This window comes from Medicago sativa, chromosome 3 (genome assembly GCF_051527215.1).
Source record: "Medicago sativa cultivar Bolivia chromosome 3, Bolivia_mono, whole genome shotgun sequence".
NCBI classification, from domain to species: Eukaryota; Viridiplantae; Streptophyta; class Magnoliopsida; order Fabales; family Fabaceae; genus Medicago; species Medicago sativa.
In genome coordinates, this window is record NC_140751.1 from 33570718 (window position 1) to 33642806 (window position 72089).

The window sequence follows — 72089 nt, forward strand, 5'->3', positions numbered from 1 at the left end:
GGATTTTCTGGGTGATGATCTTCTTATCAACATAGCCAAAAGGGTTGCTGAGCGTAGTATGTACGGCCTTTTTTACTTTCAAAGAACCAACAAAAGGCATGCAGCACTTTGTAGGGATCCTATTGTCACCAAATCTTTTGGTAACGACTGCATTCGTCTTCTTACTGACTTGGAACCTTCCCATGAAAAACTTGATTTCATGGTGCGTTTATGGGACCATGGCAATCCTATGTTCTGCCTCCTTCGGTGTTCTCAACAAATGTTGCATGAAACACCAAATCTTGGTACCATAGACCATTTACTGAAGTATGATGCACCCTTTAAAAGTGCTGAATATTTTCAACTCCTTTTGAGGGCTCTTGGTCCACCTCCTTTGGTCTATGAGGGACTCCTCGAGGATTTCAGGGAGCTTTTGATGACCATGCAGATGGAGCGCTACCGACTGGACATTCTTGGGGGCAGTACTCCTTTCAGATTCCGATGTACTTGGTACAGGAGAGTCATGCCTGCAAGCCTGTTGCGTCGACAATTTTGCAACAACTGGCTTAACTGCCCAGGAGACGGGAGAGCAGGACACTATCGTGGCTTTCTTCCTGCTGCTGATGAAGATTACAGCTTTCACAACTTCTGCATTGATTGTCGCCTTGGTAGCGAAGTTTGATGGTTTATCGAAGTCTTTGGCATGAATCACCAGTGGTAGATTCACTAGTCTATCGTCGTTTAAGCTTTAATCTATCTAGTTTGTTTTGTTTGCACTCTTTTTTTTGGTAATGGTTAGTTTATCCATTTTGGGATTTATGATGTAAACTGCCCGTTAGTTTGCACTATCTTTTAATGCCATGTTTCATTTTTTGCTTCGAACTACTCTTGTGCAATTTTAATTTCTTGCAACATCGGTTTATATTTTTTCAAATATTTTCCTTTTATGTGCATAACTCTTTGATCATCAATCAATTCTTTAATTTCATACGCATTATTCAAAAAAACTTTTCGAATTTCCCATGGTCCTTCCCAACTAGGAGACCATTTCCCCAACACTCGACTTTTCTTGTCGATTGGCAGAATAACTTTCCATACCAAGTCTCCTTGAGCAAAAAGTTTTGACTTGACTTTCTTATTATAAGCTTTCGCTATCCTTCCTTTTTGCTTGGTAAGAACTTCTAGTGCCATCAATCTTTCTTCGTCTAGATCCACTAACTCATCCAGAATCATGTTCCAATAATGATTCGTTGGAATCTCGAATTGTCTTTCGACTCTAGTCGATTGAAGCAAAATTTTAACTGGGAAAACAGCGTCATGGCCAAATGTAAGCCTATAGGGTGTAGTATTTGTCGATTCTTTGGAGAGGTTCGACATGCCCACAAAGCTTCACCAAGAAATTCATGCCAATTTTGGGGTTTGCCCTTGGCTTTCCTTTTAACTATCGAAATAATATTTTTATTTCCTGCTTCAACCTGACCATTGGCTTGAGCATAATATGGTGTAGAAGTTAATAACTTAAAGCCTGTATTTTCAGCAAACTTTACCATCTTTCGACCAATAAACACAGATCCTTGATCTGTAGTAATAGTTTCAGGAATGCCAAACCTGTATATAATGTATTTTTGAATGAAACTTATCACTTCATCCAGTGTAACATCCTTTAGTGGGATTGCCTCTATCCACTTGGTAAAGTAATCTATCCCTACTAAAATATATTTGTGGCCCTTCGATGATTTGGGTTTTACTTCCCCAATCACGTCCAAAGCCCAACCTCTGAATGACCAAGGTTTGACTATCGAGTGCAGTTCACTTGCTGGCACGCGTTGGATTCCATCATGCTCTTGGCACCCTTGGCAACCTTTGGCAAATTCTATGCAATATTTTAGCATGGTTGGCCAATATAATCCTTGTCGAAATAAAAGCCACTTCATCTTATGGCCCGCTTGATGCGTACCACATGCTCCATTGTGAGTATTCGAAACGGCTAAATACGCCTCAGTTTCTCCAAGACATTTAAGTAAAACTCCTTCTGGAGTCTTTTTGAACAAATCGTTCCCCACAATCACATAACTCAAAGCTTTATATTTTATTTTTTTGACAAGTTGTACCATCGGGGTTTTCTAGATAATTAATAATAGGCTTTCGCCAATCATCATCAAATAAATTGTTAACAACCAAAATTTCGACCAAGTTCGTACCTTGTACTTGTCTATGAGATGCTTCCATGCCCCCAAATTTTGGTGTTGACAATTTTCCATGGAGAGATTCTATCGAACTGCGCTTATTTCTTATCTCGATTGGTTCCTGTTCTTGATCTTTCGAAACCTTATACCCAGAAGCTGCTTGAGCAAGGTCATTTGCTTCTTGGTTTTCCATTCGGGGAATATGTTTTATTTCAACGTGGACAAAACGTTTGAGCAACACATTTGCTATGGTAAAGTATAAAATTATACCTTCCTTGACGCATTTGTATTCTTTGATCAGTTGTCTCAACACTAATTCTGAATCTCCTTTGATTTCTATGTTTTTTGCCCCTAGTTCGAGTAAGATCTCTAAACCGGTAATTAAGGCCTCATATTCAGCCTCATTATTGGAACAAAATTGATTAATACGAAATTTATACTTAGTCATAGTGTTGTCTGGCGAAACAATCACCATCCCAATCCCGATGCCATTTTTATTACTAGACCCATCGAAATACAACTTCCAACAATGGTTCTCAATGCCCCCAGTGTTGGGATTTTAAGAGGGGTTTTCCAAAAAAATTAATCCTCTTTGCAGAAGAAATCCCATTGAAACGGCTCTTGATTAAATCATTAATCACAAATCAAACACATACTTAAACAATTTAAGGATTCATGTGTTTACCTCTTGAAAAGCAGAACCTTTGTAGTAGAATTGTTTATGATCACGAGCAAAGCAAAGCAGCGATGCCTCTAGTTAGTCCACACGAACAGTGCTCCTCCAAAACTCGGTGCTAGACAAGGAATCAGAAGTGTAGAGAAAAAGGGTTGCTCCAAAAACCTGTAACTAAAAACTTCAGCACTAGAGTTCTATTTATAGAACTTCTAGTGTGCTTTGCAAGTCAGAAGTCACTATTGGGCTTCAATAAGCCCAACAACGAGTTTAGTAATTTTGCTAACTAATTAACGTTATTTACTAAACACACCCCTTATATAAGTCATACTTATATATTTCTCTTTTGACTGTTCTTTGTGCGTGACCCTATAGGTTCTAGTCACATTGGCAATAATATTAAATCTAATATTTAATATTATAAACAATGAGCGGTATCTAGCAACACATCATTGCTACCCAAGTGACAAGAATGTCAAGTGATCTGACAAAACCTTTTCATGATAATACTTATGTGTACAATTACTCCTTTGTCTCGATATCTTTATTGATCCCAAGGCATAGATATTGTCACCATTGTATAGATCAATGTTTATATTTCTTGATTCCGAAATATACTGAATAACGAATAAGTCCAATATCTTATATTGACTTAGTTTGGCATGGCCATGCAGTTTTACAGTCATATTTCATCAAGAGGCCTAAAGATATATCTCCTGTTTGAGGAGGGACAAATCCCATCTAGGACACTCATGTCCCTCAGCATGCTTTATCAAGTACCCATCAACCAACGTTATGGTTATCCTTTTACAGACAACGTTAGAATGGCGACAAAGCACTTGAGTCCACATCTAGGGATCATAGTGGTTTTAGGTCTAAGAGCGATATACACTATTATCATTGTGAGAATATCTTATGACAATTGCAAAACTTACTATGTAGTATTCTCACGGCGGGTCAATCCAATATAAATATTACTCCTAATATTTATATCTATGTGAAGACTTGATAACTCTTTATCCATGATCTGTGAGATGTGGCCATCAGTCTACCCGCATAATAGTCTCAATGCTTTAATGATATCCCACTTCTCAATAAAGCTTGACTACGGATACTTTTAGAATAATTTCCTTATGTTTAACGGGTCTCACAATTAAGTTATACTTAATGTTCCGTTAAACGGACTAACTATTCTGGGGACTTTATTATTTTGAAACAAAACAAAATCAATAAAGAAACGCCTTATAATTTATATTTTCACAATATATATGTTTATATCAATATCATGATACAAAGCCAAACCCAATCAATATAGATTGGCTATTAGGGCTTACTCCAACAATCTCCCACTAGCACTAAAAACCAATCAAATATTAACTCAATATCTATTGGTCAAGTGTTAGTATCAAGCACACTATGGACAAGATACTCTACTTGCAGATAAGGAACTCTTTCCTATGTTGGTAGGTCATACTTCTTTAAATTTCCACTTTCGATCTTCTATCGAAAAGAAATTGAAGTGTCAAAGTATACATTTGGATCATTGGTGAGATCACGTTTTCATTGCTCGCAAGATTTAAACCAATTTTATCTCAGACGAGATCAATGGAATCCTTAACGCAAGAAACACATGCTTTCACTCAATTATGAGCTAAACAATCCAAATCATATATATTTGACATCTGTAATAGAAACAACAACTATATGAAGCTTGTACTTTTACAAATTTCATAGGTTATATCCTAGCATATATTGTACACTGATATGAAAGTCAACATCATTGTAACTCTTTTACAAAGTTTCTTTCATCCGTTTTCAAGAAACAATTCATTGTCCTTTAAGACATCCAAGGATATTATTGAAGGTATTCTAGTGTCGAACACTCTAATCAATTTTGGTACATATTGAAAATAATTTTCTAACCATGTCTTACATGTGTAGATAAATTATTTTGGTGGCTATTATGTCATCCACATACTCCACCAAACTAATATCAATGCTCCCACTAATCTCCTTATGTGCACAAGATTTCTTTATTAATAAAAGTTTTCATAAAACTTCATTAATAAAATAAAATTCAACTTCGAGAACTTTTCTGTAATTCATAAATGAATTTGATAATACATCTACCTTTCTAGTATCCTTTGGATTAATGAAATCCTACATATATCAAATACATATATAAGGTTATTCCAATTAAGGAATGCAACATCGATATCCATCTCCTATAATTCGTATTATACAACAATGACAATTGGGATCGTTAGATTTAAGCATTACGATGATGTAATAGTTTCGTCATGATTTGCCTCAAGAGTTGCATGAAACCTTCTACAATCAATCACATCTTAAAGGCATTCATAATACCATCCATGTCAGTTTTCTACAAGAAAACTAACATTCCAATATCCATATATGGTCTGTGTACATAGATTCTTTATAAGATCCCATGGCATATAGCCACTTCTCAAAGTTCAAGCCATTTAGATCTAGTGCTACTCAAACTGATGATTTAACAACAAACCTTTGTTGAATCAACTCGTGTTCCATTCTTAGAGAGATGTGTATTTTGTGTTACTTGACTTAATTCAAGTTCTACATCACTCCCACTGGCTCCTGTAGAGACATACTCCTTGAAAAGGAATACTCCAGTTCTAGCGACAAACAAATTTTGTCAAAGAAGAAGATGTAAAAACAATATCCTTTAGTTTTCTAAGGATAGTTACACAATTATACATTCATTAAATTCAAAGTTTAGTTTATCTAATAAACCGTATAACCTGAAATTATCATAAAGTCAATACTAGGTACTCTTACCTCCATATCTAATATGGTGTCTTTTTGATTACTTAATTGGAACTTTGTTGTGGGTGAAGAATAACTGTAATTTAATTAATTTCAAGAGTCATTGAGTTATAATCAAACTATTTTTAGATCAAGTCATGTCAAACATGAAGCGATATAAATAATCATTATACTCATTAATCAAGCATTTACCATCATGACTTACTCGTATAGTCTTTATACTTTTCAAACTTATTCCTTTTACTTCATTGTTAAAATCTTTGAACAATTTCAAATTTTATTGAATCGTGTCAAATACACTTTGCTTATCTACTAAATAATTTAGTAATGTTAGATGAAGTATAGAAACAATATCTAGCAAATATGTTTAGTTCTCCATATACATCTCATATGTATATCAATTCAAATTAATTATGTGTCCTTTCACCTTTGTTGGTGACCGGTGTATTAATCTTTTTTGAAAAGTGGGGATAACATCCTTCAAATGATATAAAATCAAATGAGTCCAATAGTCCATATCCATGGATTTCGGAAATGTGAATCACACTTGTTTGTACTAAACGTTGATGCCAATAATATACAAAAGGTTCAAATCTCATTTGATCCTCTTTTCACACAAGTTATAGACCAGCTTATCAAGATCATGGAACTCAAATCCATTACTTGATTAGCATACTTATATAGAAAACATAATTTGCATAATAGGACAACCTTTGTCTATTATTGAACTACACAATCATTCTCTTGTCAATACAAGATTTATGATTTAATGCTTCTATTTGATATGGAATTTAATAACAATTATTTGGTTCCATATCAAGTTAAATTTAAGTCCAAGCATTAGCTCCTATGTCAACGAAATTTGTTTCATTCTAGACGTAAGTGGACTTCACTTATAGTTAATCTCCCGCTTCTTTAAAACTATCTATATTTCAACAAATATGAGATTAATCATCAAGTATCATATACCTATGATGCAGAAGTAGAAATTTAACTTTCTATAAATATATGGGTAGATAAGAAGTCTTACTTCTATTTTGACTCTTTCAAAACATTAACAATTTTTCTCATTCTTAAGACCAATTCTTAATTTTGTACCAATTCAGAAACTCCTTTTTGAAGATTTTGTTCTTCATAAGAACATTTAACAGTATAATCAAATTATATATGCCGAATAAATTCTAAATACAGAAAATAAAATAAAAATGTATCATGATATAAAAACATAATTAATTAGGTCTTTAATTAAATATGCTCCCACTATGTTACTCAAAACAAATGACCTTCAACATTTGAATCGGAAAATCTCATTGGAAGATTTTCTAGTGGGTTGAAATCCATATTTCACCTTGCTTTAAGTCAACGGGGGCTGTACTCAAAACTCAGTTATTTAGGTAGGAACTCCTTCCAATTGTATCTCATACAACTTTCAAATCATTTGAGTGAATAACTCCTTACTCTAATCTATCATATAGATGTTCCCAAACATTGCTTCTAAATTTATTTTAATCTTATTAAAATTAATTTAGTTAAGTTAAACCCAAAAGAATAACACTTGGGTAAATTGGATTACCGCACCGTAACTTACTAGTATAAAATATGCGCTTCACGCTTCATGGAGCCAAAACCCACATACTCGATATTAGTCTTGAAGGCTGTTTAACTTTTGGAAAGCATTAAACTTAATATTTCATTTCAAGTAAATATATATTTTAATCTTATTAAAATAATCTAGCTAAGTTAGATCCAAAAAATAACAATCGGTAAATAGAATTACCGCACCACAACTTACTAGTATAGAAAATGCACTTCGCGGAGGCGAAACCTACACATTTCGATATTAGTCTTGAACTGTGTTATATTTTTGAAAACAATTTACTTCATATTCTATTTGAAGGATTTTTGTTTAGTTTAATCTCATTGACATGTGTATCTCATACACGCGTCCTTAAAGATGCATGACATTCATGCTCATAGAACGCAAGTATATAAAACATTTTAAAACATACATGCTAACATACATCTAAAACATGTTAAGCATACATCACATACATGCGCTAAATAAACATACATTTCATGCATCACATACATAAAATAATAAATTAGGTAGTATGATTATGACCTCCTAACGCGTAAGAATTAAATAAACTATTTTATTACAATTCTTTGACCCACGAGCAAGCTTCAAAAGTTTCTCCATCGGAATCACCTTTTGCGTTGTCTTTTCTTCAACTTGAGCAATTACAATATTTAACCCTTAAATAAAATAAATATAATAAACCACGACACGCAGGTCGTATTTAAATAAAATAAATCACGACACGCAGGCCGTATTTAAATAAAATAAATCATGACACGCAGGTCATATTTAAATAAATGAACAAACGCTAATATAAACTAAGGTCATAACCATATACCATATATTAAATAATAATAACTATTTATTATTATTTTAAACAATTTAAGAATCAATCAAGATTTGGAAATAATATTTTGACCAAGATATATGTCATATAAAATTGATTCATATATATGTATATATTCCTTTTGAAACTATTTTCAAAATCAATCGGGTCATAAATATTAAAATATGCAAATTTTAGGACCAAATCTAAAAGATCATATCTGATTTTTGAAACTTTTTCAAAATCATGATACTTTTAAATTAGAAACAAATTATATTAATATCATGCAAATCTTCAAAAGATCATGTCTGATATTGAAACTATTTCAAATCACGATCTTCTAAATTCATTATCACATTAGGATCGTTTATTACCTTTTCAAACAACTTTTGAAAAACAATCCAAAAGGTAGAATTTTATTTACTTAATTATAGTAATATTGACACTCAATAATTATTATAATTAAATATGCTTTATTTGGGAGACCAATTTGTTTCCAAAACAAATTATGGTGCTAAAATTAAGCAAATATTTATTACCAAATTCAAAAAATCATATCTGATATTGAAACCCTTTCAAAATCATGATTTTTTTTTACTACCTTTCTCCAATTGAATAAATTAACTAAAATAAATAATTTCAAGGATTGTTTGATTAGCATGAACAACCGGATCTTTGATGCTTCACCAGATTCGGATATCGAAGCTCAATCTCACGAATTATTCAACTTCACATCAATCTCTTTGAAAACAATTGATCAACCACAATAATACAACTCTTGTATAGTTATGTATCCTAATACGACAATCAAACATCAATAGTTTTAACAATTGTTTGTTCAGGACAACCGGATCTTTGATGCTTCACCAGAATCGGATATTCGGATATCGAAGTTCAATCTCACAAATTGACTACAAATTCAGAATCAATTTCATAAAACCTATTGAACGATTGACATCATCAATATATCACATATAATGATGTTGTATTAGAATCATATATCACATATATGATATTGATCAATCAATTTTAATTAATTCTTATTATTTAAATAATATTATATTAACACTTAATATTATTATCATTATTAACGGATTTGCATTCCAAATTAATTAATTAGAGAATCAAATACACGATAATATGGTCCATATATTTAAACAACTAGTTTTTTTTTTTCTCTGCATGATCAAATCATGGTTTAAGAATATTATTTAGATCAAAAGAAAACAATATGGCATAGAAAACAAAGGCAACGCAAAAGAGCTCAACTTGTTTAGATAATCGTTTATTAATTATGATTTGCACAGAGCTCAATTAAGAAAACAAAGGCAACGTAACTTGTTTGAATCGAATTCAAAACAAAAATATATAGCTCGTAATTCATATGATCGAACAGCTAGCAACGCTCTTAAAATAATTAACAACGTCAAGAATTTTGAATCGCATCCAAAACAATGATTAAACAAATTTAATCACGATGCATACACTATGAATACATCATCATATAAACATAATAATACATGAATAACATTCGAATTTAATGATTTAATCACAACCAGGAGCTCTGATACCACTGTTGGGATTTTAAGAGGGGTTTTTCAAAAAAATTAATCCTCTTTGCAGAAGAAATCCCATTGAAATGGATCTTGATTAAATCATTAATCACAAATCAAACACATACTTAAACAATTTAAGGATTCATGTGTTTACCTCTTGAAGAGCAGAACCTTTGTAGTAGAATTGTTTCTGATCACAAGCAAAGCAAAGCAGCGATGCCTCTAGTTAGTCCACACGAACAGTGCTCCTCCAAAACTCGGTGCCAGCCAAGGAATCAGAAGTGCAGAGAAAAATGGTTGCTCCAAAAACCTGTAACTAAAAACTTCAGCACTAGAGTTCTATTTATAGAACTTCTAGTGTGCTCTGCAAGTCAGAAGTCACTATTGGGCTTCAGTAAGCCCAACAATGAGTTTAGTAATTTTGCTAACTAATTAGCGCTATTTACTAAACGCACCCCTTATATAAGTCATACTTATATATTTCTCTTTTGACTGTTCTTTGTGCGTGACCCTATAGGTTCTAATCACGTTGGCAATAATATTAAATCTAATATTTAATATTATAAACAATGAGCGGTATCTAGCAACACATCATTGCTACCCAAGTGACAAGAATGTCAAGTGATCTGACGAAACCTTTTCATGATAATACTTATGTGTACAATTACTCCTTTGTCTCGATATCTTTATTGATCCCAAGGCATAGATATTGTCACCCTTGTATAGATCAATGTTTATATTTCTTGATTCCGAAATATACTGAATAACGAATAAGTCCAATATCTTATATTGACTTAGTTCGGCATGGCCATGCAGTTTTACAGTCATATTTCATCAAGAGGCCTAAAGATATATCTCCTGTTTATGAGGAGGGACAAATCCCATCTAGGACACTCATGTCCCTCAGCATGCTTCATCAAGTACCCATCAACCAACGTTATGGTTATCCTTTTACAGACAACGTTAGAATGACAACAAAGCACTTGAGTCCACATCTAGGGATCATGCAATACCAATACATGCAATACTCTCAATACATGCAATACTCTCAACATCCTTTCTTCCCGCCATTCTACCAGCAATATCCTCTGCCACCGGGTCAACCACCAGTGCCCGTTAATGCCATTGCTCAACAAGTACAACAGCAGCCTCCTGCTCAACAGCGGCAGCAACAACAACAGGGTCCTCGGCCCAAGACTTATTTTCCACCAATACCAATGCGGTATGCTGATCTGCTCCCAACCCTACTTGCTAAGGGCCACTGCGTCACCAGACCAGGTAAGCCTCCGCCTACACCATTGCTTCCCAGGTTCCGACAGGATCTCACATGTGAATTCCATCAGGGCGCTCAAGGCCACGATGTTGAGGGTTGCTATGCTCTGAAGTATATTGTGAAAGACCTAATGGACAGAGGACGATTGACTTTTGAAAATAGTGTTCCTCATGTTCTTGACAATCCACTTCCAAATCATGTCGCAGTTAACATGATCGAGGCTTTTGAAAGAGTTCCTGTTCCTCAAAAGGATCCCATGTTGGATGTCCGCAATGTTGCCACTCCCTTGGTACCGCTACATGTCAAACTTTGCCAGGCTTCTTTGTTCAATCACGATCATGCTTCTTGTTCAGAATGTCTTCAAAATTCTATGGGTTGTTGTGTGGTGAAAGATGATATACAGAGCCTGATGGATGACAAGCACTTGATTGCCAGTGATGTTTGTGTGATTGTGCCAGTGTTTCATGATTCTCCGGCTGAAAATGCATCTCAGACAAGGAATGTTGAACCTTTGGTGATCAGGTTACCTGGTCCGATATCTTATGCCTCTACAAAAGCAATTCCTTACAAGTACGATGCAACCATGATTGAGAATGGAGTGGAAGTGCCTTTGGTATCGCCAGCTACGGTTGATAACGTTGCTGGAGAAATTACAGCTCTGAGAAGCGGAAAAGTCCGTCCACCCGTGTTCCAAAAGAAGGTGGTTACACCTGTTGCTACAATAACTCCACCAGTTGCTCCTCCTGTTGACAAGAACGCCGGCCCAACAGGCCAGTCTATTGAAGAGTCTAATCTGGACGAAATTCTGAGGCTTATCAAAAAGAGCGATTATAAGATTGTAGACCAGCTGCTACAAACTCCATCAAAAATATCCATCTAATCTCTACTCTTGACACTACAAGAATTCAGCTAAATAGCCTCCGATTTTAGAGTCGGCCACCGACACCGACGCTAATACCGTCCGTTTAGAGTTGGCTCAGCCCACTCAAAGCAGGTTTACATTTTATTTAATTAATTTTTTGTATCTGTAGGATTTAGAGTCGGCCTAGCAGACACAAATATTGATAATTTTAAGTCTATTTTATTCACAACATCATTTCACTTGTTTAGCATCGGTGGGGCCAAAGCTAGTTATTATTTATCTATTATTTATTTATTTATTTTTCAACAGTCAACACTCTTTTATAATATAATACTCACTCATTCCTACTATTCTTCATTTTATTTCTTTGTTTCAAAAATCAATCCCTAATTTTCAAAGGGGAAAAACAGATCCCAAATCTCTTGCACCCTTTTCTTTCACTCCTCTCTACAAATCAATTTCATGAATTTCTCTGTTGTGATCCAATTCCCTCCTTGTCACGCACGCACACACCCTTTTCTCTCTGTCAAGCTCCGTTTGTCTTGAAGATCCCGCCGCCGGTGAATCTCACAACAGGAATAGCGCCGAAGGAGAAGACGTAGTTGTTCCTTCGAAACTCATGAGACTCAGTTATTCCTATGACCGTCTTTATCAATCCGCGTAGTGGCGGCGTCACCGTCCTGTTCTGAAAGAGAGCTCCGCCAACTCATGAATGAAGAACAGGTCCTTCTTCCTTCCTGAATTTTATTTGTTGCTATGCAATTTCATGTTATATTGTTCATGTTTGTTTGAATGGGATGTCACTAAAACGAGTTAATCATGAAAATATTGTTGTCAGATCTAGTAAACAGGTTTTGAAATTAGTGATGATAAGTATTGTTTTGAAGGAATCTGTAGTAATTTATAAGTTAAATCTGTGAATTGATTCTACATGTGGTTTTGTTGTTCAGTTTTTTCACTAAAAATTATTAGGTTTTATGATTTTGTGATTGATGTTATGTTCAGAATTGCAGAGTTTTTATCTATCATATTGAAGCCTCATAGATTTGTACATTATAAATTGACTTGTTTGGAGATGTTGCCATGTCTTGATGATTCTTGTGCTAAAGAAACTCTTGAAAGACTCAGGGTTATGGTATGTTAATAGGAGCACTAACAGGGTAAAATATTGCGAACAATGTTTATAAATTTCTCAAGTTACTCTTCTTGTTCATCCTATTATCTATAATTTTAGGAAAATTATGGAGTTATTATAATTAGAAGGATTGGTCAGTTTATTCTATACTTTTGATTGTTTTTACTTTGTAGAATACAATGAGAACCAGGAATAGTTGAAAATGGTTGATGATTTTCATGCAAAAGTAGAAATTGTGAAAGCTGAGTTAGTTTTAGAAAAAATGAAAGGTTATACCCATTTACAACTTATATACATTTAATTTGTTATAATGGGTGTTAGTTTTATGTGGTTCCACGTTTTTTTTTAAAAGTAGTATTGTTAAACAAGGTTTGATAGCCAAGCACAACCAATTACAAAAGAGTGTAAGTTAGGCACAGGCGCAACCAATTTACCTTGTAAGATTTATATGTTAGCCAAAGGAGTGTAAGTTAGGCTTCCCTGTTTGTTTATCAGATTTCAGTTTAGGCTAGTTGAATAATTATCAAAGATGGTTTTGTGAAAATGTATGAATTTATTGTGACTTTTTATGGAGCGGCAGTGTGGCTGCTGTCAGCAGTTGCTGCTGGTTTCGCGGCTGCTGATTGTAATTTGTGTGTATTCTGTTGTGACAGTTTGGGTAGTGGCTGTGTGTAGTTTGGGATTAGGATAGCTGCTGGAGCGCTCCTGTCATGCGTTTCTTATGCTTTTGCTGGCTGTTTTCTGATTGTTTTTTGGTGCGGTTTTTAGGTACTGCTTGTGCCGGGGTTTGCTATAAATATATGTTGTTTACAAAAAAAAAAAAAAAAGGCTGCTACTTGTTTCTATTTTTCATGTTTTGGTTTAAGTGTATTGTGTTCTTGATAATGCTAAATATGTTTGGCCTTGTAAGTTTTACCACTAGAATTCAGAATTTTGTTTGCCTCGTATACATTAATTATAATAGATATTAGAATTTCTTCCAAGTATGTAACTACATGGTGAGTTAATTGTAATGCTTCAAAGCCTTAAAAAAAATAGTCACGTTTCAAGAACCCAAAATTGAATTATTGTTGTCATACATTGATATGATGAATAATTGAACATATGGTTTTCAATTTAATTATCTAAATTTTAAATAAGTCATCAACTTATTTTCAATTTCTTACCACCATTGTTTTTTTCCTTAGTGGTGTCATGAAAAATAGGTGGTTCTACTATGCAACACTTTGTTATGGTTTGTGCAGTTTAAGTTGACATATTAACTATGGAATAGAATTATAATCATGCTTATTTTACTATGTATAATCTATTTAGTTGTTTATTTAACTATGTATATCAAATTCTTGTAGATTTAATTTATGGGTTATGACTTATGAGTTATTTGCAATACACTTGTTTTCCCCTTTTTTTGAGTTGTAATATATATGGAGTTTTTTTTGTCTGTTGTACATAGGGCATAGAAATCAAGGGAGAGCTGCCTAAGAAAGTTTGAAGTCTTGAATGCGTGTAGTACAATTACTTCAGCATAGGTATTTTTATCTATGCATCCACAATGTTGCATTGGTGCCTAAAATGATTACTTGTGAGTTGATATATCCAGGAGAGTACTTCAAGAGTGGAATTTCTTTGTGAGAGTACTTCAGCATAAGGTATTTTTATCTATGCCTCCGCGTATCGGTACTTTTATGTATACAAGTTGTGGCATGATGTACATAATTATGTTGTTTTTGTTTTCCTCTTCTTTTGTGTGTATCTATGATGTAGAGACTTAAAATGTGACAAGCTTTTCTTGGCTTAGGGTGTGATGCTATGTATTGTGTTCAGTTGCACATCTACATATTAGAGATACTTTCACTTGTCTGTGACAACAAATATAAATAAAGATCCAGAGTCTTCTTGAAACTAGTTATAAATGGTCATGATATCTAGTTGATTCTGAATTTGTTTAAAGTTTAAACTGGAGTATGAAATTTTCCAACATCTTGCTGGAAATTCACTTATATGATTGGCCATCATTGTTTTTAAATTGATATGTATGCAATTCTTTAGGTATGGTTAGTCATTACATGTTGTGGCTGAAGCTCTTGATTCTAAAACCACCACATTGCAAAACTATTCTTTTAGTAAACATTACTTCAAAGGAAAAAATTAACTCAAATTAATTCTAATTTCTTTTCTTTCTTCTTTTCTCAAGTAGTACAAGTGCGAAGGACATGATTCAAGCAAAGTCAACCTTGTATTTAAAGTTACTAGTAGAATCCGAAAATTCGCACATGATTCAAGCAAAGTCAACCTTGTATTTAAAGTTACTAGTAGAATCCCGTACAAAAATTTGAAAGGTATTGACATGATACTAATATCTATTATTATGAAGAGATTGCCTTCTAACTTAACTCTTATTCTTTAAAGTGATGTCATAAATATTGATGTTGAGAAGTTGCAAATGCCATTAGGTACGCAATTCAAAAATATTTTTAATAGGCATTTTGATAAGCTACTCAAGGGAAAACCATTTATGGGTCAGTCGTAAGTTTTCTTAGGCATTTCTAATTTTCAGTTTATTTTTCTTTGCTCTAATGGTTACAAAATTGCTATATTTTTTCTCCCACATAATTGTCTTGTATGTGTTTGATAAAACGTCTCATAAGAAATAAACAATTTTTTTTTCTAGGAATAATGAAATTTGAATGTCTTCCTTATATATTGAAATTTGAATGAAGTGGACTTGTTATTACTCTAGTATATTCCTTTGTTTTGTGTTTAAAGGCATTAGCAATTATATGCTCCTCTAATATACTTTGCTCCTCTAATATACTTTGGTAACCAGAGAGTGGTTTCTTTATGTTTTGATCAATAGTTGTGTATGAATCATTGTTTGCTGTAAGTTTTAAATGACCGAATGATCTCTTTGAATAATCTCCAATTAACCAAAATCCTTTATATAATGCTACTATGATATATAAATATATAATCATTTACCAGGATAGTTATATTAAATATGTTGAAGTGGAGTATAATTAGCATTAGCATTACTCATTTGTGTGGAAGTTGATTTTATGCTAAAACTTAGGACAATTTTATACCTATGCTAGTATTAGGACCTGTCTAGATTTTTATTTATGCATGTAAATTTCTTGGCTAATCAAAATATTATTTACATTTGTGACGGGATAAATTGAAGGATCAAAATTAAAAATCCGAAAAATGATTAGGGGTATGTTATTCTATTAATGCATTATGATTGGGGGTATGTTATTATAGTCGTAACTTTGTATTTTGTACTTTTAGACTATTTTGTAGTATCACAATAACCATTATACTAAACTTGCTTGTTATGTTAATGTAATATTACTCCGGTTGACTCGATCTGCTATCTTTGTTTTTATAAGCATTATGAGGTATCAAGTGAGAATGACAACATATTTTTCTCATTTTAGTGAACTTTTTTTTCATATCTTTTCAGCTAGAGAATTGTTCAGCTGCTTGATTATGTAGTCCCTCCCATCCTCCTTCACATCCTCACTATGGTGGTAATTTGGACCGACAAGTCATGTAGTCATTACATTCTTGTTATGTAGTTTCAGACTAATTGGTAGTATTAGAATGACTATTACTTTGAACATGTTTATGTTAATATATTATATGACTTTTTTGGGGCAAGATCTTGTAGTCGTAACTTTGTTATTTTGTAGTTTTAGACTAATTTGTAGCATTGGAATGACCGTTATTTTGAATGTGTTATGTTAATGCACTATGACTTTTAGTGGTTGGTTTTTGCTGTAGGGTTCTTATTTCTAAGTATTTGGTGCAAAATGGGTACTAGGTGTAGGACTATGGGAATAAAAAAGTGTATTTTAGTATCTGATACGCCTACACGTTCAATTAATGTTTTTTTTTTTTAAATATTGAATTTAGCGTCGGTTAGCCGACTCTAAAGGATTTAGTTGACTTTTCTGATGTTGACTTTAGAGTCCTCTAATCCGACGCTATATAATAATGTTGACTTTCCAAAAGGTGCCTAATTTAGCGTCGGAGGAGGTTAGAGTCGATATTTAACTCGGTTCGTCCGACTCTATCGTAGCCTCGGATGGCTGACAGCCGACTCTATAAGGTAGCTTCGACTTTTTTAGCCTGCCCCCGACGCCGACGCAAATCCGACGCTAATTCACTGTTAGAGTCCGCTTTTACCCTGTTAGAGTGGGTTTCTGGCCGACGCTAAAACACAGTTTTCTTGTAGTGTGAGCTCAGAAGCTCACAGGAAAGTGTTGATGAAGGTACTAGAACAGGCCTATGTTAATCATGAAGTCTCTGTGGATCACTTCGATGGAATAGTGGGTAATATTACTACTTGCAATAACTTGGGGTTTGGTGATGATGAGCTCCCCGAAGCAGGGAAACACCACAACTTGGCTCTGCATATCTCAGTACACTGTAAGTCTGAGATGATATCCAACGTGCTGGTGGACACTGGATCATCTTTAAATGTAATGCCTGAGTCTACACTAAGACAGTTGAGTCATCATGGACTCTCCCTAAGGGGAAGCAGCTATTTGGTTAAAGCTTTTGACGGATCTCGCAAGGGTGTTCTTGGGGAAGTAGACTTGCCAATTACCATTGGTCCTGAGACATTTCAGATTACTTTCCAGGTCATGGGCATCAACGCATCTTACAGTTGTCTCCTTGGAAGACCGTGGATTCACGACGCTGGGGCAGTAACTTCTACTTTACATCAAAAGCTCAAGTTTGTAAAGAATGGTAAGCTTGTCATTGTACACGGTGAAGAAGCGTATCTGGTTAGCCAAGTGTCATCTTTCTCTTGTGTTGAAGTAGGGTCTGCTGAAGGGACATCATTTCAAGGATTGGCTGTTGAAGGTGCGGAGTCTCGAAGAGCTGGTACTGCTATGGCTTCATTGAAAGACGCCCAGAAGGCTGTTCAAGAAGGGCAAGCTGCCGGCTGGGGCAAAGTGATACAGATTTTGGAAAACAAGCGTAAAGAGGGCCTTGGATTCTCCCCGACCTCAGGCGTTTCAACTGGAACTTTCTACAGTGCTGGGTTTATCAATGATGTTGCTGAAGATGCTGCTGAAAGTAGTTATGTGCCTACATTTGTTGTACCAGGAGGCACTATGAGAAATTGGGAGGCCATTATGTTCTTTTAGTCATGCATGCTTCCATGTAATGTGTCTTGTTGCTCATGTTTTTCTTTGTTTTCAAAATAACAATCCTTTCGCTCTGCCCAAGGCGAAAGTGATATCATTGTAAGGGCATGTTTGTTTCGGCATTGCCGTTATCAATAAAAGTTGTCGTCTTTTCCGCGACTCTTTGTTTTTTACTTTCTATTGCCTTTTTCTTGGAAATAATGGTAATGCCAGAAAAAACTAAAACATCTGTATTTTCTTATTAATTTCAAAAATCTGCATGAAAAACATTTTCTAAAATCATCCCAATCATATTATGCAGATTGAACCACAATGAACCCGTTGAACACAGTGACCCTATGGTTCCTCCAAATTTTGAATTCTCTGTATATGAAGCTGAAGATGAGGAGGATGATGAAGAGATACCGTATGAGATCACTCGACTGCTTGAGCAAGAAAGAAGAGCCATTCAGCCTCACCAGGAAGAAATTGAGCTTATCAACCTGGGTACTGAAGAGAACAAGAGAGAAATCAAGATTGGTGCTGCACTCGAGCCAGAAGTGAAAAAGAAGATTACTCAGCTTCTCCATGATTATCCAGATGTCTTTGCATGGTCCTATGAAGATATGCCGGGTCTAGATCCCAAGATTGTGGAACATCGGATACCGACAAGACCTGAGTGTCCTCTTGTCAAACAGAAGTTGAGAAGGTCTCGTCCAGACATGGCTCTTAAGATCAAGGCTGAAGTGCAAAAGCAAATTGATGCAGGTTTCCTCATGACAGCTGAATACCCTGAGTGGATTGCCAACATTGTACCAGTACCAAAGAAAGATGGGAAAGTTCGAATGTGTGTTGATTACAGAGACCTGAACAAAGCCAGTCCAAAAGACAACATCCCATTACCTCATATTGATGTGCTTGTTGACAGTACTGCTCAGTCTAAAGTGTTCTCCTTTATGGATGGTTTCTCTGGTTACAATCAGATACAAATGTCACCTGAAGATAGAGAAAAGACGTCCTTCATCACCCCGTGGGGAACATTCTGTTACAAAGTGATGCCGTTCGGCTTGATAAATGATGGTGCCACCTATCAAAGAGGTATGACAACTTTGTTTCATGATATGATTCACAAAGAGATTGAAGTATATGTTGATGACATGATTGTGAAGTCAAGTGATGAAGAGCAGCATGTTGTGTATTTGAAAAAGATGTTTGAAAGATTAAGAAAGTACAAGTTGCGGTTGAATCTTAACAACTGCACATTTGGTGTAAGGTCTGGAAAGTTGCTAGGCTTCATTGTCAGCCAAAGAGGCATTGAAGTTGATCCTGACAAAGTCCGAGCCATCAGAGAGATGTCGGCCCCTCAAACTGAAAAACAAGTCAGGGGTTTCCTCGGACGCCTGAATTATATTTCAAGATTCATATCTCACATGACTACTACATGCGGACCAATTTTCAAATTGCTCAGAAAGAATCAGACTGTTGTATGGAATAATGAATGCCATGAAGCTTTTGATAGCATTAAAGAATACTTGTTGGAACCACCTATCCTTGTCCCGCCAGTGGAAGGAAGGCCCTTGATTATGTATCTGTCAGTGTTAGATGATTTCGTGGGTTGTGTTCTCGGCCAACAAGACGAGACTGGAAAGAAAGAACATGCTATCTACTATCTGAGCAAGAAGTTCACCGACTGTGAGACTCGGTATACAATGCTTGAAAAGACTTGTTGTGCTTTAGCCTGGGCTGGCAAACGCCTGCGTCATTATATGGTGAATCATGTAACTTGGTTGATATCCCGAATGGATCCAATCAAGTACATCTTTGAGAAGCCTGCTGTTACGGGAAAGATTGCACGTTGGTAAATGTTGTTGTCTGAATATGATATTGTGTACAAAGCTCAGAAAGCAATCAAAGGAAGCATCCTTGCTGAGCATCTTGCTTGTCAACCTCTTGATGATTACCAGCCGATTAAGTTTGTTTCCCTGATGAAGAGATTATGTATCTGAAAGCAAAAGACTGTGAAGAGCCACTGATCAGTGAAGGGCCAGATCCCAATAGCAAATGGGGACTGGTGTTTGATGGTGCTTTCTATGCTTATGGTAAAGGAATTGGGGCCATTATTGTAACTCCGCAGGGGCACCACATTCCTTTCACCGCATGCATCTTGGGCATTGAAGAAGCCATTGATATGAGAATTAAGCACCTTGACATCTATGGAGATTCTGCACTTGTTATTAATCAGATAAAGGGTGAATGGGAGACTCATCATGAGAAGCTGATCCTTTACCGTGACTATGCAAGACGTCTGTTGACATACTTTACCAAGGTTGAGCTGCACCATATCCCTCGAGATGAAAATCAGATGGCTGATGTTCTTGCTACTTTATCTTCCATGTTTTGTGTGAACCATTGGAACGACGTGCCTGTAATCAAAGTACAGCGCCTTGATAGACCCGCTCATGTATTTACTATTGAAAATATGACAGATCAAGCTGATAAAGGTGTGAATGATTGAAAACCTTGGTATTACAATATCAAACAATTCTTGCAGAGTCATGAATATCCACCTGGTGCTTCCAACAGGGATAAAAAGACCTTGAGAAGATGGGTAGTAGGTTCCTTCTGGACGGAGAAATCCTATACAAAAGGAACTATGACATGGTCTTGTTGAGATGTGTTTACAAACAAGAAGCTGAGAAATTGATGCATGATGTACATGACGGCATCTTTGGGACCCATGCTACGGGTCACACCATGTCAAGAAAACTGTTAAGAGCCGGCTATTACTGGATAACTATGGAGCGTGACTGTCACAGACATTCCAAGAGATGCCACAAATGTCAAATTTATGCTGACAAGATTCATGTGCCTCCACATGCCCTCAATGTTATCTCCTCCCCATGGCCCTTCTCTATGTGGGGCATTGACATAATCGGAAGAATTGAACCAAAAGCTTCCAATGGACATCGTTTCATTCTAGTGGCAATTGACTATTTCACCAAGTGGGTTGAAGCTGCCTCCTATGCAAATGTGACCAAGCAAGTGGTAGTAAAGTTTATCAAGAATAATATCATCTGTCGATATGGTGTTCCTAACAAAATCATCACTGACAATGGTTCCAATCTGAACAATAGCATGATGCAAGCTTTATGTGAAGAATTCAAAATCGAACATCACTTCCAATTCAGTTCAAACCTCCACTTTCGAATTCAACTCAATCTCCAATTTCAATCCAATCTCAAATTTCAATTCAATTTCAACTGTCAAATTCAATTCAATCTCAATTTTCAATCCAATCTCAATGTCAATTTAACTCAATTCAATTTCAATCTCCAATTCAACTCAAATTCAACTCTCTAATTCAATGTCTATGTCTCTGATTAATCTCAATGTTCAATCTCTCTTTCAATCTCAAACTTTCAATTCAATGTCTTTGTCAATGTTAATCCACTCTCAATTTGTATCTTTCCAAATCAAACTTCCAATTTGTATTTTGTTATTGGTCAAGCGGCTAGTTCGACCCAAAGAACAGCTTGTACCTGCTTATATGCCTATGTTTCCGGTCAAACGGCAAGTTCGATCCGAAGAACAGTTTGTACCCTGCTTATGTTTGTTATTGGTCAAACGACAGGTTCGATCCAAAGAACAGTTTGCACCTATCTACATGTTGTGATATTGATCAAGCAGCAAGTTCGATCCAAAGAACAGCTTGTATCATCCTTTTGTCTATGCCCCCAAGTCAAATAGCAAGCTCAATCCAAAGAACAGTTTGTACCTGCCTATCTGTTTGTATTTTCAAATCAAGCGACAAGTTCGATCCAAAGAACAGCTTGTATCTTCCTATATGTTTATGTTTCCGGTCAAGTGCCAAGTTCGATCCAAAGAACAGCTTGTACCTGTCTTGTATTTCTATTCCCAGTCAAGCAACAAGTTCGATTCAAAGAACAGCTTGTACCCATCTCCTGTTTGTATTCCATGGTCAAGTGGCGAGTTTGATCCAAAGAACAGCTTGTACCTATCTTTCGTCCCCTGGTTCGTCTACCCTGTCAATGTCTACCTAAGTCCCCAGTGATATGGCATGCTCTGTAGACTCCAGTTGTTTGTCTTGCATTCATAATCAAGATATTGCATAGCATTCATGATTTTGAAAATCTGAGAGCGTATTTTTATGTCCAAAAACAATGCAAATGTTAATATTTAAGTGTCTTCGTCCCGTCAAATCAAAGACTTCGTCTCTTGACTCTCCGGACAAAGAAACTTAAATAGGGGCAGCTGTTATACCCTAATTTTGGACCTAAAAATACTAGCTCAATTCTTCTTTTCTTGCATTTCAAGTCATTTGAATTTGTCTCTGATCAATTGCATCTTTCTCTGCATTTTATTTCAATATTACTTGCAAAATTCACGAAAAAGGGTATTTTAGTCATTTCCTGTATCCAAACTCATTTTAGTCCTTTAAAAAGTGTTTGAGTCTTTTCAATTGGTTTGAATAAGTCTTTATTTCAATTCTATGTCAAAATCCATTTCAAAAATTGCATTTGAAGTCATTTTGAGTCAGTTTAGCCCCTAGGGGCATTTTAGTCTTTTCATGTGATAAAACTCTGTTTAATTTCCAAAAAATTGTCTCTGAGTCTTTTCAATTGGTTTGAATAAACTCTTGCTTTAATTTCATGATAAAATCCATTTTAAAATTGCATCTGAGTCATTTTGAGTCGTTTTGGTCCCCAGGGGCATTTTGGTCATTTCACACAAAATTTTGACAGAGAGAGGTTACTTTGAAGTACCTCATTTAAGTAATTGGTTCATTTTAGTCCTTTTTGTGTTTTTTATTTTTGTTTCACTTTAAAGTTTTTTTTCCCAATTATCAATTTTAATTCATTTTTTAATATTAGTCCTCAATTTTTTTTTAAATTGCATTCAAGTCCTTTTTCTTGTTTCAAATTTTATTTTTAAGTCCTTTTTTGTTTATTTCGAATTTTATTTTTAAGTCTTTTTTTTTTTTACAATTGCAGAATAGTCCTTTTTTTAAAATTTACAGATTGGTCCCAAACTTTCAAAAATTGCAGAGTGGTCCTCACACTACAAGAAATTTGCCATATAGCAACGGTAGCCTTTAGTAACCGCAGTAAAAAGCGTTGCTATAGATAAAATATAGCAACTGAAATTTCAAACAGGGGTTGCTATAGGTTGAGAGAGAATGAATTTATTTTATTTTGTTTTAGTTAAAAGTACAATAGTTAGTAGATTTAAAACTTTAAGACTTTCATTTTCCTCCATCCACGTTTTACTACACACAAAGAAAAATGACCACACATTTTTATCTTCATATTCTTAATTTCTTTCCTTTGCTCACGTGGCAGAAAGTTGTAGGGCACTTAGTTTATTACTTCCACTTCTCTACACTAGCTGAACTCATCTTCCTCATTCATACGACCATCTCTCACCATCTTTTTCTTCTTCCAATTCCATTTTCCGGCAACCACATGAACCGGTGGAAGATATGAAAACCATTTTCGAGCTCCTTGTGACATAGGCTTTCTATTGGATAGAAGAAATCAACATTTGAAACAATTCTATCGGAACCCATTCTTTCTCATTCACGCGGCTCCACATTCAAAGTTGCGGTGCCGGAGAAACCGCAAAGATTGTGACCCTTTTAGCTTCAAGGGTGAGTTTTCCTCCTTCCATAATTCTTTAGTTGTGCTTAAAAATATGAAAAACACAGTCCTTGTTTGAAATTCTCATTACTCTTTAAAAAGAAAAGAAGTAGAATCAATTGCTTTTGGTGATTCATTGGAATATTAGGTTCAATTAAATTCCTACCATGATCTGTTCTGCTTGTGCCTGAACATCCTTTAAGTGAGGTTTAATTTGCTTCCACTATTAAAATCCAAACTTTAACTTCAAGGACCTAAACTAAATCAATATTGTAGTAGTTTAAAACCCATTATGGAGCTGAATTCTAAACTTTCCTTGTATTCTGTCACAATGTGTTGCTGGAAATGTTGTTATGACTTATGTCTTGTCCATCTTGTGCGGCTGCGATAAAGATTTGGACTAGGACATTACTCACCCAACTATCAACGTTCTGTACTTGCGGTTAAAGTGTATCTGGTAAAACGCTAAGGTAGGGGTAATGAATTGTATTAGTGTAGATTTGGGTTGATTGTTTGCTAAATTACTTGCGTATGATTATTTGATTTTTGTTGATATGAAACTGCTTGATTGTACTTTTATGACATTGGATTGTATTTTGTTAGATTGATTGAGTACTACCTTGCAATAGAGTCTGACCACTATTGTGAACCCCTATTGTGGTTTATCTTGTTGGTTCTATGTATAGGCATGCGTCCATTTATACATTAAGTCGTAGGACTAATTGTTGAAATGTGCATATGTTCCGAATTTAATTTGGAATGGTTGGAATTTGATTTCGATTGACATCGATATGATTAAAAACTCTTGGTTCCTGTTTGTGTTTTCCTTCGGAAAATAAATTCCAACCAAAATCATAGTCGTTGTTGTTTGACAATATGGATCGCCTTTTTAGGAGATTAGCAAAGTGTGAGGAGTGGGTGTGTGTGAGGCATGTGCCAATGGCTTAATGAGTAGCTACATTGATCGCCGGTAATCCCTCTGGACAGCATATCTAATTTAACCCTCCACTAAACTAATTCGGGATCAATGCAGAGCACTCTAATGAAAATTCCGAGGAGTACCATGATGGTTACTACCATTTGAGGACTTGTTAAATTATGAGTTGTGCGTCTTGATTGCCATATTGACAAACCTTGACAACATTAGTCTCCATGGAGTGGTGTCCGTCTTAGGGGTCAGCATGCATACTCAAATAAATTTCTTTTTTTTTTAAACTACTACTGTTGTATAAATGATTTAAATATACATAATTGGTTGTTTATTGTTTATGTGTCCCTATCTACTTTGACATGTACCTTGTCTTACCTCCACTCTTTTGTTGTCTTTTCTTCTTTATTGATTTGTTTGTGAGTAGGAGACTTGGATGACATTACCATTGGCGGGACTGAACAGGACAATTTATCCCATACTCGTAAAGATGGTTCAATTGTTAATGTACATGCTGCAAGAATTATTGTAAGACTTTCTTTCATTCATTCCTTTTTTGATTCTATAACTTATACTGAAACTATATGTTAAATCAATGAAATTGGACCCCAGGTTGTTGTATAAAATTGAATTCTGACCGTAAGAATTGAAACTGGTTCAATTGTTCTGTTTTAATTGTTCTAGTGCAATTGTTCTGATTGAATTCTGTTCTGAAGTTTGTTTTAAATTAATGAACTTTGTTTTGAATTCTGTTCTGAATTCTGTTCAATTGTTCTATTTTAATTGTTCTGAATTGAAACTGGTTCAGTTGAGTGAGATGGGATTAACATTTATGTTCTGATTGTGACATAAAAATACCCTTTTCAATTGTTTTGATTGTCATATTAATCCGCAAAATTTGCTTACCCATTTATGTATTGCTTGCTAGCTGCCCATTTTTGTCTTAGTATTGTTATGATGATAAGCTGGACTGTTTGGTTGTCTATTTTTCTTTGTCTGATAATCAATTATACTAGCATGGCTTAAAATGAGTTTCTAAACTTGAGCAGCCAGTTGCACAAGCTTCAGCAACCGGTTGCACCATTTGCAAACCTTATAACCGGTTACACTTTATTGTGCAACCGGATGCTATGTTAAAAAAGAAAATGTGATAAAATTGCCCGACTATGTATAATTGATTATTGTGAACCATTCGGTACTGGCGTATGCTCAATGATGATACAAAAACATAATAGAGAAGAGATATACAGAATGTGTATAATTAGAACAATGGGAAAATACTACTAATCTCTAGGAATGAAATATGATTAGAACCTGAACAAATAGTTTATACAATGTATAAAATAAACTCAGTTATGAATCAGATATACTTATGATCAGAAACATATCAGATATATGTTCAGATAATTATATTCAGTTAAGTTGTGGCTGAGAAAAGCTCCAGATTATTCTGGATAGGTCTAGCCCGAAATGGAACCTTCACGACGACAAGAGGAGTCCGGCTCTAGCCTCATATAGGAATTTAGCCGGTTTATCAGAGCGAATGTATTCGGGGTTACTCCACTCGAATGTATTCCATATTGTTCATTGCTGCTGTGCGTTGCCGCGGAGACAGTACAATCCTTGCCACTTTTGACTCATTTTACTTACGGTAATAATTTTTCTTCCTTGCAGACGAGTTAGTGAAGCAGCTTGGAATTACTTGGAATTACTGATAATGTCAGAGGTGAGATTCATTATTCTTATCTTACCAACAAGATTCTTAAAATGTAAACAAGGATTCCTCATACAAATTTGTTGAAGTTTCTTGTTTAGCAGAAGTGGACTTGCAACTCTCTTCTGTCATGATGGCTGGAGTATACTTAATGCTACTAATTTAGTTTCTTGAAAACAAAGTGGCCATAGAGCATGCTTTTCCTTTTATTATTATGAAAACCATTCTGGACAATTTAAAGAGTTTATATACATGTCCAATAGCTTCCTAATGAAGGGAGTGATATGGTTCTGTCAATTCCTATGCATCAGCTTTTCACTTGGAACTCCTTGTGGTCATTTTTTTTAAGCAAAAGTTGAACTGTATTTGCTAAAAAATTTATATTATTCAAGACTGGATGGAGTACATATTTATTTGTGAATGGTGAAAATTGATGTTCATATCTAAACTACTAGATCAAAATAGGCAGCAAGGGTCAGATATTTTTTTCCTCTAATGGTTCAAATTCTGTTGAAATCTTCAATCACTTATTTACTTTTTCTGTTTGGGTTGTTCCAGGCCTAAAGGAGGTCGAGGTGGAAGTCCTGCCATGCTGAATCGTGGCACCGGGTAAGTTTCTGAGATCAGTAGTGATGAGTATTCTGTTTATTTTTTTTAGTGAAATCTGTAAATTTAACTTGTTACATATTAACTGAACTCCTCATTTGTTATCCATCTTCGAAGAAAAAAAAAATCTCTTTTTAAAGCAAAATAATCACTTTTATATCAGTTTCTTGTAAAAAAAATTACTTTTTTAAAACAAAATAATCACTTTTGTAGCAGTTTGATTAATATTTAAAAAAAACAGAGAGAATCTAAAAGAAATACCTAACAAATGCTTAAAATCATAAACATTTTTTCAGTAGCTTCTTAGAAAACTACGTAGACAAGAATTAGCCAAAGAGGCTCCTTCAAACAATAAACCAAATCAAAATCGCAGAGGCGGAAAATACGTAGAACAGATTTAAGGCTATATGAAGAAAAGTAAATTACACCAACTATAGAAAAACAAAGTTATGGCTAAGCAATATGTAATTCTCAAAAAGAAGATAAACTAATGCAATACTAAAAATAAAATGTTATGTTTTACTAGACTAGACGGTGTCATTGATTCAAAGTTGGAAACTTTGATTCAAAGTTCCTCTTTATTTCAAATCTAAAATCAAAATAAAATGGGTTTCAATAAAATTTAGGAAGAAGCTTTCTTAACATCTTCGTAATCACAGGTTGAAACTCGTGTTGGGAAGATTCTTCTCCGTCTTCTTCTGGAAATTTGTTCAAATCAAATTCGTAATCTGCTTCTTCGTTTAAATCAAAATCCCATAGCACTCTTGGTAAACTTTTAAGTTCTTCGTTGCCATTTTTTTCTTGTATCTTTTTAAACACAGCTTCAACCATATCTTGAAAATTTTTCAACTCAAATTGATAATCTTCTTCGGTTAAATCATGATCCATTAGAACTCTTGATGAAACTTCTCCTTCGTCATTGCAAATTTTTTCTTGTATCTTGTCAAATGAATCTTCAACTATTTCTCCTTCTCCTTCACTTTTTTCAAAAGAATCTTCCACTCTTTCTTCTTTTTGAATATTCATAGAGTCTTTTATTTTTGCCATCAGATTTGTTATTCTAATTTGCACTTAAATTTGCAACAACATTACAGTCTTATTTATATAATTTGCAATAACATTACATATAATGTTATATGTAGCAAAAGTTTGTTATTAAAAAAAACAAAGTTTAATTTTTCATATACGACGGTTTCATTATTATAGGTAACAAATTACGTTAATCTTTTAACAATAATATAACACATATAACATTTATTAAAAAAAATAATAACAAATATAATAAAAATTCTTTATTAAAAAAATAATTTTTTTATCTTTTCAATAACAAAAACAATAGAACATTCTTGCTCCCAATTATATACTGTGATATATTATTATTATTATTATTATTATTATTATTATTATTATTATTATTATTATTATTATTATTATTATTATCATTATTAATAATTTTATTATTATATAAATATAAATAACAAACACCACTTTGTCAAAAAAATAACGCCTCTCAAAAAAATATAAATAACAAAACACCACTTTCTCCCTCACATCTTTCGTTATTGTTATAGCAAACAGATACATAACAAAACTCAACGTTTTCCTCATTCACCCATCAATCAACAATCGCTCATACCAAAAATCCATTCATCGTTCATCAATCTAACTCCCAAACAGGTCCCCTAATCGGTTCCTAATCTAATTTCCAAATTCATTTGCCCTAAATCTTCACTTCATGAAACAGCTTATCGCTAATCTTACTTTGCTGCCGCAAACAGGTTCCTAAATCCTTCTCTTCGCTCGGCCCGTTGCTCACTTAGCTAATCTCACTTGGCTGCTGCAAACAGGTTCAAGACTCTTTTTCTCTCCTTTTCTTGTTTTTATGTATGCACAATTTGAATGCCTATCTGTTAAGGTTTTGATTTTTCTTTCTTGGATTTTGTCAATTTGTTTGTGATTTGGGTTGTTTTTATAGATTTATATGTTTTAGTTAGTGATGATTTTTTGGCTGTCTTTTACAGTTGAATCCCCTTCTTTGTGTTCTTTGCTTCATATTGCTGTTTATAGAGCATACAAAAGTTCTATAGTAGTGTTACTTAATTTATGGTCCTGTTCATGTGCACTTTTACATATAACTTGCTTCTGTTATGCACTTGGAAGAGTCTTGTGTTAACAAGATTGATTACTTCCTTCCCCTCCCTTTCTCTTTTATCTATTTCAGTTAAGTTTTCCGAATGGAGAATAGAGGATGGGTACATGATCCGACAAAAGAAAGTGAAGAATATATCCGAGGGGTTAACGAATTTATTGAATTTGCTTTTAAAAATTCAGAAGAAAATGGAAAAATATTGTGTCCTTGTATAAAATGTGCTAACTACGATTCACATTGTCGATCAAGTGTTTATGAACACTTAACTGATCCACGACGTGGATTCCTTAGACGTTATACAGAATGGATATTTCATGGCGAGAGACCCACAAATTCAACTGGCACAACTAACCAACATTATGAAATGGAGCATGACATGGACGGGTTACTTCGTGATGCTTTTGCAATGCCTACTTTAGAAGAGACAATTTCTGGTGAAGCTGAAAGGAATCCAGAAGTAGGAGAAAATGTGAAGTTTTACAAATTGGTGAAAGAGAACGAACAAGTTCTTTATCCAAACTGTAAGAAGTATAGCAAACTATCCTTTATGGTGCATTTGTATCATTTAAAGTGTCTTCATGGGTGGAGTGACAAGTCCTTCTCTATGCTATTAGATTTATTGAGAGATGCTCTACCAGAAGGGAATGTTTTACCAGAGTCATACTATGAAACAAAGAAAATGATTTCAGGGTTAGGTTTGGGGTATGAAAAGATCCATGCTTGTCCTAATGACTGCATATTGTATTGGGATAAACATATCAAAGATCAAGTATGTCCAAAGTGCGGTACTTCAAGGTGGAAAACAACAAATGAGGATGTACAAACTACTGGAAAAGAAACTTCTGAAAAGCGTAAAACCTTACCCGCAAAGATCCTTCGTTGGTTTCCTTTGAAACCGAGGCTGCAAAGGTTATTTATGTCATCTAAAATTTCTGAATCGATGAGATGGCATCATGATGGTAGAGTGAATGATGGGTCTCTTAGGCATCCAGCCGACTCACTTGCTTGGAAGGAGTTTGACTCTCGATATAAAACATTTTCGTCAGATGCTCGTAATGTTCGATTAGGGGTTGCTTCTGATGGCTTCAATCCTTTTAAGACAATGAGTATAACCCATAGCACTTGGCCTGTCATACTAATTCCCTATAATCTTCCGCCTTGGATGTGCATGAAACAATCATTCTTCATGTTATCCCTACTAATTCCAGGCCCTAAAGGTCCTGGAAATAATATTGATGTTTATCTACGACCATTAGTAAAAGAGTTGCAAGAGTTATGGTTTGATGGAATAGAAACATTTGATGCCTACAAGAAAGAGACATTCAAACTCCATGCTGGTGTAATGTGGACTATTAATGACTTTCCAGCATATGCAAACTTATCTGTATGGAGTACGAAAGGTCAGTATGCTTGTCCATGTTGTGGTATTGATACTTCCTCTCGATGGTTAAAGCATGGTGGGAAATTTTGTTACATGTGTCACCGACGTTGGTTAGCGCCTGACCACAAGTGGAGGTTGAATAGTAAAGATTTTGATGGAACAAGGGAGTCAAGGGGTCCTCCTAAAATACATGACGGGATTCAAATTTCAAGGCAAATAGATGAAATCAGAGAGGATGGTTTAGAGAACGGGGCTGAACCTTGGAAAAAGAAAAGTATTTTCTTTGATTTGCCTTATTGGGAATACAATGTATTGCGTCACAATCTAGATGTGATGCACATTGAAAAAAATGTTTGTGATAATATCATTGGTACATTGTTAAACCAAGAGGGAAAATCTAAAGATAATTATAAGGCACAGGCTGACCTTGTAGATATGGGCATAAGAAGTACGCTGCATCCACAACCAAGTCTCAAAAGTAGTACAATGCTTCTTCCTAGAGCATGTTATCAAATGAGTAACAAAGATAAAGATGCTTTTTTGAGTGTCCTCGGGAATGTAAAAGCTCCGGATGAATGCTCATCAAACATCTCACGTTGTGTGCATCTTAAGCAGCGGAAGATATTCGGCTTAAAAAGTTATGATGGTCATGTTCTGATGCAACAACTTCTTCCAGTGGCTTTAAGGGGTTCATTGCCGGATAGAGTCACTTCAGTTATTATTGAACTTTGCAATTTCTTCAAGCAAATATGCTCTAAGATACTTAATGTGGATTTTCTTGCACAATTAGAGTCTCGAATAGTTTTAACACTTTGTCAATTGGAAACAATCTTTCCTCCATCGTTTTTTACCATTATGATGCATTTGGTAATTCATTTGGCATCTGAATCCAAGGTTGCTGGACCAGTACAATATCGATGGATGTATCCTATTGAGAGGTATGGATTCATCCTTTTAACACATCATTTTAGTTAAATATCTTAAAAAGTTATTATTGATGCTAAGCTAAAACAAAATTTACTTTCAGATTTCTGCTCACTCTTAAGTCATTTGTACGCAATAGAGCACATCCAGAAGGATCAATTGCAGAAGCTTTTTGTGCCTATGAATGCTTGACCTATTGTTCACATTATCTATATGGGGTTGAAACTAGGTTTAATAGACCTAGCAGAAATGATGATGATGATGATGATTCCACATTGAAAGATGGTGCGACCTTTCTACATCCTGTTGGAAGACCACTAGGAAGGAAAAAACAACAAAAGTTCCAGTTAGGAAAGCGCAAGAGAGTGAAAAGAGCTAAGCTTGATGAAAAAGAGTTAATGCAAGCTCATAGATATATTCTTTCCAACTGTGACGCAGTCGCTCCATTCGTAGAGTAAGACACTAATCATATTTCACTTTTACACTTATGTGTCCATTGTTTTTACTCTTATAATTATGTTATCATTATTTTTAGAGAACACATTGGACATCTTAAGAGACAAGCTCGGCCACAGCGGCTGTCACAACTTGAAGTCGATAAACAACATAGCAAAAAATTTAGTGATTGGTTTCGAGATAGGGTGAGCGAGAAATAATTGAAATCTTTAAGATTATATGCCTTTTATTTAGTGTAGCTAACTATTTTTATTGAATTATTATAGATTCATCGCTTGGATGAACAAGGGAGCCAAGAAATTACTCATGAACTTAGATGGCTAGCGCGTGGACCAGTTGAGGTAGCAAGGAGATACACCGGTTACACCATTAATGGTTTTAGGTTTCACACTAGGAAAAGAGAGAGATATTTGAAGACACAAAATTCTGGAATAGTTGTAAGGACAGAGACCTCAAATGATGAAATTAATTATTATGGAGCAATAACTGATATAATACAATTGGATTATTCTGGAAAGTACAAAGCTGTGCTATTCAAGTGTGATTGGATTGATGTCAAGAAAGGTGTCAAGAAAGATAAGTTTGGGATGACACTTGTGAATTTCAAATTCTTGAAACACACTGGAAAAAATCTTTGGGATGACCCTTTTGTTTTTGCATCACAAGCCAAAAAGGTATTTTATGTACATGATGAGAGAAGCAAGGACTGGTCTGTTGCTCTAGATGCAAAGGTGAGGGATGTCTATGACATGGGTGATGAAGATTCTAATGACGTTGAAGAAATCAATGAGCAGCCAATACACAACACAAGTGAAACTACTCAAAATGCTGATGCTTTAATTGCGGTTTCAGTTCATGAACATGATTTCTTTGAAGTTGATGTTAATAATCAGATTGAGGAAGAAGAGGAAGATTGGGAGAATATGTTTTAGTGAATGTTTTGATTCTATATTATGTTTAGTGAAGGATTTGATTCTATATTTTATCATTCCCTTTGTATTTTATCGTCATCATACTATTGCTTTTTATGTTGATCAAAATGTTTTAGTGAATGTTTTGATTCTATATTATGTTTGGTGAAAGTTTTGATTCTATATTTTATCATTCCCTTTGTATTTTATGGTCATCATACTATTGCTCAAAATGTTTAGTGAATGTTTTGCTTTTTGTATGCAATTGGACTTGACTTATTACTTTTTATGGTCGTCATACTAGTGCAAGTTTGTGTTCATCACTCACTTAATTTAAAGTATTGCAGCAATGGCAAAGAAGAGAAAACTGAATATTGGGAGTCGTAGGTTAAAAGACTCAAGCCAAGGAACTAGTGCAACTCATACAGCCTCAACTCATGCACAAGGAAGTAATGTTGAAGAAACTCATCCAACCTTCACTCATGCCCAAGGAAGTAATGCATTAGAAACTCATATAACCTCAACTCATGCCCAAGGAAGCAATGTTGAAGAAACTAGGCCCAACCCAAGTCATGTGGAAGTTGTCACACATGAGTCTGAAGATTCCTACTATATTCCTTCAGATATAGAAGCAGAAGAAGAACTAGAAATTAATAAAGGTTTCAATTATATATAGTTTATGTTTTTGTAATTTATTTTATATATTGTTTATGTTTGAATTATATACAATCTGTTTTGCTTGTAGATGTTCAACCCAAGAAAAAAAGAGGCCCAACAAGAATGTATGATGTGTGGGAAATGAATCCTAAAAGTTATATAGTTGTTAAGATGGACAAGCGCGGTCGATTCATTGGTGATGAAGGGTCGACTCTTACTCGTTTCATAGGGAGTTTGGTTCGAAGGAAACAATATGCTCCAATTAATCTCACATCTTGGAAAGATATGCCTGCTAAGAATAAGAATGACATGGTTTTGCAAATAGAGGTATTATATTAACAATATATTTAAATAATTATGTACCCAATTTATTTTTTTATCACTAATGCTGTATTTACTTAACACATCTATATATGTGTAGAAATTCTTTGGGTTTGATCCTCCTATGAATGAGACTACAAGAGAAAATCTGATACATGAGATGAATATGAAGTGGAAACAATGGAAGTGTTCTATAAAAGGAAAGACATTTGACGCAAGTAAAACGGAAGAAGAAGTTGCAAATGTTGTACTAGATTCTCGAGTTGACCGAAGTCAATATCTTGAATTGGTTCATCATTGGTTTTCTGAAGAGGCACAAGTAAGTCAAATTTAAAAGAGATATTATCATACTATAAAAATCTTCGAACTTGGTTCCTTCTTTCGACTAACATTATGTTGTATCAATTGTAGAAAGAAAGTAAAAAGAATAGTCAGAATCGTAAAAGATATGAAGATATTCATTGCATGGGTACAAAAAGTCTCCCAAAATTGATCAATGAGAAGGTTAGTTAATATTTGAACTTGTAATTGAATAAATTGTATTTATAAAACAAATTACTTATAATTTCATTTGTTTGGTATTAGAAAGAAAAAGCCAAAGGAGTGTCGCCCACACGCAAAGAGATTTACATTGATACACGTACTCGTAAAGATGGTTCAATTGTTAATGAACATGCTGCAAGATTTATAGTAAGACTTTCTTTCGTTCATACCTTTTTTGATTCTATAACTTATACTAAAATGATATGTTAAATCAATGAAATTGGATCCCTGGTTGTTGTATAAAATTGAATGTTTTATAAAATTGAATTATGACCGTAAGAATTGAAACTAGTTCAATTGTTCTGTTTTAATTGTTCCGAATTATGATGCCATTCAGGTGGGGAATTTTGTTATTTATGTTGGCCTCATTTCGGATTGTCTTGTCATGATGCTATGTGTTTTTATTGTTGGTAAAATTGAACTAGCTGTTACAAATAACTGATATATTCGAATGAGCGGTCCCCTATTCGAATGACCATCCACAACCATTACTTTGATCCTGCTTATTCTGTTTTAATTGTTCTGGTTCAGTTCTAATTTAATTATGTTCTGAATTTTGTTTTAAATTAATGAACTCTGTTTTGAATTCTGTTCTGAATTATGTTCAATTGTTCTATTTTAATGAACATTTATGTTATGATTATGACATAAAAGTGACCCTTTTCAATTGTTTTGATTGTCATATTAATGAATTATATTTTAAAATGTATTCTTATAATCTATATATCTTATAATTTTTCAGGAACAACTAAACAAATATAATAATGAGGCAGAAACTTCTCAATCGGTTGGGACACAAAGTCATATGCCTTGGAAGAATGACATTTATTCTCGAGTAAAAGGAGCTGAAAAGAGGGGACATGTGCGTTGTATAGGCAATATTCCCAAACCTAAGAAATCAAAAGCTTCTTTGTCTGAAAATCAAGAATTGAGGGTTGAACTTAAGAAAATGCGAGAAAGTCAAGAGAGGACAAATGTGTTTATGGCAAATATGATGTCAGTGATACAAAATCGATTATCTCAAGAAGATTTGAATGATATTTTACAAGCTGTAAAACAGGTATATTATATAATTGATATTTTACTTTTCGAGTTTAGATTTCGAATATTATGATAACATGAATTAAGTAGAGTTTGTAACATATTTTATTTTTATTTTTATTTTTAATAGGCCACAGATGGTGCTAGTACTCCAAACTAGATAAATTCTTGAAGTCAATGCAGTGATGAAGACGGAAGAGAGGAAGATTAGAAATTGATTTTATCTTGGATATGTTTAGGCTCAATCTAATGTTTTTTTGATTTAGTATCTATTTTTGTGTTGGTTATTATATAAAATTGACATTATTTTGTTATTTTGATATGTTTGTAAGACTTACTACTTTGATCATATAATTAATTTTTTTTTACGTTACCTTAAATTTTGTGTAGTGCAATAAAAAAGTATTGCCGAATATATTATTTTTTTGGCCAGGAATTATTGTGAAAATTTTATTATTATTAAAAAATATTTATATTAGGGTGAATTTTATTAAAAAAAAAAAGAGAACCTATAGCAACGGACATTTTGGTCCTATACCAAAGGATATGGAGGTTGACTAAAGCTATTTAATAGGTGTAAAATGCCGTTGCTATAGCTCTGAAACCTATAGCATCAAGCTAATTTTCCGTTGGTATAAGCTTATACCAACGGCATTCTTGCCGTTGGTATAAGCATAGTATCCTAGACGGTAGCAGATGGGCGTTGGTATAGGTTTTATGACCTATAGCAACGGCTTTTGAGACCTTTACCAACGGTTTCTGCCGTTGCTAAATGGCAAGTTTCTTGTAGTGTCAAGCCAATTTCCAGCCAAGGACGAGTTAGTTACAGTCCAGTCCAGGTGTCATAATTTCACAGGTCCACAAATCCACATGTCAGCATATAAATAGCCAACTCATCAATGTGCAGCAAAAAAATCAATCACAACGTGCCAAATTACCACAAACAAAGTTCAACTTTCTCTCTCTCTTTTCCAAAGATCAAATCGTAACTGTTTTCCCCAATTCTCCAGAAACTCAAGAACACATAAACCCTAACCGTATCAATTGAACAAAAACTCAACAAATTAGTGTTGATTCTCAGAGATTTCTTGAGAAATCATCATCATCGAATCCAAATCTCTGCAATTCAAGCTTGAATTCATCACAACAGTGACAAACTCAAACGATCACAGAGATAGAGAAGTGAGAAGAAGAGAGATCGAAGCAAAATCAAATCGGTGAAGAGGAAGAAGAGAATAACTGATTTATTTTCAGTTCAAGGACTCACCAGAAGCCTTCGCAAGGATCTATTCGTTCGAATCTCCAAACAAATTTAGGTAAACACATAAGAACCTTCTCGTTTTCACTTATAATCATCATCGAAGGTTCGTAGTTGAAAAATAAACGGTGAATCGAAGTGAAAACCTTGAAAAGATTTGAAAAAAATCGAAACCGAAACCCTAAAACGTAAAATCATGAAGATTCACCGTTTATTTTTTAAATCAGAGTTCAAATCCATAATCAGCATAGAAAATAGGTCAAGTTAGGGTTCGTTCCAAGAAGATTAGAAAAAAGATTTGAAACCCTAGAACGTAAGATTCAAGCGTAGATCTGTTCAAATCTAAGCCTTGTTTCCAAAAATGAGTTTCGAAATCATGAAGAGGAGTCCAAGACGAACACAACGACATAAAATTTTTCAGAAAAAGTGTTCAGGTATGGCGGCGCCACCGGCGGCCACCGTACCTCCGTCGTAGTGTTCATCGGAGAAGATGATCGGAGAAGAAGAGAGAAGTGAGAGCTTCTCTCACTAGATTAGTTAGTGAGAAGTGAGAAATGATTTGAACCGGCCTCCTTTTGTTTTTAAAGGGGAGTGAACCAGACCGGTTCAGCTGAGCCAGTCTGGTTCGTCCTTGAACCATGTGTCTTGGCCGTCTGATCTAGGGTTTAGGATCCTGGATCAATCCAACGTCCCTGATGTGTTTGGATGATCCAGGATCCATGCAGGATTGGGTTTGGTCCTAGGCTTCCCTTTTTTTCGTTTCTTTGTTGTTTTTTTTGCTATATGCACATGTTTGCTTGCTGTTTGGACCCCTGCATGCTTATTTTTGCACTATAAAAATTCCTAAAAATTTTCTATGTGTTCTTGATCATTTTCTTGACATTTTTGTGATGTTGTTATGTGTTAAATCTTGATTAAAAATATGTGGTATTTTCTTGTCAATTGTTTACTATGTTTGTTAAAATTTGTGAAGTTTTATATGTTCTTGTGTCTAAAAATTCTAAAAATTTTCATGTATATTTCTTGTTAATTTTGTGGTATTTTTGTGATGATTTTTGCACTTTAAAACTTGATAAAAAATAATATGATGCTTTTCTTGCTATTTTGTGATGTTTTGTGTTAAAAAATTTGTGAAAAGTATATGTTCTTGATCCCTAATCATGACACTGAAGGTGAGAAAAACACAAGAAGGGGGGTTGAATTGTGTTTTGAAAAATTCTTCGTTTCTCCTAAAAACTGAACACACTGATCAGAAGCTAAGTGAGACAGCTTCTGAAGTGATGATCAGAATCTAAATGCAGCGGAATAAAACAGAGAGAGAGAGAAGAAGAACGACACAAAGCAATTATACTGGTTCCTTCCACAATCCGGAAGTAGTCCAGTCCCCCTTGCACTTCCAAGGAGATTTCACTAAGAGTAATATTTGATTACAACTGCTCAATCACACAAGCAAGAGACTTCCTTTGCTCAAGCACACAAGCTAGAGACTTCCTTTGCTCAAGAACACAATCAAGAGACTTCCTGCTCAAGCACTACTGCAAGAGACTTCCTAACTAAACAAAATTACACAGAAAATTGTTTAAGGTTGAACACTTGATATACAATCAGAGGTGCTCACAATACAAATCAGATATAGACTCAATGGACTTAAGAATTTCTAAGATATGACTTTGAGACACAGAAATTCTAAGTGAATGCAGAACAATTTCAGCAGAGGTTTGGTACTTGTAAAAATGTTGTGAGTCTTTCGTTCAGCGTTCTTGCATTACCAAATCTCTAGGTCTTCACTCCTTTATATAGAGGTGTGAAAGAGACGTTGTGAAATTGCCAGCACACCAAAGAGTCGTTGTTGAAGCTTGATTTTTCACCAATGATCTTTTGCCTGATTTGGTTGTTGTCCTATGAAGAACCAATTTGAAATCCATTCCTTCTCCAAAGGAACATATATGCAGGCGAAGCCGTATTCTGGAGTTGTTTTCTTGTCTTGTAGCGTGGACACAAAACAGAGTAGTGGAGAACGTGGTTGTACAATTCGTACAAAGTACAATGTCAACGCTTTTCGTCCAAATTGCAAGCACATGCCTTCAAACACCTTTGAAATGACCGTTGCAATGTTCCACTGATTTTCTGCTGTGTTTTCGAAACCAATAGACAGCTTTTGCAATGCAGATTCTTCAATCTTTGAATGTTCTGCAAATCCAGTTGATCTTCAGCTTCTGGTGAAATGACTTCTGATGAGGCAGCTTCTGATGATGCAGCTTCTGCAGCTTCTGATGGTGCAGCTTCTGATGGTGCAGCTTCTGATGATGTGGCTTCTGGACCTCTTGTCTTCAGGAGCACTATTCTTCAGGAGCAGCTTTACTTCAGGAGCGCTATTTCTTCAGGAGCAGCTTGACTTCAGGAGCGCTTTTACTTTCAGGAGCGTATTGCCTTCAAAATCATCTAAGCTTCATTTTCTTTTGCTCTTTATTTGCTCATTCAGAACCAATTAATGATGTAACTTTTTAACTGTGGTCATGTACACTTGAACAAATATTAGCTAGTCCAATTTACAATTTTTAATACCTTGTTATCATCAAAACTCTTTAAGGTTCATTGTTAAACACATTTTGTTCCAACAGACACATGATGTTTGATTTGTGGAGTATGAATTTGCAATGGATTTTCTTGCTGTTTTGAAGGGTTTTAATGCATGTGAATATATTGTGTGAGTTTACTTGTCTTACAAGTTATGTGAATATTGTTTGTGAAAATTAAGTGCCAAATATGCCTAAAATATAGCATGATTCTTTGACTTGAATGTGTTCTTATAATTCTCATTTTGTTGATTGTGATAAGAATCTTTGAACATTGTCATGATATGGGGAATTATAGGCCATACACTTGTCTTGTTATCATGATAAATTTTAGGCATATTTTGCTAAGAGTTTAGTCACTTTTTTTCAAGTTTTTGCCACTTTGTTTAATGTTCCTTTTGCTTATAATTTTCATGCTATTATACCTTATCCTACTAACCATTTCATTTCATGTTTCATTCATTCATAAGCATTCCTCATCTCACTTCATTTCTATAGCTTTAAAGACTTAGTATGTAAAACCTAGGAATTCTTGTATTTTACTTTATGCTCTTAAATTCTTGCAAGACCATAGAATGTAAACTAGGGCATGATGTAAAGGACTATGGACTCTAATGATGTACACCGACACAAGCACCGACACTAGCACACACCTCACATGGTTACTTTAGATATATGCTTAGGATATGCATGTTTAGATGTATGTTTAGGATTGCATGTTTAGATGAATGCTTAGGTTTTACATTTAGAAAAATCAATTTTCCAAAAAGCTTGAACAACATCACTTGAAAACCTTTTCCAAAAAATATAGGAGTCAAAACTCCTTTGCATTTTCTCTTTATTTTCTTAATCAAATTTCAATGAAAATTAATCATACTTGACTTTTTTCCAAAATCACTAATCAAACCTCACAATTTCACAATATTATGCCCTTGAGGCCTCTCAATCTCCATTCTTCAAAATTTCAATTTTCAAACTTAAAATCAACCAACAAAAACAAAAACATTTTTGGAAGAGAACTACGGTGGATTTGATCCCTTAAAAGGGTACGTAGGCAAGGAATCAAAATTCCTTCAATTCAAATAAAATAAAAATTCAAACATCTTCTTCTCCCTCCTATTCTTCACTTAGAAAACTCTTAGGTGTAAATATCATTTCTTAAATAGCATTTAAAAATAAAGCGCGCGCGTAGAAAGTAAAGACGGTTCCTATAGGATACTATAGTCGTTACGAGTGCCTAACACCTTCCCGTAGCGAAAACAACTCCCGGACCTCGATTCTCAAGGGTTTTTCTTATTTTTTCCCTTCCCAAGAAAAAATGAGATATCACCGGTTAAAAAGGTTCAAACGTAATCAATGTTTGACACCCGAAAACCAAGATAAAATAGAATGATGAGTATATCGAAAGTAACACCAACTAGTAAGAACATAAGGTCTATTCCCAAGAAAAGTATAATAGTATACAATAAGTTTATCGTGAGTTGGTCTTACCAAAACCAGTGGTAAAGATTAGAAAAAGGTTACATCATGGGAGATTATGAAATAGTTCAAGAAGATATAAATCATGAGGTAAACAGGATTGTGGTGTTTCACTCGTCACAGCGGAATAGAGTATTGGTTTAAGCTAACCGGTGGAAATCAGAGTAGCGCAACGAAAATCAATTGGTAGTCATGGAATGTGGATTTAATAATAAGAATCTTTGTGAAGAATGTTTGAGATAGTAATGCAAATTTAGTGAGAAGTATCTAGGAATGAGCAAGGAGTTTTCAATTTGATAAGGAAGAGTAGAGATATCACTAGTGAAGTAATCGGTTTGTCCACTTGGTAAGGTTGAATGTGTTCAGGAAAAGTATGTACTATGTTAAGAGAAATATGTCTCACTAAGGAATCAGGTTCTGTGTACTCGGAGCAAAGAAATGAGTCATGGTCAAGGATCTTATGTGATTTATGTATTTAGAGAAGTGTACCTGTGATATACGGGTGAGAAAAGAAAGGATTGGGGAAGCATTTGCTTCTGAAGCTCAAGAGTTTTATTCCGTAAGGATACGGTTGATGAGTCATAGATAGTCTTATTTATTGCCATATTTAGTTTAGTTTTATTTTAGATTTAATTTTATTTTATTGCATTTTATTTTAGTTTAGAATATTTTACTTCAAATTGTGCTTTATTTTATTTTAGGAATAAATATATGGTGGAAGGTGCCTTGGAGCAAAAGAAAGAGGACTGGAACAAATACAGCGCAAGAATACGAAGATACGGGACAAAAATATGTTCCCCCAAAGTCAGAAGCTTGGCACGGCCCGTGGCAACATGTGGCACGGCCGTGCCCGTCTCCAGGACCTGTTTTGCTGCTTTTCTTCAAGCCCAAGTTACCCTGTTGCAGCTTTACCGTTTTATCCTTTTAGTTGCTTAGTTTCTAAGTCAGATGTAAAGCTATAAATAGAGTAGCTCTCCACCATAAACAATCATCCTTTACTTTGTTTATTTCAATTGCTATTTTAATAAAAGTCTTTATTTTCCCTTTTACTTTCTTTGCAATTTACTTTACTGTTATTTTCTCTCTTCTTCCCCCATGTCTACGATGAACATGAGTGAGTAGACTTCTTCGTCTTGGGATTGTTGGGGAGTCTAATGACTCAATCCTAAACAAAACATGTCTAAACCCTAATTTCTATGTAACCCTAATTTCTAATCTAGATTCACCGTCTTAACGTGAATTAACAATTATCAAACTGTGGAAGCGAAAGCGGAGGGTTTGATAATCGTTAATCCATCATCCCAAACATCAATTCATAAAGCGAGAGCGGAGTCTTGATGTTGGAACAAGTGAATCTAGACAATAATTGCAAAACAGTGAAATAGTCTTTGCAATTATTGAGACAAAGAGCAGTTTCAATCCTCTATGCATCTTCTAGTAATCATGTCAGTGAAATAGGCTTGGTTACTAAGAGTAAACTCTCACTGGACTTTCATCGGAAAGGTGAGGGGCTAAGGGAAACCGGTCTTTAGAAATTAGTGTGTAAATCATGAAATTAGATGTTTAGGTTTTGTCTAGTGAAGGATTAGTCATTATGATGAACCAGTGATCCTAAGGCCCTTTATTATTATTGTTTTTACCTTCAGCAATAAAACTCCCTTTTTCTAACTTTCTCTCCTCTAATCATTCACTAAAAGTTAATTAAGTTGAACAACTCCCTAGCGGAACGATAATCTTACTTACTACTATTACTTTGATAGGCCGTGCACTTGCGGTTTGGCCCTATCAAGTTTTTGGCGCCGTTGCCGGGGAGTTCAGTGATTAGAATTCTCCTTTCTTTCTCTTTTCTTTTTATTTTTAACTTTTTATTTTTCTGTTATCGTTAACTTCTTGGGTTCTCAACCTTTTATGCGAAGAAGTAGAAATCAAGCGGTATTCATACCCGAGATCGAAAGGTTCTTACATAGAAGAAGGAGAGCAGCATAAAATAACACCGCCATGGCCAATCGCACTCTCAAAGAGTATGCAACGCCGTCTGCGGCTGAGCCACAAGCTGTTATTGTGTACCCAACGGTTGAGGATGACAATTTTGAAATTAAGCCTGCCCTACTTAACTTGGTGCAGCAAAACCAATTCTCGGGATCCCCCACTGAGGATCCCAATCTTCACATCTCTGTTTTCCTACGAATTAGTGGAACCATGAAGGAGAACCAAGAGGCCGTAAGACTTCATCTCTTTCCCTTTTCCTTAAGGGATAGAGCTAGCGCTTGGTTCCATTCCCGCGAAGTCGGTTCCATTACTTCATGGGATCAGATGAGGTAAGCATTCCTTGCCCGTTTCTTTCCACCATCTAAAACCGCTAAACTTAGAGACCAAATCACACGGTTCAACCAAAAAGATGGGGAATCTCTCTATGATGCGTGGGAGCGTTTCAAAGAAATGCTAAGACTTTGTCCCCACCATGGCCTAGAGAAGTGGCTTATAGTCCACACTTTTTATAATGGCTTGTCTTATACCACTAAGATGTCTGTTGATGCAGCTGCAGGTGGAGCACTTATGAACAAGAACTATACGGAGGCCTATTCCCTAATTGAAGACATGGATCAGAATCATTACAAATGGACCGACGAGAGAGCCATCACTAGTTCTTCATCCTCCAAAAAGGAGGCAGGTATGTACGAAGTCTCTAACTATGACCACCTCGCTTCTAAAATTGATACACTAACCGAAAAACTTGAAAAACTCAATGTTAGTGCTATCAATTCTGCTTCTACTCCTTCTTGTGAAATATGTGGTATAACCGGTCATGCTGGTGTTGATTGCCAACTAGGTAGTGCTATTAATGGTGTTGAGCAAATGAATTATGCTCAATACAACCAAGGGATGCGACAAAGTCAAAATTTTTATAAAAACCAAAATCCCTATGGACAAGTAGCACCACCCGGTTATGCAAACAACCAAAGGTTCACTCAGAAATCCAATTTGGAAATTTTGTTGGAAAATTCTATTGCCAACCAAAACAAACAACTTCAAGAACTTAAAAACCAAACTGAATTTCTGAATGATTCTCTTTCAAAGCTCAATACCAAGGTTGATTCTATTGCTACTCACTCTAAAATGCTTGAAACACAAATCGCCCAAATAGCCCAACAAGTGGCTACATCTTCCCAAACACCGGGAGTCTTTCCTGGTCAAACGGAAGCCAATCCCAAAGCCCAAGTTAATGTCATATCTTTTGGGGGTAGTAAGTTCGGCGAAACTTTTGCTAAGGTTAAAAACATTGGGAAAGAAAATGTCAAGCCCTTAGGTGATAAAGTTGTGATAGAAGAAGCAAAACCACTTGAAGAAAACAAAACTCCATCCCCCTTAAATCCTGAAAAGCTTAAACTAGAGGGTAAGTTTGAAAAATTTGTTAACATACTTAGGAAGATTTGCATTAAACTTCCCTTTGCTGAAGCTTTGTCTAGGATGCCTCTATATGCCAAGTTTTTAAAGGAAATTTTTTCAAAGAAAAGGGCTATAGAGCATAATGAGACAATAGCCTTGGCTAAGGAAACTAGTTCAATCATCCAAGAAGCACCCCCTAAGCTTAGAGATCCAGGTAGCTTTACCATACCGTGTGAAATTGGGAATGAAACCATAAACAAAGCCTTATGTGACTTAGGAGCTAGTGTTAGTTTGCTGCCTTTGTCTCTTCTTAAAAGGATAGGGATAGGAGAGTTGAAACCTACCGAAATGGAATTAAAGTTAGCTGACCGTTCTACCTTGAAACTTGTAGGATTTGTCGAGGACATACCTGTTAAGATAGAGGGGATATACATCCCCACTGATTTTGTAGTCGTTGACATTGAAGAGGACGATGACGTCCCTATAATCCTAGGTAGACCTTTCCTCGCAACTGCGGGAGCTCTCATTGATGTTAAACTTGGTAGGATAATCTTTCAAGTGAGTGATCAAATGGTAGGATACGAGTTGGAAAATGTTATGAAGGGTCCCGCTCTTTACTCTTGTTGCATGCTTAATGATCATGTTATGAAAGAACGTTTTATAGCGTCATCTGCACAATATGATATCTTTGATCCATTCTAAGGACTCTTTCTAACCGTCAAGCTAATGACATTAAAAGACCGCTTCGTGGGAGGCAACCCACGCATTTAATTGCTTTTGTTTTGTTTTTCTTTGTTTTAAGCGTTTTTGTTGGTAATTGTCCAAGTTGATTCGAAGAAAGTGGAAAAATTTTGAAGCCACGAAGTCAGAAAGGTGGCACGGCCCGTGCTAGGTATGGCACGGCCGTGCCAAGTTTTTAAGGCAAAAATCAAGCCTTGAAGTCAGAAAGATGGCACGGCCCGTGCCAATAGGAGGCACGGCCGTGCCCGAGCTCTACACCCCCATATATACAAATTTTTCTTTCTTCTTCCTCATTCACAAACAACAACCCTCTTTCATCTTTCAAACTTCTCTCTAAACCTCCATAACCTTCAAACCTTCAAACCCTCATATCTCCCTCAATTCTTAACCAAATCACTCAATTCTTTCACCAATCAACCACAAACTTCATCCAAAACAAAGACCACCAATCAAAAACATCTTTCATCCATTCAAACCCATAATTCACCAAAACCCTAATCTTTCAAAACCTAACCTAAACACCACAAAACCTTAACCAATCTCCACATCCAAACCAACAAACCTTCCTTAAACATCAACCTCAACCCTAAACCAATCTTTTCCACCAAAAATCCTCCCAAACCCTAAACCTTCAAAACCAATTCCAACAAGGGTCAATGGCTTCAAGAAGAAGTGGTAAAGAACCAGCAAGCTCTCAAGGAGGACCTCCCCCAAAGAAGCAAGCACAAGTGAAGAATCATGGAATAAACTTCAAAAACAACAAGCAACGGGACAGGTATAAAATTCTAATCTCTAAACACTTGCATCCTTCTCGTTATCCTGATCCCAATACTTTAGATGTGCTAGAGCTGTTTGATGATGTTTCTAGGTTGATAGGAAAGTTAGGTTGGACTGATTTGCTGAAACCTATGCGGGGTTATGAAAACTTCACTTATGAATTTTTAAGCTCAATTGTTTTCACTAAAGATAAGTTAAATTTTGATAACCCTAGCCATAGAGTTGTTTTTCGGTTGATGAATATTGATTATGACATGTCACTTCAGCAATTTTGTGAGGCCTTAGGTTTTGCAAATGAAGGATATATTCATGATCATTGGGATCCTAGCCTAAAACCGGATAACTATGACCCAGCTGCCTTTTGGACACGTATCACCGGCGTTTCCAACTATGTTCCTAGAGCCAACAAAGCTAGCAACATCCACAACCCCGTACTTAGGTACCTCCAAAGGGTAATGGCTTGCACTATTTGGGGTAGAACCAAGCTAGGAAACACTAGAACCGATGAATTGTTCATGCTATGGGCAATGCTCCACGACCACCCCGTCAATACTTGTTTTTACTTGATTGATTACCTGGACTTTGTCGGTACTAGACCGGCCGGTAGAGGAGACATAGTGGTGGGTGGCATCATTACATATATAGCTAGGTGTTTTGGAGTGGGTGAAGATGAGGGGATCAAACCAATTGAGGGAAACAATAGGCTTAACATAGAAACCCTTATTGCTATGAATTTCATCAAACATCGTCCACCGCTCCATTACCAACTTAAGCTAAATATGCCAATCGTGTTTTTATTGCCTAACCCATCTCAGACTACCACCAAGGTGGAAGAAAATTGGTTATATGTTAATGATGTGCAGGTTCTTGGTGAGCAAGATGATGAAGAGGGAGACGGTGCTAACTTGCACCATGATGAGGGAGAAGGTGCTAACTTGCACCAAGAGGGGCACCATGGCCATGCAGCCGGTGAGCTTAATGAAAATCAAAGATGGACATGGATTCATAATGAGATCGAGAGGATGAGCACCGAGCAACAAAGGCAAGGTGTTGAAATCTCCGGCCTTTGCAATGAAGTTCAAAGGGGCAACTGTGTCAATGATGAAAATAATGAGATGCTCCGTCGGATGATGCAACACCTCCAACTTCAAGGTCCTCCTTACAGACCTCAATAAACAAATGTGAGATTTCCTCTTCCTCTCTTCTCTTCTTCTTCTTCCTATCTCTCTCATTCTTCTTCTACTCATCTCCTTCTTTCTTCTCCTTCTACTTCTTCTTCTTCTTCTTCTTTTAATTTCTTTTTCTTTTGAATCATTGAGGACAATGCTTCCCCTAAGTGTGGGGGGCCTAATAAAGTGTCTAGAGTCGTAGTGTTCCCAAACTCCCTTGAACTTTATTCTTTTGTTTTGTTTTTATAGCCATAGGCATGACTAAGTAGCTTGTTTTTAATATAAATATGGCATGAAAAATTTTTGTTTTGTCTCTTCCTTAAAGGTTGTTTCTTGTACATAAAAGTAGTTTCTTGTGTTTCTTATGTTCTTGCTATACCCATGTCATGTTTTATTGTGAAATTCTCCAATGAGAAAAGCACCCGGTTGCAATCCTTGAGTAAATGTATGAATAGGTATTTTAAGGAACACGTTCTATCTTTAGTGTTAACTTAGACCCTTTAAAGTCTTAAGAGTAAAAGTAGTATAAGTTTGTGTGGGAAAATTAATCAAATTGTTCTTAATTGTTATATTCTTTTTAATTTGTTAATGTCAAATGGGGCGGGAGAATGGCACCAACATGTGGGGGAAAGGACAATTACATCCTAACCTCCTAATTGTGGTGGTGACTCCTTAATTTGAACTTAAAATGAAACAAATTCATCAATGCTAGGGGGAAAGGACAATTACATCCAAAAAGACTTCCTACGCGGAGATGAAACAAATAATAATTTTGCAGCACTGCTTAGGATGATTTTGAATCTAGGGGGAAAGGACAATTACATCCGAGAAGACTTCCTACGAGGATAGATAGCCCCTAAGCATCTGCAGCCCCTTGTGCTTAATTGCTAAATTAATTCAATCTTAACTTAAATTCCCATCACTCTTATTTGAAATGAAGAAAGGACTTTTCTCGGTTACTTTAGCACTAAGGATAGAACCTATTCCTCATAATATCTGTCTTATACAGGAGCAATAAAGGGGTTGGACTGCACACACACTCACTTGAGACTTGATGTTGGGTAGAATAGGTTCATGAGAAGTATTTGAAATTGTAATTAGTGTACTTGAAGAAAATCCTTTCTTTTGGGACATTTGTTCTTAATATTGCCATAATCAAATCTTTTGTTGCTGCTATGTTTGCTGCCTTTTGCTTGAGGACAAGCAAAGAGTCAAGTGTGGGGGAGTTTGATGAGTCATAGATAGTCTTATTTATTGCCTTATTTAGTTTAGTTTTATTTTAGATTTAATTTTATTTTATTGCATTTTATTTTAGTTTAGAATATTTTACTTCAAATTGTGTTTGATTTTATTTTAGGAATAAATATATGGTGGAAGGTGCCTTGTAGCAAAAGAAAGAGGACTGGAACAAAAACAACGCAAGAATACGAAGATACGGGACAAAAATATGTTCCCCCAAAGTCAGAAGCTTGGCACGGCCCGTGCCAACATGTGGCACGGCCGTGCCCGTCTCCAGGACCTGTTTTGCTGCTTTTCTTCAAGCCCAAGTTACCCTGTTGCAGCTTTACCGTTTTATCCTTTTAGTTGCTTAGTTTCTAAGTCAGATGTAAAGCTATAAATAGAGTAGCTCTCCACCATAAACAATCATCCTTTACTTTGTTTATTTCAATTGCTATTTTAATAAAAATCTTTATTTTCCCTTTTACTTTCTTTGCAATTTACTTTACTGTTATTTTCTCTCTTCTTCCCCCATGTCTACGATGAACATGAGTGAGTAGACTTCTTCGTCTTGGGATTTTTGGGGAGTCTAATGACTCAATCCTAAACAAAACATGTCTAAACCCTAATTTCTATGTAACCCTAATTTCTAATCTAGATTCACCGTCTTAACGTGAATTAACAATTATCAAACTGTGGAAGCGAAAGCGGAGGGTTTGATAATCGTTAATCCATCATCCCAAACATCAATTCATAAAGCGAGAGCGGAGTCTTGATGTTGGAACAAGTGAATCTAGACAATAATTGCAAAACAGTGAAATAGTCTTTGCAATTATTGAGACAAAGAGCAGTTTCAATCCTCTATGCATCTTCTAGTAATCATGTCAGTGAAATAGGCTTGGTTACTAAGAGTAAACTCTCACTGGACTTTCATCGGAAAGGTGAGGGGCTAAGGGAAACCGGTCTTTAGAAATTAGTGTGTAAATCATGAAATTAGATGTTTAGGTTTTGTCTAGTGAAGGATTAGTCATTATGATGAACCAGTGATCCTAAGGCCCTTTATTATTATTGTTTTTACCTTCAGCAATAAAACTCCCTTTTTCTAACTTTCTCTCCTCTAATCATTCACTAAAAGTTAATTAAGTTGAACAACTCCCTAGCGGAACGATACTCTTACTTACTACTATTACTTCGATAGGCCGTGCACTTGCGGTTTGGCCCTATCAACGGTTCATGAGTTAAGCATGAGGAAGTATATATCCTCTTGTACCATACTTGTTGAAAAATAACGATGCTTGCTAGAAAATTTTAAGACATGATTTTATAACTTTAAAAGCTGAAAGGGGTATTAAGGAACTTGGAACGATGTTTATTCCAGAAATTAAAATATTTCTCATTGTTGAGACCGATGAGATACGTTTTAAGTGAACAAGCTCACCTAAGACGTATAGACTTCAGGACCGACTTGCTATAGTCAAGTTTGGGGCGAGTTGTAAAATCTTTTTAATAAAAATTTAGAGACTCGTCCTGTGGTTCTGAGGTACCATTACAAACTTGGTTTCAAAATGAGATTTTCTTTCAATCAAGTAATTGTCCGTTCCAAGAACCTATGTACCAAAGTTTAGAAATGCTAGAACAAGTATCGTTATTACTTAACAAGGAGTGGTATTAGAAGGCATGCAGATGCTATAGAGATGAGATTTCCTGAAGAGGCGGCAACGTTCGTGTTATGCCATTAGTATTCGGGATGCACGTAAATTTTTGCCAAGAGTATTCAAGTACCTGTGCAAATGGACTTGGCAAGTTATTGAGTGTTTTTGAGTTACCCATGAGTTCGGGTGCAATGAGATTGTAAGTTCTCTTTAAGACTCTGAGAAAAGACGAGAGATTTGTAGCATCATTAAGATAAGTAACGTAAGTAAGAGGCTTGAGACTCGAGGTACAGTGAGAAAGGGTATGTATGCATAGTAAGATGTGTACATGGTAAGATGTTTTGATGCAAAGGAGCACTACAGGGTAAAGTCCGAGTATTTTAGTCGATGAGGGTTATTCAAATGAATGGTACATGCCAAGTATCTAAGTTATGGATCTGAGATGATCATCTACAAAAAAAGGGCAAAGATGTATTTTGAACACGATGTTCTGAGATAGCTCAGTGATTTGAGAAAGATGTTAAGATTGAGAGAGTTTATTCGTTTTAATGCGGATAAAGAAAGAAGTTAAGTACATGTTTTGATGAAGAAAGTATGCTACGAGATCTTCCGAGTGGGCTTGGACAGAATTTGATATGAGGATTAGTAGGTGATCTCTAAATTTCGAGGACGAAATTTCTTTAAGGGGGTAGAATGTAACATCCCGCCTGTCAGTATCAGAACTGTATCAGTCGATCGTCCCAGAGAACTTATTTTGAAAGAAAGGTTAATGGAGAATATTATTACGTAGTATCAGCTTATTACGGAGTAAGCATCAGAGATGGATATAACACGTTTAAGGCAAGGGCAATTTGGTAATTTCACAGGAGGAAGGATATTTATTTGGTGTTTGGCCAAAATATCTTATTCTTCTTATCTCTTTCTCTTTCTAAGTTAGAGAAAGAGTTTTTGCTCTCTCTTCTCCTCCCTCCTCTCCATCGATCTCTTCCCTCTCAACACCAATCCTTTCCAAACTTTTTCCTTCCATGGTAACTTCTAGATTCTTGCTTCTCTTGGTCTCTTAAGTTTATAGAAGCTTGGTCTTGTTTGGGTTCTCTATTTCCTCACCTAAGAAGAGATTAAGGTTAGGGTTTTGGTCAAGTTGGGATTGAAGCATGATCTTGTGCAAGTTATGGGTTCTTCAAGAACTAGGATGTTGGTCAATTAAGAGAAAGATGATTTGAAGATTGATTGGTGAGCTAAGGTCTTGGATGTTGGTCAATTAAGAACTAGGATTTGTTGATTAGAGCTTTGGGATGGATTTGAGATAAACTAGCAAGGATAAAAATGATATGGATTGCAAGAGAACAACAAGAGTGAGTTGGTTTGAACAAGAAAGCAATAAGGACCAAAGCTAGGGTTTTGAGGCATGAAGTGAAGTTGATGCTTGGAAGCTTGTGGGAATCAAGTGTAATCTTTTAGGTGAGTTCCATAGCTAGTTTTCCTACCCTTTGGGATTATGAATATGCCATGTTAGATTATTATGATTATCATGAAGTTTTTAGGGTTTTCAAGTATATGTTAGTTGCCCTTTTCTTGCCAATGCATACTAAACATGTTTATACTTGCCAAATGAATGTTTTACAAGTTTCCTATGATCAAATATGTTCCTAAACACTTAGAGACACTTGGTTTGGGGTTTTTGGGCTTAAAATACCATTTTCACAAGTTCTGGACTGTCATAACTCGCCACAGCAAGCTATTACTCGCCATGGCGAGCAAAATGGCAGTTCTGGAGGTTTGCTAGCAACCAACTCGCAGTGGCGAGTAATGTAACTCGCAATGGCGAGTAAGGCAACTCGCAGTGGCGAGTAAGTGGTGCCTTCTGGTACTGCTTGCTCGTTCTGGCAGATTAGGTGTTTTCCGTTCCGGATCCTTTGTGCAGTCTTTTATAGAAGTAAACCCCTCAAACCAAGGTCCTAAATAATGATCATTGTAAGCAAGATTTCTTATAATAAATGAGCAACTATTGAGCATGTTAGTAAGGCATGGCATATGAGAGAAATTATGTCAAGAAACGGGTAGCAAATCAACCATTAAGAAAAGGGAAATCTAAAGCCTCGACATAGTTGTTGAGAACTAGTAAGTTAGGTATCAATCTCTAGAATATTAAGACGCGAAGTGCAATCTCTTCGCATAGAAGTTAAGTGCCATACGAGTATGGTAAGATGTGAATCAATTTATATCTGTTCACAAAGTAAGTTAAGCAAGCATTAAGCTTACCTCTAGTGGGATCGTTTAAGGGTCCGAGGTAAAAGAGATAGCATGTTTAAGTTTATTTCTCATGCATAATGTTATACCCTAATTTTGGACCCAAAAATACTAGCTTCATTCCTCTTTTCTTGCATTTCAAGTCATTTGATATGTCTCTGATCAATTGCATCTTTCTCTGCATTTTATTTCAATATTACTTGCAAAATTCATATAAAAGGGTATTTTAGTCATTTCCTGTGTCCAAGCTCATTTTAGTCCTTTAAAAATTGCTTGAGTCTTTTCAATTGTTTGAATAAGTTTTTATTTCAATTCCATGTCAAAACCCATTTTAAAAAATTGCATTTGAAGTCATTTTGAGTCAGTTTAGCCCCTAGGGGCGTTTTAGTCTTTTCATGTGTTAAAGCCCTGTTTAATCACTTAAAATTGTCTCTGAGTCTTTTAATTTGCTTGTATAAGCTCTTGCTTCAATTCCCTGTTAAAAATCCACTTGTAAACTACATCTGAGTCATTTTTAGTCGTTTTAGTCCCTAGGGGCATTTTGGTCATTTCACACGAAATTTCGACAGAGAGAGGTTACTTTGAAGTACCTCATTTAAGTAATTGGTTCATTTTAGTCCGTTTTGTCAATTTTATTCGTTTCACTTTACGTTTTTTCCAATTTACCAATTTTATTCCAATTTTATTGTTATTTTCATTTTAGTTCCTAAACTTTTAGAAATTCCACTTTGGTCCTTTTATGTCATTTTATTTCTTTTAAGGTTTTTTATTTTAATTTTTAGTCCTTTAAGCCAATTTTTGTTTTAAGTCTTTTTTTGGGTCAATTGCAGTCCAGTCCTCTAATTTCCACAAATTGCAGATTTGTCCTTAATAGTTTTTTGCAGGTCAGTCCTTGAAACTTTCGAAATTGCAGAAAGGTCCCCAAGCTTACAATTCAGTCCAGCACACGTGTCAGCCACTCATAGGGTCAAAAGCCACATGGCTCCCTATAAAAGGAGCATTTACTGCAATGTGTCAGAATCAGCAATCATTACACGCCAACTCACACAAACACACTTTCAATTTCTCTTTCCAAAATCAAAGATCGAAAATCCAGAAAACTCAAGAACAGTTTGAAGATTCAACGAATCTTCAAACCCTAACCGTTTCCTTCATCACCATTCCAACAAAAATCATCGAATTCACATCCAAAACTCATCAAATCATACAAAATCAAGCATCACAAAATCATTAGAGTCATCAATTTCGTCAAGAACGAAAAGGACGAGTGCAAACCCTAATTTTCCAGAATCGTATTCGAAGCTAGGGTCAAGTAAATTCTTGACGGTTCTCAGTGATTCTTTGCAGAATCTTCATCACTGAACCGTATCCACTGCAATTCGAGCTCCAATTTGCCACGTAGGTGACGAATTCAAGCGATCACAGAAAGAAGAGAAGAAGAGGAACTAAATCAGTGAAGAAGAGAGAAGAATAACTGATTTATTTTCAGTTCAAGACTTACCAGAAGCTTGCGTGGATTTTTCTGTTCGAATCTCCAAATCAAATTCAGGTAAACACACAAAAACCTTCTCGTTTTCGTTTACAATCATCATCGAAGGTTTGTAATGAAAAGTAAACGGTGAATCGAAGTGAAAATATTGAAAACATTTGAACAAATTGAAAACCGAAACCCTAAATCTTCAAATCTTGAAGATTCACCGTTTATCTTTCAAATCAGAGTTCGAATTCAACATCAGAGTAGAAAATAGTTCAGATTAGGGTTTTGTTCCAAAAGATTTCGAAAATTTTTGAAACCTTAGGAACGTAAGCTTCAGGCTTAGATCTGCTCAAATCTAAGACTCATTTCCAAAAACGAGTGTCAAAACCATGAAGAGGAGTCCAAGACGAACACAACGACATAAAAATTTTCAGAAAAAAGGGTTCAGGTACGGCGGCGCCACCGGCAGCCACCGTACCTCCGTCATAGTGTTCGTCGGAGAAGACGACGGAGAAGAAGAGAGAAGTTGCAGAGCTTCTCTCTCTAAAACGTTGTATAGAGAGAAGAGAGAAGGAGGAATGAACTGGACCGGCAGGTTTGTGTTTATATAAACACCTGAACCGGTCTGGTTCGTTTTGGTTCACTCTCTTCTTGATCTACACCGTTTGATTCATGGTTTGCCACGTGTATGCCTGTGATATTTTGTTTCCATGCATTTGAGCTTTGTTACCATGCGCTGCATACTCTCAGCCCTTGGATCTAGGGTTTTGATGGAGTTGGATCAATCCAACGCCTCTGTGGTGTTTGGATAGTCCAAGATCCATCAGTAACCTTGGGCCTGGGCTTGTCCTTGGCAGATTTTCGTCCCTTGCTTTCTTTTTTGCTATTTGAGCACTGCATTTCAATTCTTGCACCCCCTGCTTCACTCAAAATTCTCATAAAGGTTTCATAAAATTTTCCATGAGTCTTTGAAACTTTTTTAACCATTTTGTGATATTAGAACCAGTAGAAAGTATGTGTAGCATTTTTTAATTTGTTTACTATTTTTTGTTCAAATTTGTGATTTTCTTGTACATTTTTAGTCCAAAAATCCTTTAAAAACTCTAAAAAAATTCATATACATTTCTTGATAATTTTGTAGTGTTTTTGGGATGATTTTTGCATATTAGAAATTGATAGAAAATAATGTGAGGATTTTCTTGCCATTTTGTGATGTTTTGTATTAAAAATTTGTGAAAATTTGCTTGATTCTAGTTCCAATTTCTTGATATATGTTTGTGACCCATACCATATGATTTTGTGACATTTTAGCTACTATTTGTATATAATCTTGCTGTATGAGTGTGAATCTTGATTAGTTGCTTGCTTTGCAAGTCATGGCTATAAATAAATAGTACAAATGTGTCTAAGTTCACTTGGAAATGTAGGGTTCATCATGTGGCTTTAATTCTCATTTTAAGAACTGAATATATACCTTTAAAAAATGCATGAGACTATGAGAGTTATGAGCTATGTGATGCTTGTATCCCTTGGGTGAATTTTTAGTCATATTTTGCACTTGTCTTGGTTTATTTTGTGTTAGATTCCATGCTTTTATTATAGTATTTTTCTTGCCTTATTTTTTTTCATGTTATCATGTGCTACTAACCATTTTCTTGTGTTTCATGTTTCATACATCATAAGCATACTCTCTATCACACTTTCTCATCCCATTTCTTTACATTCTTTTGCTTTTAATTCATTTGTGTGGGATTAAGTTCTCACAAGGAAGTAGTGTGTATGTAGGTGAAGGATGTAATATGGACTATGGACTCTAATAATGTACACTGACACAAGCACCGACACATGCACACACCTCACTTTAGATGTATGCTTAGGATATGTATGTTTAGATGTATGTTTAGGATCGTATGTTTAGATGAATGCTTAGGCTTTACACCTAGAAAAACCTCTTTTCAAAAAAATATGAACAACATCACTCAAATTCTTTTTTTCATAATAAACCTTGGGATCCAAAATCCCATTGTATTCTCTTTTATTTTCTTAATCAAATTTTAATGAATTTTAATCCTACTTTGACTTTCATTTTCCAAAATCACTAATCAAACCTCACAATTTCACAATCTTATGCCCTTGAGGCCTCTCTCTCTCATTCTTCAAAACTCCAATTTTCAAACTTAAAATCAACCAATAAAAACAAAAACATTTTTGGAAGAGAACTACGGTGGATTTGATCCCTTAAACGGGTACGTAGGCAAGGAATCAAAATTCCTTCAATTCAAATAAAATAAAAATCCAAACACATTCTTCTCCCTCCAATTCTTCACTTAGAATATTTTTAGGCTTAATATCATCTTTCAAAATAGCATTTAAAAATAAAGCGCGCGCGTAGAAAGTAAAGATGGTTCCTATAGGATACTATAGTCGTTATGGGTGCCTAATACCTTCCCGTAGCGAAAACAACTCCCGGACCTCGATTCTCAAGGGTTTTGCTTGTTTTTTCCCTTCCAAAGAAAAAAATAAGATATCACCGGTTAAAAAGGTTCAAACGTAATCAATGTTTGACACCCGAAAACCAAGATAAAACAGCTGGCGACTTCACTGGGGAGATTCGAGAGTTACACCTAGTCTTTATTTCCACGCTTGCGCTCTTTTTACTTGTTTCTCTTACTTGCTTCCTTATGTGAATAAATGTTTAAATTCTTGCAAACGTGTGGGGTGAGAATGTCAAAAGTCCTGCACCCGGGCTGAGTAAACTTAGGATTTAGGAGGGATATAATCGACAATTCATTCTGGGGGTTGCCTTGTGTTTTGGATTATGCGATCAATCCCACATAGCTAAGGCATTTTGGGGGTGATGTTGTCGGCGCGTTTCGTCGCGTTTAGGCACTTTACTTCTAATTGTTCTATGACGCTATGAACTGTAGATAACCAAACCCATCCATGGCCATTTTCTAGGACGTAGTGCGGAGGCTAAACCGAGTGTTGTCTCGAGTTTTAGTCGTCACGCGATACTACACTCAAGTTAGACCTTCTTACGGATAATCATGGAGCGAGCGTTGTCTCGTGACACCATGATATACGTCGAAAAGGTTGCAACTTGGGAACCTTTTTAGAACCCGGCTACTACTATCCTAAAGCCCTAGTTTCACCGAACACCGTGTCCACCCATGACTTGTCGACTTTGAACTTCAACCCACCATGTTTTCTCCGTACTTGAACATAATCATGCATTCATGCATACATGCATACATGCATAAACTTTTTTCCATGCATTGTTATCGAAGGGCTTAGACAAATTGAATTTGTAAACATTGTAGGAATGGGGAAGACTAAGTCCTACAAGTTCAAGGAGGTGGATTTGGCTAGTTTGAGAGATTTGGCACTCAAGGTCGAGGATCCGACTGGTTTCCGACATCGTTACGAGGCTTTACTTACTATTCTCCAGACTAATGTGGATGAGAAGCTTGTGCACACTCTAGTGCAATTCTATGATCGGGAGTATCGGTGCTTTACTTTTCCCGACTTCCAGTTGGTGCCTACTCTAGAGGCTTATTCTTACTTGACAGGTTTATCTATTGCTAAGGGGGTGCCCTTCGCGGGACTTGAGAATCCTCCTACTCCATTGGTTATTGCTAAAGATCTCTATCTTAAGACCACCGATGTCTCCAAGAATCTTGTCACTAAGGCACGTATCCGAGGGTTCACTTCAAAGTATCTACTTGAGAAAGCCAACCTTAAAACCACTTGTCAGGACACTCTTGAAGCTATTCTTGCACTTCTCATCTATGGGCTTATTCTCTTTCCAAATCTTGATGACTTCGCGGACATGAATTCTATTATGATCTTCCACTCCATGAATTCGGTTCCTACTTTGCTAGCTGACACATATCATGCTATTCACGATCGATGCGGTAAGGGTCGTGGATACATTCTTTGTTGTATGCCTCTCCTCTATAGGTGGTTTATCTCGCACCTTCCAGAGTCTTTCCACGACAATCCGGAGAATTGGTCTATTTCACAGAGAATTATGGCTCTCACTCCTAATGAAGTGGTTTGGCTCACTCCAGCTTCCAGAGTCAAGGAAATTATCTTCGGTGGTGGGAAGTTTCTTAATGTACCTCTTCTTGGTACCCGGGGTGGAATCAACTATAACCCGGAGCTCGCCTTGCGACAATTTGGTTTCCCGATGAAAGGAAAGGCCATCAATCTTGCTACATCTCCTCACTTCTTTCACTACTCCAATGCACCCACAGGAATAAGAGAGGATTTCATGGAAGCTTGGTCTAAACTTAGGAAGAAAGAGGTGAAGCATATGGGTGTAAGGTCTGGTGTTGCTCATGAGGCCTATACACAGTGGGTGATAAACCAAGCTGAGGAGATTGGTATGCCTTACCCCTCTATGAGATATGTGTCTGCATCTATTCCTACCATGCCTTTGCCTCTACTCCCACCTACCCAGGAGATGTATCAGGTGCATCTAGCTATGGAGAGTCGGGAAAAGCATCAGTGGAAGACTAGATACTATGAGGCTGAGAACTTGATCATGACTTTGGATGGAAAGGATGAGCAGAAAACTCATGAGGTGATGACACTGAAGAAAGAGTTAGCTAAGGCTAAGAGAGAGATTGAAGAGAAAGATAGGTTGCTTACGAGAGACTCCAAGAGGGCTAGGGGTGCCCGTGACTTCTATGCCCGATACTGCATTTATGAGTCTGAGTCTGAGTCCGAGGATGATGCTTCCACTTCCTATGCTTGAGGATTTCCATTCCCTGTTGTTATTTCCAGTTGTTATTACTGCTTTACATTTCAAAGTCAATCCCTTGGCTTAGCATTTCAAAGGGAATCATCTTGTAAAACCATATGTTAGTTGTTTGTTTCCCATTTATGTTAATTGTTGTTTAGTAATGTTTACAAGAGCTCCAATTTGTCTAAAACCCTTCGATAACATTAAAAGAATCTTTTCGCACATGCATTTACACATTTCATGCATCATATGCATTCATTGGTCACAAAAAGACTTCTCTCGTGCTCATTGCCTCCTGGTTTTGTCCGCCGCAGTCTGAAAAGTGGCTCGTGCTCGCAAGGTTTACCAACCAGATAGAGTTCATCAAACAAGATTTTACAAGAGAAGAATCATGGCTAACTTTGAAGAAGAAAATGCTCAGCTTCGTGCCGAATTGGCTGCTATGAAAGAAGACTTGGCTAAGGCTCATGACGCTATGTCCACTATGATGGCTGCACAAGAACAACCAGCCACATCTGTTCCAGTTTCTACTGAAGGGATTCCCTCTATCCCACTGTCTACTGTGGCTTCTGATGCTCGTTTTGTTATGTCCAATGGACGTCTTTATGGGCTCTCAGCTTTCTATTCTCCAAATACTGCTGCTGGTGTCTCTGGTTTTGCTGGTCAAGGACAGATTCCCATATCCACCTCCATGCCTCAAGTGACTACTATTGTTACCGATCCTATTGTCCACACTGTGCAACATGTGATTGATGTCGATACTCCGCGTGGACAAAACCCTGCAATGGAGGATATGAAACAACAGTTAAGAGAGTTGGCTGGAGAACTCCGAGAAGTCAAAGCTAGCCGTGGGAACAGTGTTTCTGCCAAGGCTCCTGATCTATGTCTGGTATCCCGATTTGAGGTTCCTAAGAAGTTCAAAGTGCCAGATTTTGACAAATACAATGGATCTTCCTGTCCACATAGCCAGGTCATTCGGTCTGTCCGGAAGATGGCCAATTATGCAGATAATGATGCACTAATGATACACTGCTTCCAAGACAGCCTAGCAGAAGATGCGGCAGATTGGTACACTGGTTTGAGCAAAGACAATATCCATACTTTCGAGGATCTTGCTGCTGCTTTTGAAAGTCATTATGAGTTCAACACCCGTCTGAAGCCAAATAGGGACGCTCTTAAGTCCTTGTCTCAGAAATCGGATGAAACCTTCCGTGAGTATGCCCAGAGATGGAGAGGGGCAGCTGCCCGTGTTTCTCCTCGACTCGACGAGGAAGAATTAACACAGACATTCCTGAAGACTCTGAAGAAGATTATAAGGAAAGAATGATAGTCTCTGCTCCAAACAACTTCTCCGACATGGTTACTATGGGAACTCGTCTAGAGGAGGCTGTCAGAGAAGGTATCATTGTTCTTGAAAAGGGTGAATCTTCAGCCAGTGCACCAAAGAAGTACGGTAATGGCCACCATAAGAGGAAAGAATCCGAAGTAGGGATGGTATCTGGTAGTCAGTCTACATCTGCCAGTGCTACTCAATTACCTTTGCCCTATCAATACATGTAGTACTCTCAACATCCCTTCTTCCCGCCATTCTATCAACAATATCCTTTGCTACCGGGTCAACCACCAGTGCCCGTTAATGCCATTGCTCAACAAATACAACACTAGCCTCCTGCTCAACAGCAGCAGCAGCAACAGGGTCCTCGGCCTAAGACTTACTTTCCACCAATACCTATGCGATATGCTGAGCTGCTCCCAACTTTACTTGCTAAGGGACACTGTGTCACCAGACCAGGCAAGCCTTCGCCTAATCCTTTGCCTCCTAGGTTCCGACAGGATCTCACATGTGAATTCCATCAGGGCGCTCAAGGCCACGATGTTGAGGGTTGTTATGCTCTGAAGTATATTGTAAAGGACCTGATAGAAAAAGGACGGTTGACTTTTGAAAATAGTGTTCCTCATGTTCTTGACAATCCACTTCCAAACCATGCTGCTGTTAACATGATCGAGGCTTTCGAAAGAATCCCCGTTCCTCAAGAGGATCCCATGTTGGATGTCCGCAATGTTGTTACTCCCTTGGTACCATTACATGTCAAATTTTGTCAGGCTTCTTTGTTAAATCACGATCATGCATCTTGTTCAGAATGTCTGCAAAATCCTATGGGTTGTTGTGTGGTGCAAGATGATATACAGAGCCTGATGGATGACAAACACTTGATTGCCAGTGATGTATGTGTGATTGTGCCAGTGTTTCATGATTCTCCTGCTAAAAGTGCATCTCAGACCAGGAATGTTGAACCTTTGGTGATCCGGTTACCTGGTCCGGTATCTTATGCCTCTACAAAAGCCATCCCTTACAAGTACGATGCAACTATGATTGAGAATGGAGTGGAGGTGCCTCTGGTATCCCCAGCTACAGTTGATAATGTTGCAGGTGAAATTACAGCTCTGAGAAGCGGAAAAGTCCGTCCACCCTTATTCCAAAAGAAAGTGGTTACACCTGTTGCCACGATAATCCCACCAGTTGCTCCACTTATTGATAAGAACCCCGGCTCATCAGGCCAATCTGTTGAAGAGTCTAATCTGGATGAAATTCTGAGGCTTATTAAAAAGAGCGATTATAAAATTGTTGACCAACTGCTGCAAACTCCATCAAAGATATCCATCTTGTCTCTGCTCTTGAGCTCAGAAGCTCACAGGAAAGTGTTGATGAAGGTACTGGAACAGGCCTATGTTGATCATGAAGTCTCTGTGGATCAGTTTGATGGAATAGTGGGTAACATTACTGCTTGCAATAACTTGGGGTTTGGTGACGACGAACTCCCCGAAGCAGGGAAACACCACAACTTGGCTCTGCATATCTCGGTACACTGCAAATCTGACATGATATCCAATGTGTTGGTGGACACTGGATCATCCTTAAATGTAATGCCGGAATCTACACTAAGGCAGTTAAGTCATCATGGAATTTCTCTGAGGGGAAGCAGCTATTTGGTTAAGGCTTTCGACGGATCTCGCAAAGATGTTCTTGGGGAGGTAGATCTACCAATTACCATTGGTCCTGAGACATTTCAGATTACTTTCCAGGTCATGGACATCAATGCTTCTTATAGTTGTCTCCTCGGAAGACCGTGGATTCACGATGCTGGGGCAGTAACTTCTACTGTGCATCAGAAACTCAAGTTTGTGAGGAATGGTAAGCTTGTCACAGTACATGGTGAAGAAGCATATCTGGTTAGCCAAGTGTCATCTTTCTCTTGTGTTGAAGCAGGGTCCGCTGAAGGGACGTCATTTCAAGGCTTGACTGCTGGAGGGGCAGAACCCCGGAGAGCTAGTACTGCTATGGCTTCATTGAAAGACGCCCAGAAGGCTGTTCAAGAAGGGCAAGCTGCTGGCTGGGGCAAAGTGATTCAGATTTTGGAAAACAAGCGCAAAGAGGGCCTTGGATTCTCCCCGACCTCCGGTGTTTCAACAGGAACTTTCTACAGTGCTGGGTTTATCAATGCTATTGCTGAAGATGCTGCTGAAAGTAGTTACGTGCCTACATTTGTTGTACCAGGAGGCACTGTGAGAAATTGGGAGGCCATTGATGTTCCTTTAGTCATGCATGCTTCCATGTAATGTGTCTTGTTGCTCATGCTTTTTTGTTTTCAAAATAACAATCCTTTCGCTCTGCCCAAGGCGAAAGTGATATCATTGTAAGGGCATGTTTGTTTCGGCATTGCCGTTATCAATAAAAGTTGTCGTCTTTCTCACGACTCTTTGTTTTTTACTTTTTAATGCCTTTTTTTCTTGGAAATAATGGTAATGCCAGAAAAAACCAAAACATCTGTATTTTCTTATTAATTTCAAAAATCTGCATGAAAAAACATTTTTCTAAAATCATCCCAATCATATTATGCAGATTGAACCGTAATAAACCCGTTGAACACAGTGACCCTATAGTTCCTCCAAATTTTGAATTTCCGGTATATGAAGTTGAAGATGAGGATGATGATGAAGAGATACCGTATGAGATCACTCGACTGCTTGAACAAGAAAGAAGAGCCATTCAGCCTCACCAGGAAGAGATTGAGCTTATCAACCTGAGTACTGAAGAGAACAAGCGAGAGATCAAGATTGGTGCTGCACTTGAGCCAGAGGTGAAAAAGAAGATCACTCAGCTTCTCCATGATTATCCAGATGTCTTTGCATGGTCCTATGAAGATATGCCGGGTCTAGATCCCAAGATTGTGGAACATCAGATACCAACAAGACCTGAATGTCCTCCTGTCAAACAGAAATTGAGAAGGTCTCGTCCAGACATGGCTCTTAAGATCAAGGCTGAGGTGCAGAAGCAAATTGACGCGGGTTTCCTCATGACAGCTGAATACCCTGAGTGGATTGCCAATATCGTAACAGTACCAAAGAAAGATGGGAAAGTTTGAATGTGTGTTGATTACAGAGATCTGAACAAAGCCAGTCCAAAAGATAACTTCCCATTGCCTCATATTGATGTGCTTGTTGACAGTACTGCTCAATCCAAAGTGTTCTCCTTCATGGATGGTTTCTCTGGCTATAACCAGATACGGATGTCACCTAAAGATAGAGAAAAGACGTCCTTTATCACTCTGTGGGGAACATTCTGTTATTAAGTGATGTCGTTTGGCTTGATAAATGTTGGTGCTACCTATCAAAGGGGTATGACCACTCTGTTTCATGATATGATTCACAAAGAGATTGAAGTATATGTTGATGATATGATTGTGAAGTCAAGTGATGAAGAGCAGCATGTTGTGTATTTGAAAAAGATGTTTGAAAGATTAAGAAAGTACAAGCTGCGGTTGAATCCTAACAAGTGTACATTCGGTGTAAGATCTGAAAAGTTGCTAGGCTTCATTGTCAGTCAAAGAGGCATTGAAGTTGATCCTGATAAAGTCCAAGCCATCAGAGAGATGTCGGCCCCTCAAACTGAAAAGCAAGTCAGAGGTTTCCTCGGACGTCTGAATTATATTTCAAGATTCATATCTCACATGACTACCACCTGTGGTCCAATTTTCAAATTGCTCATAAAGAACCAGCCTATTGTGTGGAATGATGAATGCCAGGAAGCTTTCGATAGCATTAAAGAATACTTGTTGGAACCACCTATCCTTGTCCCACCGGTGGAGGGAAGGCCTTTGATTATGTACCTGTCAGTGTTAGAGGATTCAGTGGGTTGTGTTCTCGGTCGGCAAGATGAGACTGGTAAGAAAGAGCATGCTATCTACTATCTGAGCAAGAAGTTCACCGACTGTGAGACTCGGTATACAATGCTTGAAAAGACTTGTTGTGCTTTAGCCTGGGCTGCCAAACGCCTGCGTCATTATATGGTGAATCATACAACTTGGTTGATATCCCGAATGGATCCAATCAAGTACATCTTTGAGAAGCCTGCTGTCACTGGAAAGATCGCACGTTGGCAAATGTTGTTGTCTGAATATGATATTGTGTACAAAGCTCAGAAAGCAATCAAAGGAAGTATCCTTGCTGAGCATCTTGCTTGTCAGCCTCTTGATGATTACCAGCCAATTAAGTTTGATTTCCCTGATGAAGAGATCATGTATTTGAAAGCGAAAGACTGTGAAGAACCATTGATCAATGAAGGACCAGATCCCAATAGCAAGTGGGGACTGGTGTTTGATGGTACTGTTAATGCTTATGGTAAAGGAATTGGGGCCATCATTGTAACTCCACAGGGACACCACATTCCTTTCACTGCTCGAATAACTTTTGAATGCACGAACAACATAGCTGAATATGAAGCATGCATCTTGGGCATAGAAGAAGCCATTGATCTGAGAATTAAGCACCTTGACATTTATGGAGATTCCGCACTTGTTATTAATCAGATAAAGGGTGAATGGGAGACTCATCATGAGAAGCTGATCCCTTACCGTGACTATGCCAGACGTCTGTTGACATACTTTACCAAGGTTGAGCTGCACCACATCCCTCGAGATGAAAACCAGATGGCTGATGCTCTTGCTACTTTGTCTTCCATGTTTCGTGTCAATCACTGGAATGATGTGCTCGTAATCAAAGTACAACGTCTTGATAGACCCGCTCATGTGTTTACTATTGAAAATATGCCAGATCAGGCTGATAAAGATGTGAATGATGGAAAGCCTTGGTATTACAACATCAAACAGTTCTTGCAGAGTCATGAATATCCACCTGGTGCTTCCAACAAGGATAAAAAAAACTTTGAGACGATGGGCTAGTAAATTCCCTCTGGACGGAGAAATCCTATACAAGAGGAACTATGACATGGTCTTGTTGAGATGTGTTGATAAGCAAGAAGCTGAGAAATTGATGCATGATGTACATGATGGTACTTTTGGGACCCATGCTTCGGGCCACACCATGTCAAGGAAGCTGTTAAAAGCTAGCTATTATTGGATAACTATGGAGCGTGACTGCCATAAACATGCTAAGAGATGCCACAAATGTCAAATTTATGCTGACAAGATTCATGTGCCTCCACATGCTCTCAATGTTATCTCTTCCCCATGGCCTTTCTCTATGTGGGGCATTGACTTGATCGGAAGAATTGAACCAAAAGCTTCCAATGGACATCGTTTCATTCTAGTGGCAATTGACTACGTCACCAAGTGGATTGAGGCTGCTTTCTATGCGAATGTGACCAAGCAAGTGGTAGTGAAGTTTATCAAGAATAACATCATCTGTCGATATGGTGTTCCCAACAAGATCATCACTGACAATGGTTCCAATCTGAACAATAGTATGATGCAAGATTTATGTGAAGAATTCAAGATTGAACATCACAACTCTTCTCCTTATAGACCTCAGATGAATGGTGCAGTTGAGGCCGCTAACAAGAACATCAAGATGATTGTTCAGAAGATGGTCACTACTTACAAAGACTGGCATGAAATGCTACCTTTTGCCTTGCACGGTTACCGTACTACGGTGCGCAGTTCAACCGGGGCAACCCCTTTCTCTTTGGTATATGGTATGGAGGCAGTTCTCCCCCTGGAAGTGGAGATTCCATCTCTTCGAGTGATCATGGAAGCAAAATTAACTGAGGCCGAATGGTGTCAAAGTCGGTACGAGCAATTGAATCTGATTGAAGAGAAGCGTATGGATGCTATGGCTCATGGACAGTTGTATCAAGTGCGAATGAAGAATGCTTTTGACAAAAAAGTCCGACCTCGAGAATTCAAGGAAGGCGAACTTGTATTGAAAAGAAGGATAAGCCAGCAACCTGACCCAAGGGGCAAGTGGACACCTAACTATGAAGGTCCTTATGTTGTCAAGAAGGCTTTCTCTGGTGGTGCTTTGATTCTCACACACATGGATGGTGTTGAACTCCCAAATCCTGTTAATGTCGATATAGTCAAGAAATACTTTGTCTAAAAAGAAAAGAACAACATGGTAAGTCGAAAACCCGAAAGGGCGGCCTAGGCAAAAATGCGCTTCCCGGTGGATCGAAAACCCGAAAGGGCGATCCAGGTAAAAGTTAGGAACAAAAAAAATGAATATGAAAAAGCTCGCTGAGATTGTCCGCAACTCAGGCAAGAATAAGCGCCTCGATGGGCCGAAAACCCGAAAGGGCGGTTCATGCAAAAATGAGGTCGACAATAAAAGACAAGTAACTATATCTGGCAAACCACCATCACCCCTTGGGGCATCTGCAACAGTCAATGATCATCTTCATCAGAAGCGTCTGTACTTGTGAATTTAAAATTTCTATGAAATATAGCGGTCATCGTGTTCAATGTATCACCAACCAATAAAATTACCATTTTCCAAGCTTTGTAAATCCGTGAAATTATGCCTTTGGCTGATTCTCACTCTTCTACATCAATTTGAGCCTGTGCTATTGTTTGAAATTCTATTTTTATTTCTACTTTCAATGCTATATACAAAATATTTTCTTTCTACTTGATAATGTCAATGTCTGAAGCAAACATCTTTGAAAATTGAAAAATCTTTTCCTGTCTATTTTGAAAGCAAACCTGAGCAATAGGGTACATTTCAATGAAACATGCATGGATAAATGAGTGTCAATATCTATTTCAATACATGTTACAAGCAGGATACTCCCCAGGATGATCTGTGGTCAATGACAAGAATGAAAAAACAGAATGAAAAATGAAAAAAGTGAAAAATGCAAATGAAAAGCTCGCTAAGTTGAAAACCCGAAAGGGCGGCTTAGGCAAAAATGAGCACCCCGCTGATTGACAACCTATGAAGGCAATTCAGGCAAGAATGGGGCAATGAAAAGAATTTTATTCCCTGGTGAATCGAAAACCCGAAAGGGCGGTTCAGGCAAAAATGGGATTGAAAAATGAAAGAATGAAATAATGAAATATTGAAAAGCATTGACCACAGATGCAAGTATCCAATATTTACCCAGCACTGACACGCCTAACAACGGCGACTTGTATCCAAGAATCTTCTAAGAGTCCCCCCTCTACAAGTTTATATTGCCCTCAGCCATGGTTTTGATACGTCTTCCAACGGCGGTCTCTCCAAAGAGGATTTCTATGTGAATACGTTGCAGCACGAGCCACTACGTGCCCAACCTTCCAATGTTTTGTCTATCTCTATGAAGCTTTCTTGTCAAATTACAAACCAATCATGCATTTCAAGCATTCATACATGCATAATCATGCATTTTATGTGCTCAAACATTCAATAATCTTGTTATACCATATATACATATTGCATTTCCAATCCAGTTCGATTTCCACTTCAAATTCAACCCAATTTCAACTTCCAACTCAACTCAATCTTCAATCTTAGGTTCAGTTCAATTCAATTTCAAATGTCAAATTCAACTCACTTCCAAATTTCAATCCAATCCCAATTTCAATTCAATCCAAATTTCAACTGTCAAACTCAATTTCAATCTCCAATTTCAATCCAATCACAATTTCAATTTCAACTGTCAAATTCAATTCAATTTCAACCTTCAATCCAATTTCAATGTCAATTTAACTCAATTCAATTTCAATCTCCAATTCGACTAAATTTCAATCTCCAATTCAATTCAATTTCAGTCTCCAATTCAATTCAATTTCAACTTTCCAATTCAATGTCTATGTCTCTGATCAATCTCAACTTTCAATCTCTCTTTCAATATCAAACTTTCAATTCAATGTCTATGTCAATGTTAATCCACTCTCAGTTTGCTTCTGGGCCAACAAAATGGTCATGTCAGTCTCCTAATCAAGTCAATATCAACTTACTCTCAATTCGTATCTTTCTAAATCCCATTTCCAATTCATATCTTGTTATTGGTCAAGTGGCTAGTTCGATCCAAAGAACAGCTTGTACCTGCTTATATACCTATACTTCCGGACAAACAACAAGTTCGATCCAAAGAACAGTTTGTACCCAGCTTATGCTTTGTCATCAGTCAAACGACAAGTTCGATCCAAAGAACAGTTTGCACCTACCCACATGATGTGGTAATGATCCGACGGTGAGTTCGATCCAAAGAACAGTTTGTATCTACCCTTTTGTCTATATCTCCAGCCAAACAGCCAGTTCGATCCAAAGAACAGTTTGTACCTGTCTATCGGTTTGTATCTTCGACCAAGTGTCAAGTTCGATCCAAAGAGCAGCTTGTATCTGCCTATATGTCTATGTTTCCGGTCAAGTGCCAAGTTCGATCCCAAGAACAGCTTGTGCCTATCTCTTGTTTTGTATTCCTTGGTCAAGTGGCTAGTTCGATCCAAAGAACAACTTGTACCCTATTTTCTATCCCCTAGTTTGTCTACCCTGTCAATGTCCACCTGAACCCCCAGTGACATGACATGCTCCATAGACTCCATTGTTTGTCTTGCATTCATAATCAAAATATTGCATGACATTCATAATTTTGAAAATCCGAGAGCGTATTTTTATGTCCAAAAACAGTGCAAATGTTAATATTTAAGTATCTTCGTCCTGTCAACTCAAAGACTTCGTCTCTTGACTCACCGGACAAAGAAACTTAAATAGGGGAAGCTGTTATACCCTAATTTTGGACCTAAAAATACTAGCTCCATTCCTCTTTTCTTGCATTTCAAGTCATTTGATATGTCTCTGATCAATTGCATCTTTCTCTGCATTTTATTTCAATATTACTTGCAAAATTCATATAAAAGGGTATTTTAGTCATTTCCTGTGTCCAAGTTCATTTTAGTCCTTTAAAAATTGCTTGAGTCTTCTCAATTGTTTGAATAAGTTTTTATTTCAATTCCATGTCAAAACCCATTTTAAAAAATTGCATTTGAAGTCATTTTGAGTCAGTTTAGCCCCTAGGGGCGTTTAAGTCTTTTCATGTGTTAAAGCCCTGTTTAATCTCTTAAAATTGTCTCTGAGTCTTTTAATTTGCTTGTATAAGCTCTTGCTTCAATTCCCTGTTAAAAATCCACTTGTAAACTGCATCTGAGTCATTTTTAGTCGTTTTAGTCCCTAGGGGCATTTTGGTCATTTCACACGAAATTTCGACAGAGAGAGGTTACTTTGAAGTACCTCATTTAAGTAATTGGTTCATTTTAGTCCGTTTTGTCAATTTTATTCGTTTCACTTTACCGTTTTTCCAATTTACCAATTTTATTCCAATTTTATTGTTATTTTCATTTTAGTTCCTAAACTTTTAGAAATTGCACTTTGGTCCTTTTATGTCATTTTATTTCTTTTAAGGTTTTTTATTTTAATTTTTAGTCCTTTAAGTCAATTTTCGTTTTAAGTCTTTTTTTGGGTCAATTGCAGTCCAGTCCTCTAATTTCCACAAATTGCAGATTTGTCCTTAATAGTTTTTTGCAGGTCAGTCCTTGAAACTTTCGAAATTGCAGAAAGGTCCCCAAGCTTACAATTCAGTCCAGCACACGTGTCAGCCACTCATAGGGTCAAAAGCCACATGGCTCCCTATAAAAGGAGCATTTACTGCAATGTGTCAGAATCAACAATCATTACACGCCAACTCACACAAACACACTTTCAATTTCTCTCTCCAAAATCAAAGATCGAAAATCCAGAAAACTCAAGAACAGTTTGAAGATTCAATGAATCTTCTAACCCTAACCGTTTACTTCATCACCATTCCAACAAAAATCATCGAATTTACATCCAAAACTCATCAAATCATACAAAATCAAGCATCACAAAATCATTAGAGTCATCAATTTCGTCAAGAACGAAAAGGACGAGTGCAAACCCTAATTTTCCAGAATCGTATTCGAAGCTAGGGTCAAGTAAATTCTTGACGGTTCTCAGTGATTCTTTGCAGAATCTTCATCACTGAACCGTATCCACTGCAATTCGAGCTCCAATTTGCCACGTAGGTGACGAATTCAAGCGATCACAGAAAGAAGAGAAGAAGAGGAACTAAATCAGTGAAGAAGAGAGAAGAATAACTGATTTATTTTCAGTTCAAGACTTACCAGAAGCTTGCGTGGATTTTTCTGTTCGAATCTCCAAATCAAATTCAGGTAAACACACAAAAACCTTCTCGTTTTCGTTTACAATCATCATCGAAGGTTTGTAATGAAAAGTAAACGGTGAATCGAAGTGAAAATCTTGAAAAGATTTGAACAAATTGAAAACCGAAACCCTAAATCTTCAAATCCTGAAGATTCACCGTTTATCTTTCAAATCAGAGTTCGAATTCAACATCAGAGTAGAAAATAGTTCAGATTAGGGTTTTGTTCCAAAAGATTTCGAAAAATTTTGAAACCCTAGGAACGTAAGCTTCAGGCTTAGATCTGCTCAAATCTAAGACTCATTTCCAAAAACGAGTGTCAAAACCATGAAGAGAAGTCCAAGACAAACACAACGACATAAAAAATTTCAGAAAAAAGGGTTCAGGTACGGCGGAGAAGACGACGGAGAAGAAGAGAGAAGTTGCAGAGCTTCTCTCTCTAAAACGTTGTAGAGAGAGAAGAGAGAAGGAGGAATGAACTGGACCGGCAGGTTTGTGTTTATATAAACACCTGAACCGGTCTGGTTCATTTTGGTTCACTCTCTTCTTGATCTACACCGTTTGATTCATGGTTTGCCACGTGTATGCCTGTGATCTTTTGTTTCCATGCATCTGAGCTTTGTTACCATGCGCTGCATACTCTCAGCCCTTGGATCTAGGGTTTTGATGGAGTTGGATCAATCCAACGCCTCTGTGGTGTTTGGATAGTCCAAGATCCATCAGTAACCTTGGGCCTGGGCTTGTCCTTGGCAGATTTTCGTCCCTTGCTTTCTTTTTTGCTATTTGAGCACTGCATTTCAATTCTTGCACCCCCTGCTTCACTCAAAATTCTCATAAAGGTTTCATAAAATTTTCCATGAGTCTTTGAAACTTTTTTAACCATTTTGTGATATTAGAACCTGTAGAAAGTATGTGTAGCATTTTTTAATTTGTTTACTATTTTTTGTTCAAATTTGTGATTTTCTTGTACATTTTTAGTCCAAAAATCCTTTAAAAACTCTAAAAAAATTCATATACATTTCTTGATAATTTTGTAGTGTTTTTGGGATGATTTTTGCATATTAGAAATTGATAGAAAATAATGTGAGGATTTTCTTGCCATTTTGTGATGTTTTGTATTAAAAATTTGTGAAAATTTGCTTGATTCTAGTTCCAATTTCTTGATATATGTTTGTGACCCATACCATATGATTTTGTGACATTTTAGCTACTATTTGTATATAATCTTGCTGTATGAGTGTGAATCTTGATTAGTTGCTTGCTTTGCAAGTCATGGCTATAAATAAATAGTACAAATGTGTCTAAGTTCACTTGGAAATGTAGGGTTCATCATGTGGCTTTAATTCTCATTTTAAGAACTGAATATAAACCTTTAAAAAATGCATGAGACTATGAGAGTTATGAGCTATGTGATGCTTGTATCCCTTGGGTGAATTTTTAGTCATATTTTGCACTTGTCTTGGTTTATTTTGTGTTAGATTCCATGCTTTTATTATAGTATTTTTCTTGCCTTATTTTTTTTTCATATTATCATGTGCTACTAACCATTTTCTTGTGTTTCATGTTTCATACATCATAAGCATACTCTCTATCACACTTTCTCATCCCATTTCTTTACATTCTTTTGCTTTTAATTCATTTGTGTGGGATTAAGTTCTCACAAGGAAGTAGTGTGTATGTAGGTGAAGGATGTAATATGGACTATGGACTCTAATAATGTACACCGACACAAGCACCGACACATGCACACACCTCACTTTAGATGTATGCTTAGGATATGTATGTTTAGATGTATGTTTAGGATCGTATGTTTAGATAAATGCTTAGGCTTTACACCTAGAAAAACCTCTTTTCAAAAAAATATGAACAACATCACTCAAATTCTTTTTTTCATAATAAACCTTGGGATCCAAAATCGCATTGTATTCTCTTTTATTTTCTTAATCAAATTTTAATGAATTTTAATCCTACTTTGACTTTCATTTTCCAAAATCACTAATCAAACCTCACAATTTCACAATCTTATGCCCTTGAGGCCTCTCTCTCTCATTCTTCAAAACTCCAATTTTCAAACTTAAAATCAACCAATAAAAACAAAAACATTTTTGGAAGAGAACTACGGTGGATTTGATCCCTTAAACGGGTACGTAGGCAAGGAATCAAAATTCCTTCAATTCAAATAAAATAAAAATCCAAACACATTCTTCTCCCTCCAATTCTTCACTTAGAATATTTTTAGGTTTAATATCATCTTTCAAAATAGCATTTAAAAATAAAGCGTGCGCGTAGAAAGTAAAGACGGTTCCTATAGGATACTATAGTCGTTATGGGTGCCTAATACCTTCCTGTAGCGAAAACAACTCCCGGACCTCGATTCTCAAGGGTTTTGCTTGTTTTTTCCCTTCCCAAGAAAAAATAAGATATCACCGGTTAAAAAGGTTCAAACGTAATCAATGTTTGACACCCGAAAACCAAGATAAAACACATAAGACTAAGGCTTATAAGAAAGTAAGAAAGAGTGTCATGTCTCTTGTTATCCAAATTGGATTCAAGGGGTTCCCTAAGGGGAATGGTTAAGCCGCAAGGGAGCCGCATTTCACTAA

At 36.4% G+C, this 72089-nt stretch overlaps 2 protein-coding genes, 1 long non-coding RNA gene and 1 other non-coding gene across 5 annotated transcripts; 3 read left to right on the forward strand and 1 right to left on the reverse strand.

Moving 5' to 3' along the window:
* Window positions 1-12086: 12086 nt before the first annotated feature.
* On the forward strand, window positions 12087-16615 carry LOC146937255 (uncharacterized). The gene is made up of 4 exons (XR_015033259.1): window positions 12087-12462; window positions 14328-14523; window positions 15069-15213; window positions 16338-16615. It is a non-coding gene; the product is annotated as an uncharacterized LOC146937255 (long non-coding RNA).
* Window positions 16616-25024: 8409 nt separating this feature from the next.
* LOC146937256 (uncharacterized) lies at window positions 25025-32921 on the forward strand. The gene is made up of 8 exons (XM_085751671.1): window positions 25025-25125; window positions 26272-26323; window positions 26870-26920; window positions 28696-28764; window positions 29139-31385; window positions 31475-31825; window positions 31907-32012; window positions 32094-32921. Exons 5-8 carry the CDS (start codon window positions 29152-29154, stop codon window positions 32757-32759), a joined length of 3357 nt encoding a protein of 1118 aa, XP_085607797.1. The 5' UTR covers window positions 25025-25125; window positions 26272-26323; window positions 26870-26920; window positions 28696-28764; window positions 29139-29151; the 3' UTR covers window positions 32760-32921.
* Window positions 32922-33085: 164 nt separating this feature from the next.
* Window positions 33086-35640, forward strand: LOC146937257 (uncharacterized). 2 transcript variants are annotated; one of them, XM_085751670.1, is made up of 7 exons: window positions 33086-33397; window positions 33484-33722; window positions 33817-34035; window positions 34128-34220; window positions 34302-34406; window positions 35002-35319; window positions 35431-35640. In XM_085751670.1, exons 1-7 carry the CDS (start codon window positions 33088-33090, stop codon window positions 35458-35460), a joined length of 1314 nt encoding a protein of 437 aa, XP_085607796.1. In that variant the 5' UTR covers window positions 33086-33087; the 3' UTR covers window positions 35461-35640. The 2 variants fall into 2 exon arrangements, with proteins under 2 accessions (XP_085607796.1, XP_085607795.1); XM_085751669.1 differs by having other exon boundaries at window positions 35002-35640.
* Window positions 35641-42974: 7334 nt separating this feature from the next.
* LOC146937258 (small nucleolar RNA R71) lies at window positions 42975-43081 on the reverse strand. Its single transcript, XR_015033626.1, has one exon. It is a non-coding gene; the product is annotated as a small nucleolar RNA R71 (small nucleolar RNA).
* Between the last annotated feature and the right edge of the window lie 29008 nt (window positions 43082-72089).

Bases quoted from the DNA above. Each gene is read 5' to 3' on its own strand.
- LOC146937256 (XM_085751671.1), top strand. From the start codon at position 29,152: ATGGAGAATAGAGGATGGGTACATGATCCGACAAAAGAAAGTGAAGAA. The intron at 31,386-31,474 runs GTATGGATTCAT...ATTTACTTTCAG, and splicing joins TGGATGTATCCTATTGAGAG to ATTTCTGCTCACTCTTAAGT. The intron at 32,013-32,093 runs GTGAGCGAGAAA...GAATTATTATAG, and splicing joins GTGATTGGTTTCGAGATAGG to ATTCATCGCTTGGATGAACA.
- LOC146937257 (XM_085751669.1), top strand. From the start codon at position 33,088: ATGGCAAAGAAGAGAAAACTGAATATTGGGAGTCGTAGGTTAAAAGAC. The intron at 33,398-33,483 runs GTTTCAATTATA...TTTTGCTTGTAG, and splicing joins AGAACTAGAAATTAATAAAG to ATGTTCAACCCAAGAAAAAA. The intron at 34,221-34,301 runs GTTAGTTAATAT...GTTTGGTATTAG, and splicing joins CAAAATTGATCAATGAGAAG to AAAGAAAAAGCCAAAGGAGT.